The sequence below is a fragment of the Halichoerus grypus genome, chromosome 12 (assembly GCF_964656455.1).
Source record: "Halichoerus grypus chromosome 12, mHalGry1.hap1.1, whole genome shotgun sequence".
In the NCBI taxonomy this organism is placed as follows: domain Eukaryota; kingdom Metazoa; phylum Chordata; class Mammalia; order Carnivora; family Phocidae; genus Halichoerus; species Halichoerus grypus.
In genome coordinates, this window is record NC_135723.1 from 100,017,399 (window position 1) to 100,087,866 (window position 70,468).

Consider the following 70,468-nt stretch of genomic DNA (forward strand, 5'->3'; position numbering starts at 1 on the left):
AAGCAGGTGACTCTGAGGTTCTTTCTGGCTCGCGGCTGGTCTGTCGGCTCCCTTGCGTTTCGGCCCCGCTGTTGTTCTGGTCTGCCATGTTGCCTTTGTCTGCTCTGCAGTATGGTGAATGCCCACCCCTCACCATTTCCTGCGGATGTCACTTTAGCCGGGCTAACGGTCTTGACACTGTGAGGTGTGTTTCCAGCAGAGCTGGCCCAGGGCCAGATGCCTGCCGATCTGCCCAGCCCTGATTATTCCCCGGGAAGGAGGAAGATGTAGCTTTCCTTCAGGTAGCGTCTAGTTGGCGTGGGGGGTGGTTCTTTAAATGCTCGCACTCACATCCTTGGTCCCCCAAGCCCCGCAGAGGGTTGCGTGGCCAGGCGAGCTGGATTCTACCATCCACCATCCCTGGTACTGGGGGTACCAGGCTGATAATACATATGGGTTGATATCAGAAAATGCCATTCTGGCCACATATATAATTATCAAATTATGATGACCCCAGGAGAGAAAGGATAGGAGTGACCACGAGTGATGACTGACTTGCTTCCTTGATTTTTTCTCACATCTTCTGACTTCTTGTCTGCACGTACAGAAAAGCCACAAACAGAAGTGATTTTGATTAACAGGTCACATCTTAACAATTGGCAATGTGAGAAGGGAAAGATCTATTGGTCAAAAATACAGAGGGGAGGGAAGAAGAGGGCAGGAAAGGGTTTGGAAGCAGGAAGGGGAGCGTGTCCTTGGGGAAGGGGGACAGTTTGCACTTGGAGGTGAGTCGAGCGGTCCCTCCGTCTTTCTGCCCCTCTGCTTCTATTGGCGGCATGAAGTCCCCGCGAAGTCCCCGCGAGCTCACCTGTGGCACAGACCACGTGAGGCGGTTTGGGGCTGAAAGCTGGGGTCATGGCTGAGGGGGTGGGAGGCGTCGGTTTCTACCACGGTGCATGTTGGCATTTGACAATTGCCGGGCTTGGTTTGGGAACCTGCTGTGTACGTGTTCTGAGTCTCTTGGCTTTCTGGCCTTTTCTGGTTCTTCTAGAAATTACGTTCAGTAGAGAACACCAGGATGGTCCACAGTTAGAGAAACAATCATGAAATCACCGATCTTCACCCCCAAATTGGGGTCAGGGCTGTGGTGGAGAGAGTCACAGCAAAGAAAGGGCCGAAATTTCCTGTCTGGGCTTGGCAAGCGAGGATGGGGCTCACGGTCAGAGGGGACCCATTTCCTGGGTGCTTGGGGCAGGGGCCTGACGCTGGCAGTGACCTGGGTCAGGCTCTCAGAGTAGATGTGACGCCTCAGGCAGTGTCTGGGCTGAAGCGCAGGCCTCAGCGTATGGTTCCCCAGCAGAGCGTCAGGCTGGAGGTCAGGGAGGCCCCTGGGTCTCACAGTCTTGGGGTAAACCTGGACTCGCCTCTCGGAACCCTCTTCCTCCAGACGCTCATTTTCTGCCCCGCGGAGCTCAGTCCTGAGCTGTGGAGGTCTGACCCACCCCTGCCCTTCAGCCGCTGCAGGCCCGAGTCAGCTGCACTGGCCACCTGATCCGTGAGCCCTGCTTCCGGCAGCTTTTCGGCTGCGGAAATGGATTCAGTGATCAATTTCCAAACGTCTTGCGGCCCCTGATCAGGCAGTGGTTAAATGTCATACCGACAGCGTCCTCTGGCTCCTGACAACTGATGAGCTAGGTAAGAGTTGTATCTCCATTATGCAGATGAGCAAACTGAGACCCAGAGTGGCCAGAACGTGCTCCGGTTCACACAGGTGGCGAGAGAGCTGGCGTTCAGATTCGGGGGTGCATGAATCTGCCCTGATCTCCGGCCTCTGCTGTCCCCAGGGCTCTTGGCCCCTGACACTCCTTTCAAGATGCAGGGACCCTCTTGAGTGTCTGTTAACAGCAACCAGTTGAGCACCCCGCATGACCGAGGACTTTGGGGTGACAGTTGCATCTGTCTCAAGCACTGACTGGGGCCAGGTGCTCGCTAAAGGAGAGCATCACCGGGCCTCCAAGTTCCTCCCGAGGGCAGTGTGGCTCCCCGGCACTCAGGGCGTGCTGGCCTGGGCCATTAGCCTCCACCTCGAATTCAGTCCCACGGCCACCATCTCCTCAAGTCTCGGTTCCCCACTAAAGGACCAGGAGCCAGGCCAACCACGACTCCTAAGAGGAGACATCATATGCTCAGGAAGCCGAAATCGGGAGCCAGATGTCCATTTCCTTGCCTGCAGAACAAGTCCCCAGGGATTCCAGCAGCAGGGGCTCCGGACACGGCTGTGGAAGTGTCCTCTGGGGACAGGGGTGAGGGTCTGGTGGGAGCCTAGGAAGGTGGGGTGCTGGAGGAGAGCATGTGTTCACGGGGTCCCTGCATGCAGCGCTCAGGGAGCAGCAGGGTGGGGCCAGCACTGGCTCTGGAGCTCCGGGGAGCTGGCCTGGCACCAGGATCCCAAGGAAAGCCAGAGGCAGAGATTTAGGGAGAGTGTCCAGTGGCTAATTGCATCCCCAGTGATTCGGGAGCTGGCTCAGGACTGGGGGAGCAGTGTGCATCAGAAGAGGGGGGGAGGGGGGGGCAAGGGAGAGGGTGCTGACCGCATCTGCTTCCACTGGCCCACCGAACATGCCTGCATCCCAGCTTCTGTTCTGTGCTTTTCTTCAGCAGGGAAGCGGCGGTCGGTGGGGAGTCAGACCAGCTCTTGGCAGCGGGGAGGGTCACTCCCCCGACAGGGGACAGAGAAACTGTTGCTTAGCCCCACACATCTTCTTGCCTGGCTTTTATGCTGGCCAAGGTCAGCGGTCGGAGGGGCCTGGAGGTGATAGCGGAAGGAAGAGGATGCTGGAACCGTGGACAGGAGCAGGCCCCTCTAAGAACTGTGCTTCTGGCCGCACAAAAATCCCCTCAGAGCTCCTGGGCCACTCGGTGATTGGCCTCAGGGCAGGTCGATCAGGCCAGGTTTGCTGATGGGGCCTCAGGGACTTCCAGTTGAGGGGTGAACCTGTTGTCCACGGGTAAATGCCTTCTCCCCAGAAGATTCTGGAACAGAGAGAACAACAATTTAGTGGCTGCCTGAGCTGTTTGGAGCAATGACATTACTCTGGCCGCAGGTAAGGCTGGTCCAGGTGTGTGTAGGCTGGAGCCTACTGTTCAGGAGACGCTCCCATTTTTAACCCACTCAGTGCCAAGACCCTGGCAGTACCAGGGACTCCAGTGGACCGGAGGGCCTCATGGCAGAGCTGTGAGCAAACCCAAAAGCCACGGCCCTTCTGATTTTTTCCCCAAAGTTTGGGGATGCTGGGGTCAAGTGTCAGGGCTGCTGTGCCAAGCAAGGCCCGCAGGTTTTGGAGGTACAGAGATAGAAGAGAGGAGAGAAAGAACTACACACCCCAGAAGGTGGGGAATTAATCCTTGAGGAGACCAGGTGGGATACTCTACATCCACAGGGAGAAGGGGCAAGACCCCTTCCCGTAGCGACCCATCTTCCTTTCCCTGGCACTCGCACTCTCTCCGCGTCACCCTGCTGGCTGGCCAAACTCTGAGCTCCCTGCTTCCTTTCTTCCTTTTGGGGTAGAAGCTCAGGACACACCTATGGGGCTCTGAGGGAATTGCAGGTTAGATTATGGAAGAGATACACATACTCTTTATTTATGTATTTATTTAGTTTTTTAAAGTGTATTTTTTTAGTAATCTTTTTTTTTTTAAAGATTTTATTTATTCATTTACCTGAGAGAGAGAGAATGAGAGAGAGAGAGAGCACATGTGGGGGGGGAGGGTCAGAGGGGAAGCAGACTCCCCGCTGAGCAGGAAGCCTGTCTCGGGACTCGATCCTGGGACTCCAGGACCATGACCTGAGCTGAAGGCAGTCGCTCAACCAACTGAGCCACCCAGGCACCCCTTTTTTAGTAATCTTTACACCCAACATGGGACTTGAACTCACAACCCTGAGATCAAGAGTCGCACGCTCTTCTGACTGAGCCGGCCAGGCGGCCCTACACATACTCTTTAAATACCAAACAAGGGGGTTCCCCAGAGGACAGCTGCAGCTGGGCTTGGCCGGGGTGGTGGCAGTGGCAGGTCCTCCAGCCCAGAGAGGCAGAGACCTTCGTCTTCCCCGGCGGTTTTTCATTTCATGCCCGCCCTCCCCCAGCAGGTCTAGTGGTGCTGGAGGGAAAGGCTTTGTGGAGAGGAGAAAAGGTTCTAGCTGTTCAGACAGTGGCCGAATCCTGGGGTCCCAGGCTGCTGAGCACACCCCTCCCCTTCACGGTCTTCTGAGCGGGTGGTGGCTGTCCCCTTAACACCTGCCGTTTGTGTGGTTGAGCAGAGTCAGCATGCACCAAGTCCTGGGGAAGGCAGACCGAATTTCTGTTCCTCCAGCCACACTATCGAAGGGGGCTCCGGGAGGAATGTGTAACTCCTGGGACGTATGTCAAGCGACCCGGAGTGAAGGAGCTGGAGATGCAGCTGGAAGCGAGAGGCCACGGTCCTTGCCTGCAGGGAGCTCTCCTCGCGTGCAGCGGTGTTCTGCAGATGTGGGAATGAACCAGACACCCCAGAGGAACAACCTGGGGTGGAGGTCGCGTCATGGCTGAAAGCCTTCCCTTCCACCCCAAGTGTGCGGTTGGGCAGGATTCACACAGTCACGGTCACGGTCATGTCCTGCAACCACCCCGCCGTCCATCCCCGGCACTGGTCATCTGGTAAAGCTGAAACTCTGTGTCTGTTAAACCATAATTCCCCATTCCCCTCTCCTGAAATCTTTGCTTTTTATAGGTGAACAACTCTGGAGAATTTGGAGAAACTTCTGGAAGGCGAATGAGTGTGAAGCTGTCTCCCCTCAGGGGAGGCTCTGGAGGCTATAAGCTCCCGCAGAATCTTACAGGAACCCCCGTTCCCTTTATGCTGACACGCTCCTTCTCTCTGGGTGGCTTTCTTTACGTCAAACTCAGGTCTCTCACTAGCTTTTAACCGCTCTTGACCTTTCAAAAGTCTGATGCAAACACACTTTTAACCTCCACAAAGCTGTTTTGCTACCATTATCAATCACTTGCGGTTTAAGAACCTTCTATTTTCGCTGCCGATTCAGGTCTCTGGGACTCTTGTGCCTGGCCTGTGTCTCTCTAGAACCTTCCAGAAGCAATTCAACTCATTAATTTCTTTGCTGCCAGCCGGGGTGGAGACAGAATGACCATCACCATAACAACAAGGGAGCACTTTGTTTTGCTTAGCAATAAACACAACAAGACACAGCCAGCCAGCATTCAGGACAGCCCTTCATGGCCCTTCACTGCAGGGGACCACCCCCGTTCTCCCTGTTCACTGGAAGAGGCCATCTTGGGCCTTGTGGAGTGGGGAGGTGGAGTGTGGGGGCTGGGGGGTTCTCACAGTAACAGAGGCCACAGAAAAGTGTCCCATGACTGTTTTCCCTTGGGACATAGAGAAGTAGGAGCAAAACATATCTGCCTCTGGATTTTGGTAGCAGGTGTCTGGAAGGGGTTCTTCTTCTAGGCCTGCCGGGGCCTGCCGGGGCCCCTTGCTAAACCCCTCTGCCTGCTCAGCACCTGATGGCAGTGTGGGCAGCGTCCTGCTTCCCTGGGGGAGAGCGAGGTCAGCCTGGTGCTGCCAAGACGCTGAGCTTGCAGCCTGGTGCTCACCCCCTCTGTGGAGTCTCCTTTGGAGAAGAAGGGACAGAAAAACAAAGATTTCAGGAACCCAAACCAAAAATAGCAGCAGCATCAGGGAAAACAAAAACCACACCTAAACCACTCAGAAAACCCCCAAACCAAAAACACACAAGAAAGAAAACAAATTAAGAGCACCCTGGGGGAATCACAGAGCGGGGTTGGTGGCTGTGGCCCAGAGGCTCCAGGGCGACCCTAAGTTGGAAGAAAGCTCATTGCAAATCCTGCTCTGCTTCTCCAGCCAGCAGCCGGGTAGGGGCAGGAGAAGATGCCCTGGGGTACCGGAAAAAGTCCTGCTAGGTGCCGACAGAATCGTCTGTAGGTGGAGCAGCCCTCCCTCCCCAACACCCCATGTCCAGGGGCTTAAAGCCTGGGGGCAGGGAGCCGGCTGGCTCAGTCAGTAGAATCTGCTCTTGATCTCCGGGTTGTGAGTTCGAGCCCTACACTGGGTGTAGAGATTACTTAAAAATAAAATCCTTGAGAAAAAAATGAAAGAAAAAAAATAAAGCCTGGAAAGTTTGCCTCTTCCCAAGGCGATCTTGAGTCTAGATACTACACCAGCAAAATTTGCAGTAAAGGAGAGAGAAATTGGGTGGTAGCCTGAGGGGAGAGTCGGGTAAGGGAGTTTTCTTTTTTAAAGATGGGAGGACACGCATGGTCGCACGCTGTTAGTAGTGGTCCAGGAGAGAGGGGACGCAGATGGCCCGGGGCGAGGGGCACTTGCCAGAGCGAGGTCCCTAGAAGGGTGAAGAAGAGGGGTTGATGTACAATCGGAGGAGCTGGGCTCAGGCCGGGGTCTGGACAGGTCGGTCGAGATAATGGGAAGGCAGGTGGAGTCCTTGGGGGGGGGGGGGATGCAGCAGTGGGGCTTTTGGACCCACGTTTCTGTTTTCCTAAAGAATGAGGACGTGAGGTCACACACTGAGTGGGGATGGGGAGGTGGGGGCGTGTTAGAAGAGGGGAGAAGCTAGGAAGTAGTTGGCTGGGGCAGTGGTGAGGGGCTAGGCCTGCGACACTGGAGCGGGTCCGGGACCGTAATCAAGAACCTGAGAGAAGCCAGCCAGCAGGTGTGTGTCCCCCCACCCCCGCCCCCCGTGCCAGCCACCGCAGCCAGGCAGGTGCAGGTGAAGTCAGGTGTGTTCACATCCCCCAGCCCGACTAAGCTTGAGACTGATCAGGCCTGACTCTTGGCCCCCCTCCCCCCGCCGCTTAGCCAACCATCTCCCCCTTCTTAGAGAATTTACTTTAGAAAACTTGTAACTGCAGATTCTTTCTCTGCCCCTTGGAGATGTAAATCTTTCAAAAGCCTCCTGCCAGTGTTACAACCCAGAACTGTCTTTCTCAAGGATGTGGGCGCTATCCCTTTGACACGTACCAATCCGAGGAGATGCCAGCCCATCTCCCAGTCTCTGTGGGAGGGTAGAAGCCTAACTGATGTGGGTGCCTCTCCACGAACACACGTGGCCTAATCACGTTGACCAGCGTCCCCCTCACGTCTTCCAGCACTTTGCCACCAGCTCACGCCGACCCTTCAGCAGCGGGGCTCTCGTGACCACCACCAGAGCCCTGAACAGTCTTCCCTGATGGGGTGGCTTTGTCCAAGGAAGGTTCGCCCTGCCCCTTCCCGCTGGGCTTTGGTTTCCGATCCAGGGAGGCTGCAGAGCAAAGGTTCTCATCTTTCCGGGAAGGTGGGGGGGCACACGCCGCAGGGAAAGCATTCCTGCATGCATTTCCGTTCTTGCTCTGGCCTGGTAGTTCCTTATTGCTTTATGGCTTCCTGGATGCTTTTGAGCAGAAGAAAACATTTTTATCCTGCTTAATTTCAGTTGTTTCCAATGGAGGGTTGATATGAATAACATGAGAAGGAGGAATCAGTCATGATCTTTGGGATTTCTCTGCTTACCCTCTCTCCAGTGCCTGAGACCCGGCGTGCCCGAGCTAAAGTGCTCCTCTCTCCCTCCACCCCTCCCAAACATGGGCCTCCCACAGCTCTGTCTCCACGAAGGCCACTAGAAGTGCCCCACATCCCACAGCCAATCGGTCTGGCATGACCACGAGCCTCATTATGTGAATGAGAAAATTGTGTCTCTTCTTCAAGTGAAACATTTATAAATAAGCATATTATTTCTTAATAATTACTGTAACAAACAAGGACTCTGTTTGAATAAGACTTTTCATTCCATCAGAAAACTGTCAAAATATACAAATTCAGTTACAAGAGACTTCACTACAATCTGCCAAAGTTGTAGTAAACATACAATTCCCATTGATGAAGTTAAACATAACACAACTTTTGGAAATAAGGCATTGTCTATGCCGTGAACAGCACTCCCTTTGATGTGGTAGCCTGAACACTTGCGAGGGCAACCCTGAATTAGCCTCTTTAAAATTTATTTCATTGTTTTCATCTTTTAAATATATCATCAATCTGTTCCTTTTTCCATTGCGCATCGAGCTTGGACCATTGCAGTACCCTCTAGCTGGTCTTCCTACCTCCAGCCTGACCCCACCTCCCCACACGCCCACGCTGCTCACAGCACGCTGAACCTGAACGCCTGTGGGGTTTGCCGTTCTCCCTCTGCCTGAATGTCCTTTGCAGGGAAATTTCTACATACCCTTCATGACTTAGGATAGGCAGAAGCTGCACTGTGCAGATTCTCCCGTGTGTCTTATAATGTCCTCCATGACCGTACCTGCCACAGAAAATGAATGGTTTATGGATTTGTTTCTGTTTGTTTCCCCACTTGGTTGTTTCTCATCTTGTAGGATTTATGGGGCTTCCTCTTTGCTCCCATGGCACCTTGAACACATCTCTATGACAATACACGTTCTATTTTTCCTTAACCATAGTTCAGTCCCTCTTCCCATCATTTGACTGATCTCCTTCAATGGAGATTTGTCTTGAAGGTCTTTGAGCCCCTCTGTCTAATATGGTGCCTGGCCTGGGAGACTCATCCTTGTTTGTATAGTTTGTGTCTCCCAGGCTTATATGATTTTTAGAAGGCCAGCCCTCTCCCTCCTCACCCGTTCTGAGAGTAAGTGCTGGGGAAACGGTCTTGCTGCCCCTGTCATTAGCCACAAAGCCACTAGGGGGCAGGAAACACCCATCCTTTCCTAGATGCAAGCCCAACCAGCCTTCCCCACAGAATTCAATTTTCCACAAGCCCATGTGCTGAAAGATCATTTTGCAAAATGGTCAGCTCAGCAGATAATCAGCCTGCTAAGTCAATGAGGAATTACTTGAAGTTGTGGTTTTACTCAGAATGCTCCCCAAATGCGTAATGTTTCAGAAGAAGCGAGCTTTTCCTGAACTCAGTCTACTATTTTCTCTATTTTGGGGAAATGATATTCCACTAGGCTATGACTCTCTGCCTCTGAACTGACCTCCACTTCTGGGAACAGCACAGCTGGGATGATCACAGGGTGGGATTGAAGGCTTTTTGTCTGATTATTTTAATAAACTGATTTTATGTGAATTGACCTAGCACCCCAAAGAGGGTGGGGATTGTTTCTAGAACAGGTCCTTCTTACTAGGAGCATAGATTGGGTGGGGCATGGTAGAGGCTGCCTTTTTTTTTTTTTTTTTTGGTTAAGATTTTATTTATTTATTTATTTGAGTGAGAGAGAGAGAGAGAGAGCAAGAGCAGGAGAGGGGAGGGGCAGAGGGAGAAGCAGACTCCCCATTGAGCAGGGAGCCCGACTCAGGGCTCAATCCCAGGAGCCTGGGATCATGACCTGAGCCGAAGGCAGATGCTTAACTGACTGAGCCACCCAGGTACCCCTGCGAGAGGCTTTTCTCACCAAGATGTAGCCTGTGTAGACCCGAGTCCTTGGTGGGCAGGGCCAGTATCTCCAGGTTTTCTTTGGCTTCCTAACGAGGTGGAACATGAAGACCAGCCCAGAGGGGAGGTGGACCCCCCTAGGACAGAGCAGCCCCTCAAAACCTGCTCAGCCCCCCACCCCCCTCCTCTGGGTCTCTCTCTGGAAGTCTCAGCACCACCTCAGACATTTCAAAGACCAAGCCTGGTGTGATAGTGTGAGCTCAAGTCCATGGGTCATCAGCTTCTGCATTCCCATTAAAAGTGTTGTCACAAGGATGAACCTCCAGGACACAACCTATGCTAAGTGAATAAGGCTAGTCACAAAAGGGCAAACACTGTCTGATTCCACTCATATGAAGTATCTAAAGCCCCCAAAATCATAGAAACAGAAAGTAGAGGGGCGCCTGTGTGGCTCAGCTGGTTAAGCATCTGCCTTTGGCTTGGGTTGTGATCCCAGGGTCCTCGAATGGAGCCCCTTGGGGGATGGAGCCCCATGGGGGACTCCCAGCTCAGAGGGGAGCCTGCTTCTCCCTCTCCCTCCGCCCCTCCACCAAGCTCTCTCTCTCTCAAATAAATAAATCAAATCTTAAAAAAAGAAAGAAAGAAAGATAGAAAAAGAAAGAAACAGAAAGTAGAGAGGTGCTTACCAGGGGCTGGGGGAAGGGGAGGGGAATTAGGGGCTAATGGGCACAGAGTTTCATTGTTGCAGGGTGGGAAAGTTCCGGAGCTCTGCACAACAACGAATGTATTTGAGGCTCCTGAACTGTGCACTTAAAAATAGTTAAGATGGTAAATTTATGTAATGTTATGCCTGCGTTGCCTTTTTAAAAAACCACAATAAAATAAGTCTTTCTCAGTGTTCGACTGCCTTCTGCAGCAGGGAGCTTTCCCAAACTATTATCACTCACAAAAAGGGTTTCGTTTATAAACCATTGGGAAGCATGGAAGCTCTAGCATTTCAAATGTCTCACTAGCTCTAGGAAGGAACCTCCTAGCCTGGGAAGCAGAGCGTTCCCCAGGTCGGGCTGGAGGGTCCCCCTGGAGGGGTGTGAGGAATTGTTGGAGGTGGGGGAGGGAGAAAGAAATCAGCGGCTTCCCGGCTTCCGCAGTCTCGGGAAGGGGTCTGGGAGCCCGGGTAGCGGGGATCACCTGGAGAAGAACCGCCTGCTGGGCGCCGTGCCCGCCCTGGCCTGCCTCAGCTTCTGCAGGCGTCACGACGCCCGTCCCGGGGACGGGGAGCCCCTGCACAGTGACCCTTTCTGCGGACCCTCCCGAAGCTCGGCTTGGGCCCCAGCCCGGGCGCCGCAGCCCCAGCCCGAGCCTCCGCTCTCCCGTCCCCACCTGCCTGCCCTTGGGTCGGCGGTCGCGCGAACCTGGCACCCGTGCGAACTCCGCCCCCCAACCCACCCGACGGCCTGTGTGCGTCCCGTTCGTACATCAGCCTAGAAACCTCTTCCTGCGCGGAAGTACAGTTTGTCATAAAGATCCCGCCCCTGCCGCGCCGGGCTCGCAGTTGCTTTCTCTCCACGCTGCGCGCGGGGACCTCACGGACTTCCCCAGAGCCATGGAGCCTGCGACGCTCCCGGGGACGGGATCGAGGTGCGTGCGCGCCGGCGCGGGGGGTCGAGGCGGCGGCAGGTGGCGGCCAGCGCGGGCAGCGGGGCCCCCTGGAGGGCGAGCAGCGGGCTCGGGCTCCCGGGCAGCCAGCCGCTCAAGCCCGGCCTGGGGGGCGGGGGGTGGCAGGTGGGGCTCGGGGGCTGGCGCGCGGGTCGCGGCCTTCCAGGGGGAGGGCGTCGTCGCGGGGCGCCCCCAACCCACGTGGGGGCCGATGGCAGGGCCCGCTCTGGGCCGGAGGGAGCCCGCGGGAGGCTCTGCGAAGCTGGCAGCTCAGACTCCGGTCTTCCACGTTCACTTTTCTAGTATTTTCCTCCCCGTGCACTGTTGGGTCCCGTTAACTGAGCACTGAAGGTGCCGGTGCTTGCCAAAAACAAGACTCTGATTTTACCTGCATTTAAGCCTCCTAGGCTCTCACCTTGGAACTCTTTCTCCTCCTCCTGATGACTGACCTGCAGGGCTGGGACTGAGTCCTCCCCAGGCTGGGCTCTGGAAGCTTCTCTGGCCATCTTTGTCTGTGGGTGTGAACTGCCCCTTAATGTGGGACAGATCCCCACACCATTGGGAGCTTTGCTTGGATGGCCGGAGCCACGGCCCCCTTGGCCTATATCCTGAGAAGTGCAGGCTGCTGGAGAGTCTCAACTAAAGTTTTGGAGAGAAAGTTGTCTTTCTTCGTCTCCGTTAACCTGCTGGGGTCTCCAGAGCGGTCTGGGAGATGATCCGAGGGGAGTGTGGGTAAAGGAGAGAGTGAGGGAGGGGGGTGTTTTGGCTCCTTTTTGTCCTTAAAAGTGTTTTTGTATGCTGGGGAGAAAATGCCACAGGTTGGCGACTGTCCACATGGAGGTGGGTGGGTCCTGATTCAATATGGTGGCCTGGCTAGGAATTCAGCAAAGACTAATTTAGTCACCGTGATGGACAATCATGTAAAACAGTGGAGCTGAGGTGGGAAATAAATTCCTTTCTTCTTCAGACCCGCTGGAGGTGTCTGTGTCCTTCAGCTATTTACCCATTAGTGTCTTGTTTTTTTTTTTTTTAACTTAAAAAAAATTGATGTACAAAAAATACCACTTCACTGGCTTGGGATACAATATAAAGTTACGTCTCTTTTTTGTTTTTTAAGATTTTATTTATTTGGCAGAGAGAGAGAGAGAGAGAGAGCACAAGCAAGGGGAGCTGCAGGCAGAGGGAGAGGGAGAAGCAGTCCCCCTGCAGAACAGGGAGCCTAACTCAGGGCTCCATCCCAGGACCCTGGGATCATGACCTCAGCCAAAGGTAGAGGCTTAATGGACCAAGCCACCCTGGCGCCCCCAAGTTACTTCTCTTTTATTATTCAAAGTGACATCACTACATCAAAAACTAATGATGTACTATATGTTGGCTAATTGAACATAATAATAAAAAATAAAATAAATACCTAATAAAGCAGAATGAAAATGAAAAAAAAAAGTGACATCACTTCAATCTCTCTCTTCATTTCTAAGAACTGTTTTTCTTCCTTTCGTCACCCCTCTCCCCCATGATCATTCATTTAACACCACTGAGGGAGTGTATGCTACCTGCCAGGCACAGTATTAGGACCTCGGGACACAGAACAAGACAGGCGTGGTCTCTGTGCTTATGGAGTTTCATACTAAGAGTGGTAGAGAGAAAAGAGAACATAGAAGCTAGACAGTAAATACTATCAGATAGGAACAGCACCATGAACAAAGCCAAGGAGACTAAGGGGGATGGAGAGTTAGGGAGAGGGTCTCTTCATTCAGGGGTGTGTCGTGGTACAAAGGTACTCTTAGAAGTGTCCCAACAGTGATTGGACCTCAGCTACCAAAAAGTCTGTTTCTCCTTGGCGTGACAGCTCTGAGGTGTGTGTTCTAGGCGAGGCGGCTTTGCCTCCCGCATCCTGTGGAGATCCAGAGATGCAGATCTAGAGAACAGCCCATCTGTGGCCCGATGAGCTTCTCTGTACCTCACTCAGTCCACTGCATTTTTTTTGTGGTGGGCTTCTGGGCAGGGGAGGAGTCTGTGCACTGTCTTCCCCGGCTTCTCCCAGCCGCAGGGCTCTCCTGTCCTACTCTTCAGTTCCTTCAGCTGCTCGTCTTCGTTCTTCAAGTCCATAGCCATCCACTCAGTCACATGCAGGTACTTAGCAGTGAATGCCTTCTCTAAGCTGTAGATGCGGTGGTGAACAAACCAGGGCAAGTCCTCCTTCTCACGGGACTTACCTTTCAGTGGTGGGGAGACAAAAAAAAAAGGCGATAAGCAAGTCAATGCACCATGTGAAAGGGGGTTGCTGTGGTTGCTGGGGAGAAAAATAGAACAGGGTGGGAGGGGACATGGAATGCTTGTGGATGCAGCAGGGAGGGTTGCTCTTAATTATAGGATGACTGCAGAAGGCCTTCTGCACCACAGGGACACTACAGTAAAGACCTAAAAGAAGGGAAGCTGCCTTGCACAAGTCTGGGGGAAGCATGTTCTAGTTCAGATGAACAACCAGCACAGAGCCCCAAGGTTACCTGTTTGGGGAACAGCAGGGAGGCTGATGTGACTACAGCAGACAAAGCAAGGTGGAGAGGGGTGGGGAATGAGATCGGAGAGGCAGCTAGAGCCCAGATTGGGTAGGGTCTTGTCAACCACTGCAAAGGCTTTGCCTGTTACTTCAAGTCAGTGGGAAGCTATTGGGGGATTTTGGACTGATGAAGGACATTATCTGTCTCTTGTTTTGGTAGGAGCACACTGGCTGTTGATGGGCAATAGGCTCTAGAAGGGTGGAAACAGGGGGACCAGTGAGAGTGGTATTGCAGAAGTCCAGAAAAGAGCTCATGATCAGCCCAATCTGGAAAAATCACAGAAGGCTTGACATGGAGGTGACACTTCAGCTAAGTGGTAAAGAATGGTGAGGAGTTTTCCAGACAGACAGGAGAGTGGTGCAGAGAAGGGCATGCTGGACCTTCTGGGTACCTGGAGCCTAGGTGGTAAAATTGAGGTGGGGGTCCCTGATTGGGAAAGGTACCCCCAATTGCCAGTTACACATTCTTTTTAAGCCCACGTGAAACATTTACAAAAATTTTACTGGGCTAAAAAGTAAATCTCGACCAGTGACAAATATTTTCTACAGATGTTGTTCTCTGACCAGAGAGTAATAATATTAGAAATAAAAAAAAGATAGCAAATCTCCCAACACATTTTTAAATTTGATAATCTCTTCTCCTAATTTATGGATCAAAAAGAAATAATGGTTGAAATTAGAACATGTTTAAAACTGACCAACAAGAAGAGTGGGGAGGACAACAACACTATGAAAATGTCAGTTCTAAAACTAAGCTACACATTCAATGCAATGGCATTCTAGCTTTCAACAGGGATTTCCTAAAGACAAGGACAACTGATTTTCAAAGTCCTACAGGAGATTAAAAAACCAAGAAGAGTGTGACAATTTTGAACAATAGCAAGGTGTTGGGACCTACCTGATGGATCATGTAATGAAGACTTAAAGTTATATTTTAAGTAGAATAATATTAAGTCATTTTGGTTTTAGTAAATAAGGTTTTCTGGTTCAGGAATAGACTGAGAGAGCATCTAATGGACAGAACAGACAACCTAGGCATAAACTTGAGGAAATTAGGGCACATGGTATCTGACAGAATCATTTGAAAAAGGATGGACTGTTCAAGAAATGGTGCTGGGAAACTCGGCTCTTTAAGTGGATCCTGATTCAGTTGGGAATGCTGATCTTCAACTAATGGTGGCTTACACCAGTGCTTCTCAAACGTGAGTGTTCGTGAGAAGCACCTGGAACTTGTTGAGTTACAGATTCTTATTCAGGAAGTTTGGGTGGAAACTGAGATTCTGCATTTCTGACATGGTCTCAATTATTGGCAATATTGCTAGGCTGTGAACCATGATTTGAGTAGCAACAGCTAGATCTTTAGAATACCAGCTGTTTACTTAACAAAAAGGTGATCTCGGGGCACCTGGGTGGCCAGTTGGTTAGGCGTCTGCCTTTGGCTCAGGTCATGATCTCGGAGTCCTGGGATCGAGCCCCACCTCGGGCTCCTTGCTTGGCAGGGAGCCTGCTTCTCCCTCTCCCTCTACCATTCCCCCCACTTGTGCTCTCTGGCTCTCTCTCTCTCTCTCTCTGTCAAATAAATAAATGAATAAATCTTAAAAAAAAAAAAGGTGATCTCAAGGATGTTTTGGCAGCTTAGTGATGTCATCAGGGATTCTTTTCTCTCTCTGCTCTGCAGCCCTTCAGTGTGATGGCACACGCTGACCTTTTGTTCTCTTGTTGGTTACCTCATTGCCTCCTGATATCTGCTGTGATTCCAGATATCACATTTATTTTTTTTTAAAGATCTTATTTATTTATTTGAGATAGAGAGCGAGAGAGGAAGCACAAGTGGGGGGGGCAGAGGGAGAGGGAGAAGCAGGCTCTCCACTGAGCAGGGAGCCTGAAGTGGGGCTCGATCTCAGGATCCTGGGATTGTGATCTGAGCTGAAGGCAGACACTTAACCGACTGAGCCACCCAGGAGCCCCCAGATATCACATTTAAATTCCAAATAAGAAGAAAGCCCAAGGAAATATTCCCTCAACTGTCATCAGGTAGAACTGGGTCACATGGCCACTCCCAGTTGAAAGGAAGCTGGGAGAAAAAGTGTATTAGTTTCTCTTGCTGCTGTAACAAATTGCCACACAATTAGTTGCTAAAAGCCCACCAAGTTATTATTTTACAGTTCTGGAGGTCAGAAGTCCTAAAATCAAGGTGCTGGGCAGGATCCTTCCAGAGGCTGTGTGGCAGAATGCATTTCCTTGCCTTTTCCAGCTTCTAGAAGCTGCCTGCAGTCCCCTTGACTGGTGACCCTTTATTCCACGTTCAAAGACAACAGTGTAGCATTTTCAAATCTCTCTCACTCTCTGACCTCTGCTTCTGTCCTCACATCTCCTTTTTCTTACTCTGACTTTCCTGCCTTCCTCTTGGAAGGACCTCTTACAGTGCGATTGTATTGGGTCCACCTGGATGATCCAAGATTATCTCTTCGTCTCAACATCCTTAATCACATTGGCAAAGTCCCTTCTCCCATGTAAAATAACGTAGTCACAGATTCCAGGGAGAATCTTGGGAAGGGGCATTATTCTGTCTATCATAGTGTCTGCATTTCCCCCAGTGTGTATAGTGGGGGATGAATATAGACAGAAGGGGGTTGTTGGCTTAGCCAACCAACAGTGTGTGACATCTTACCAATACTGATTTATTTCAGAGACAAGAGCACAGAAAGGATCCTGGGAAACAGGATTTCTTATCCTAATCTAGTCTGAGTTGACATCAGTAGTCCCAATCCTTGGGGAGAAACTAAAAAGAGAATGCATTTTCTTGCTGTTCCTCTATGGACTGTTCATGAGTGGCACACTGATGAGTTGCTCTTTGTCCAGCAGAACCGACAGGAGCCCGTGTCAGCAGAGGGAGCCCGGCTGCCCCATGCAGGAACTGAGGCTTCTCCTTTTAGGGAGCAGTGGTGCGGGAAAAAGTGCCACAGGAAACACGATTCTGGGCGAAACTGTGTTTGTGTCCAGATGTAGTGGCCAGATGGTGACGAAAGTGTGCCGGAAAATGAGCGGGGCCACGGGAGAGGGGAAGGTTGTGGTCATCGACACCCCCGACCTTTTCTCCTCCCTGTCTTGTGCCAAAGACAAGCCATACAACATCAAACGCTGCTTGGAGCTCTCTGCGCCCAGCCTCCACGCCCTGCTGCTGGTCATTCCCATCGGCCGTTATGAGGTGGAGGACCAACAGGCAGTCAGGGGCATCCACGAGTTGTTTGGAGCCGAAGCCAAGAGGTATATCATTATCGTCTTCACTCGGGAGGATGATTTGGAGGATGACTCTCTGCAAGATTACATCAAAGGCGAGGAATACCTCGCCGAGCTGGTTGAAAACCATGGAGGCCGATACTGTGCTCTGAACAATAAGGCAAGCGAGGAGGAGCGGGCCCGTCAGGTGAGGGGGCTCCTCTGCCAGGTCCAGAGGCTGGTGGATGAAAATGGAGGACCATATATCGTGAACTTCAGAAATGAAGGCAGCGGATTCCTGGTAAGACATTCTTAAGGTCTGCAAGGATCTTTCTTGCTAGAGCTCGTGGTGGATGACGGGCACAGATAAGGGAGGTGTGGTATTGTGTGATGGACCACAGGCTTTGTTTAAGGAGATATTTATCCATGATCTGCAAAGATGAGGCACCAGACGGTAGGGTGCTTTGAGTATTAGCCTTTGAACTTTGGACTTTATTACCAAATTAATGGATACATTTAAGTCCTCACCTAACTATATCCCTCACAGTATTGGACACACAAATGGACCCTCTCTTCCCTTGGCTTCAATACAACTACACTGTTTTTGTTTTCTTCCTCCTGCCCTTTCTGGCTACTCCAGAGATTCCCGAGCTCTCCTTGCATGACCTCTGAACACTGGCATCTTCTAGGCTTTCCTCAACTCTGCCTTCCAGCTTTGAGCTCTGTCGATCGCTAATGGTTTCCAGATTCATTCCTCCAGTCCAGGCCTCTCCTCTGAATCCTACTCCCTTATCCAACTGCTATTTGACATCTCCACTCGGCTCTCGTATAGGATCTCAGACTTCATATGTCCAGACTTTTGGTTTCCCCTCTGAAATCTTTAAGACTTCTGATTTCCTCTCAACTGGGTAAATGGTTGTGCTGCTCACCATGCTCTTCGAACCTAAACCCAGAGTTCAGCTTTGCTGCCCCTACTAGCTGGCAGCTGTTATCTGAGAAGTCATCAAGTCTTGTGTGGTCGGGGTGCCTGGAACCCACCCACTTCTCTCCATCTCTGCTGCCCCCCTAGTCCGGTCCAAGCCAGCCTCGGTTCTTGCCTATCCTGTCTTACGAACAACCTTCCCCTCATTCATTCTTGTGCCTTACCCTCAATCCGTTTCATACACAACAGCCAGAGTGGTATTTTCTTTAATTTCTAAACCTGAATAGAAAATGTATTTGTAGCTAAGGAAGATACAAAAATTCAGGCTTTTGCCTTTGAGGAGCTTACACTTCGGTTTGAGTGACTCATGCATAAGACACAAAAGAGTTCCAGATGCAGGGTAAGTAAGTGAATGTTGGTACAGAGGATTCTTAACGCAAGTGCCAGCAGAGGTAAATCAAGCAATAATCCAGCGTGGGGGGCGGTGTTGGTCAGAGTGAAACTCTGAGAACTGATGAGCGTTAAGCCCAAACAGGACGGAAGTGAGAAGGAAGGCAATAATTATTGAGTACTTACTGAGTCCCAGACACATGAACGGATGAAGTCTTCACAAGCACTCTGTGTACTCATCTTCTACAGGTGAGGACCTTGAGGCACGAGAGAACTTGTCACTCTCTTATCTCCTAGGTCTGCCCTCCCTCTCTCTCCTTTATAACCATCTGTCTCTCTCTTGAAGGCTGTCTGGAACAGGGATGTCCACAGAGAGGATCCGGGCACAAGATGAGCTCTCTGCAATGTACCCTGAACACGACACCCTCTTGTTTAAAATGCTGCAGTGATTCTCCGCTGATCTTCAGATCAAGTTCAGAATCCCTGACCTGAGCTGGTCCCTCACCCTCTAACTTGCTCTTCATGTGTTGGTCTCACTAGCCTTCCCTGTGGTCCTTGACTTACATTCATGTCCACACTGGAGGTTCCAACCTGTGATTTGTTTCCCCTGGACACTTCCCCTCTCCTATCTGACCATGTACCATGTCTGCTTTTGTGTATCCATCTGCCTCAGCGTGAGCTCACTTCCTCAGAGGGTCTTCCCTGCTGGCCCTTCCTTCCATCATGGCGCTCCTTACATGGCCCCATGAGTCAAGTGATTGCTGTGAATATACTTGCGGTGGTTGCCTCCCCACAGACTCCCTGAGGGACGGAACTCATATCCATTTCCTTGACCCAGGATCTTATTTTTGTCATCCATAAAACAGAGATAAAATACGTATCTCAGAGATTTCTGTGAGGAGTCAATGAAATAAATGCTTACAAAGTTATTTGCTAATACTTGAGATGTAAGCATTCGGTGATTATCAGCTGCCATTATTATTGTTATTAGTATTGTTATGGATGTGTATAAGGTTCACATAAGTTATGGAGACATTAAGGACTTTAACAACCCAGAGACTGACCCACTTTTAGGACTATTACCCAGAAATAAAAACATTCACATATATAAAGATGGATGTATAAGGATATTTATCATGGCATCTTTTGAAATAGTAAAGCCAGAAATAACCTGATAGTCATTACATTAGTACAGGATGTTCCATGCCCATGCTGTGGAGCAAATAGCATCTCCTAAAAAAACGGTGTTGGTCTACGCATCCTGACTTGTACAGCTGTACAGCACATATTATGAAGCAGATTGCAGAACAAGATGCCTAGCAAGTCTCCCTGTGTGTTCGTATATGCTTGAGTGTATGCGTATAAACTTAGAAAAACACAGAAGGATGTATGTTAATTAGCAGCTGCTCCTTTTACAGTGAGTTAGAAATTTTAAAATTATTAATTTTTAGATCGTACGTATTTGCATTGTAACAACCTTTGGCATTTAAAACACATGAAAGAATCTGAGTTGTGCTAGGTAAGATGAAAGAAGTCTGATGGTCAGAACTGCGAGGAGAAGATCCAGGGAGAGGGATGGTGGAAGGGATCCACAGCTTGGGGTAAGGCCAGGTAAGAAAGCAGAGGGAAAATTTCCTTGGCTGGCATGGTTAAAATAAAGTATTGGAAGCTTCTAGGAATAGCAGATTCATCAGGATTGTGTATCGTTTTTACCTTCTCTTTTGATTCTATGACAATTTAAATTTTGGGAGCGAGTCTGCTTTGCCAGGCAGGGGAAGGGAATACCAATTGTGTGTTTGGCTCCACTTGCCCACCTGGATGGGGAAAGTTCCAAATTTCCCTGGTTCTTATGTCAGAAGAAGCTTTATCTCTATCCTGGGGGCGCAATGCAGGCAGAAGACACCAGATGTGTGGGAGCTTCACACCCAATCTCCTCCCTTCCCCTGGTCCCTCAGATGAACATTCAGACACCAGTGGGCTATAGTTTCTTCTTCCAGGAAGTCCAGTAGCTCTTCTTAAGCCTCTAGATTTTCTCCAGGAAGAGCAGAAACTCTGGAAGACTTTGAAAGGAATTGCCATTACTATTGGGGACTGGGGAGAAGGAAAGTTGGAGCTTCAGGCTCAATGCCTTGGTTAGATGGCATTTGTGGGGCTCCTCTGAGCAAGAACAAGACCCATCTTCATACTTCTGGGAAGCCTGTTGTGGTGACAGCAGTGGGGTCTTAAGATCTACTGTCATTGTGGACGGGTCTCCAGAAGCCAACACGGAACATGACCATGGCCTTGATTTGACCACAGCCTCCTCATCAAATTACTCTAAATTATATACTTGTATCTCCATTTCTTTACTTTGCGAAAAGATGAAATTTTAGGTCCCTGTGCATCATTTTCCCCTTTATTTTCTAGGATTGTGTGAATGAAGCCACGTCTCAGAAGGAGGACAAGCCACATGGTAAGATGATCCTTAAAAATGTTAAGCTTACATCTGTATCTTTTTGAATGCATCATGCATCAAAATGAAGTGGAGAAATTAGATAAGTAGGAACGAAGATGTACTCTGGAGGCCTAGCTCAGGTTGGTGTCCACAGCCTATCCCCCAGGGAACTCCTAACACTTGGCAGTAGGTTCTGGACATGGTGTGGGTGTCCCGGGCCTTCCCTGAAATGTTATGGAGGTGGGCTTGCTTTTCGTGGCTTCTTTCCCGACTCAGCCTTGTCTTTCTGGCCCTGGATCCAGAACTGTACAATGTTGACTCCCCCTGGGAAAGCAGTAATCATCTTCATGGATAACACTCATTTGTAGAATTCAGTGGTGGAGGTCAGGATCCGTGTAATGATTGCCATTAATGATACATCCTGCACACTGCACAAGTCAGTTTGTATAGATCCACCTCATTCTGTTTAGTAGGTGCAATTTTGTCCACGGTAAGGGCGTACGTGACTAATTCAACCATCCCTTTACTGATGGACTTTCAGGTTATTTCTGGACCTGCTCTGTGCAAGAACTGAATATTCAGCAGTGAATAAGATAGATGAGTTCTCTGTCCTCATAGAACTCCCCCAAATAATAATGATAATAGTTATTATTCAATTTTAGTGATAATAATCACAATTAACATTACGTACTGTAAAAATATATAAATAATTCAATCTTTCCCGCATATAACATAATTCTCATAATAACCATACACATATATTCCTCTTAACAGCCCTATGAAGAGGGTGGTATTATCATTATTCTCATTTACAGATGAGTAAACTTAGCCTGAAATATGTGAACTCAGGCAGAAGTAGGGATTTAAAATTCTGTTGATGTCCGTCAGTCAAGACCTCCAGGAACTTTCGTGTTATGTCCCCAAATGATCCTCGTGGCCCTGAGGAAATAGCATGCCATGGGGAGCCATGGGGTATCTCAGAATGAGGGCATTGGAAGGGACTTTTGATAGGATGCAGACTTGTATGAGGTGATTTGGGGGAAGTCGGAGCTTTCGAAGACAACATAAGAAGGACACGCCATCACTGGTGTTTCAGTGGCTTTCTTTAAAGGATGTTCATTCCATCTCCCAGACCTGCGGCTCAGACACCCAGGGACGGCTCAGACACCACCTCCCAGACCTGCGGTGCATAGCGCCCAGGATGCCTCAGACTCTGAATGTTCCCTGGAGTGGCTGACTCTGCCATTTGCTCAGCCTGTAGGTCTGGTGCTGACCTCGGATTGAGGAGAAGTGGTGGGGGCACGGCATGAGGGCAGGGATAGTTTTGTAGCACAGGTTTCTACAGCCATTTATTGAGGTACAATTAACACAGAGTAAAATGCACAAATCTTAAGTATATTAGCTCAATGACTTTTTACATATCTGCACGTATGTCACCACCATGTAGATAAAGATCTGGAGCATTTCCATCATCTCACAAGTTTCTGCTGGGTCTCCCCAAAGGGAACTGAATCCAGACTTCTGGGAACATAGACTAATTTTGTCTGTTCTTGAACTTCATAGAGTGGGACCCGATAGCGTGTGGTTTTGTGTCTGGCTTCTTTCATTTAGCATGCTTTGAAGATCCATGCATGTTGCATATCAATAGTTCATTCATCCATTCATTCTTTTGTTTTGTTTTGTTTTGTTTTTTTTGATTGCTGAGTAGTATAACATTTTATAAATATACTACCAAGGGGCATTTTATTTCATTTTATTCATTTATTTTTTTTGAAGGGACATCTTAAACTCAGATTCTCCCTTGTCCTGCTTTAGCCCATGGACTTCATGGCCCAGGCACTTACCTTTGGTAGTAAAATGAAAGGAACTCTAAGGACCAAGAGCACTAAAGGCCAAGTTTAACATTTTTACGTTCCTGGGAAATCTGGAGCGTTTTACATCTCTTCATTTATTCATGGCCCCTTTTGTGGCTTTTACTCAGGGAGGTAGCTTCTGACTGGGACTAGAGTCCTGCTGCTCAGAACACTACGGGCATTCTCTGTAAAAACTGACAAGAATGAGAAAGCATAGAACCTGTCCACATCTCTGCATTCAGCTGCAAGAAGAGACTCTGAATTTGCTCTTTTGTTCCTCCCAGGGCAAGAGGAGAAGCAGCTTCAGGCCCCAGGATGTGAGCCGAACCCTGGGCCGTCGGAACTGAAGGTCTTGCTTGTGGGCAAGCGCGGAGCTGGGAAGAGTACAGCCGGGAACTGCCTTCTGGGGAAGCGAGAGTTTGAGACCAAATTCAGCGAAGAGTCAGTCACCCAGAGGTTTGTGTCTGGGAGCAGAATCTGGAGAGAGAGGAACGTTGTGATCCTTGATACTCCAGACATCTCGTCTTTAAAGGGCTTTAAAGCGGAGCTCCAGAGACATGCCTTTGGGCGCCCCCATGCCTTCCTGCTGGTGACGCCTCTGGGCTCCTTCGCCGAGAAAGATGAGGCGGTACTCGACACCATCCGGCGCAGTTTTGGAAAAAAATTCGTGCAGTACCTGATCATTCTCCTCACCAGGAAAGAAGACCTAGGGGATCAGGATCTACACATGTTCCTGAAAAACAGAAATAAAGCTCTCTACAAGCTCATCAAGGAGTGCAAAGACCGGTTCTGCATCTTCAACTACCGAGTGACGGGGGAAGAAGAACAGCACCAGGTGGACAAGCTCCTGGAAACAGTTGAGAGTATGGTGCAGCAGAATGGGGGCAGGCCCTGCAGCTTCAAAGGGGAAGGTACACGGTGTCTAAAAACATTTTCGAGATGCTTTCAGAAACTAGATATGAAATATACGAGAAGGGTGGAGAGAAGATAGAAAGGACAGGTCCAGTCTACTGACTAACTTTTCTCTTTCTCCAAGGTTACTGAAGTTATGTGCCTTTCCATGCACGTAACTGTCTTTAATTCTCTCTGACCCTTCTCCCCTCTCTCCAACTGGATGGTGAAGGTCTTGAGGGAAGGAAATGAGCTTTTTCCAATCTCTTCTTTTCCCCACTGTGTGTCTGTTGCCCAGGGCTCAAGACTCAGTGCTGGTGATGAGATAGATAGTTCTGGACCGTTGGTTTGATTTTCTCTTTCTCTTAAGCCTGCTCTGACACTCCCTCTCTCTCTCTCCCTCTCTTGACTTCTTGGTTCTTTACTCTTCTCTTTTTGGAGAGGGGAGGCCATTTTGAAGAGAGAAGGATGAGGACTGGGAGCCTGAATCCTCACAAGGCACTAGATGGGTTTCTTAGCCCAGTCACACTACCATGGCTTTAGCGGAAGTCCCCATGCCCTCAGGGCTACACGCTCTATTGCCCTGAGCTGAGATTCTTCCAGGTCAGCATGACTCACCCCTTTGTCTTCACTTCAAATGCCCTCCCCTGAGAAGAACACGGACTCAAAGGAGTGTATCTGTTTATGAGCCCTTTCATAGTCAGCACGGAGGGCCAGGCGCTGGGGGGCCTCCTCAAGAAGTATAGACATGCAGGAAGGTCAGGAGAGGCTGTGTGGGGAAAGCCCAATTTGAAATGGGCTTTGAAGAATGGGCAGGTTTGGGTGGCTGGCAGAAAGCTGGAAGACGTTGCAGAGAATACTCCAGCAATCGGAAGCAAGGAGGTGGGGCTAAGCCTACCGCCAACGGAGTGGCCATGATGGGAATGGAGGGTTCATGCCTCTACTCGATGTGGGATGGGGATTATAGACCAGATCACAGAGGTTCTTGAGAACCACCCCCTCTGAGGGTGTGGAAGCAGGGACTGAAATCGTGACAAATATGGGACTATTGGAAGATGAATCTTTAAGCATAGCTATGAGATTGAGGGTTCAGGATAAGCAATCCAATAATTTCCCCTGGAAGGAAGAGCACAGGGTAGGCTTTCCTCCCTCTTTGTTTTAAGGTGGATATGGGTAACTTGGCAAAGAATGTATAATTGAGAGAACTGTGAAAAGGCCAGCATGGAAGAGAAAGACCACAGTACAAGTGCAGAGTTGTAAGGAGCCCCCACTAACACCCACTGCAAGGTCGCTAGCATCTCTCATTCCATTTTAAGGGACATCTGTTCTCCATCATCACTACACAAAACAGTATGAGCGTACATTCATTCTTACAACCACGAGGTGCCTTTTGACTCATCAATGAAAGACAACTCAGTTTAATGTGGTTTTAATGAGAAATGAATTTTTGGTGATCCAAATGAAGGAACTAGAAATCTGTCAATGATATATGTAGTTGCTTTTTCATGAAAAGTCAATTCTGTGGAATAATTTTTCAAATCCATCAAGGAGATTTTGCTGCAGTTAGCATTAGCTAGCAACAGGAAGACATCGAGATGTGGGGGCTGGACGCAGCTGAGTGGGTGATGGGTAATAAAGCCAGCGGCACTCACAGGGTGCCAGGGAGTCAGGGAAGTTACCAGAAGGAGGGAGTGAATTCAGAGATAGAAACAGTGCCATGTCATGGATGAGTGCGGGGCAGAGATGGTGGTCCAAGTCATGCTTCTGGTTCTCAGAGCGAGTGCCCGGAAGCGTGCTTGGGGATAGAGCTGCCGGGTGAGAGGGTGGCCAGGGTGCTCTCTGAGCATCCTCTGCCGTGACGTCTGGCAGCACTTTGAAAGCTGCACCCAGATCAGCTCATGGCCACCAATCTTTCCTGCTTTCTTTTCGACAGATGCCCTGAGCATTATCCTGGTGGGGAGGAGCGGCACTGGGAAGAGCGCCACCGGGAACACCATTCTCGGGAACCCCGACTTCCGCTCTCGGTTCCAAGCGCAGCCGGTCACCCAGACGTGCCAGAGCAGCAAGAGGATGTGGGGCAGGCTGCAGGTGGTGGTTGTGGACACCCCCGTGCTCTGCCTGATGACCAGTGCCGAGGAGGGTCCGTTCCCGCTGGAGGAGGAGGTCAGACGCTGTTTGTCCTGCTGTGAAGAAGGGAACAAGGTTCTGGTCCTGGTGTTCCAGCTGGGACGGTTCACTCCGGAGGACAAAAGGGCAGTGAAGGACTTGGAGAACATCTTCGGAGAGGAAGTTTTGAAGTACACGATTGTGCTGTTCACTCGGAAGGAGGACCTCGAGTCAGGGGACCTTAGAGACTATGTCCAGAATACAGATAACAAAACTCTTAAGAACATCATTAAAAGGTGTGGGGGGCGAGTCTGTGCTTTTAATAACAGAGAAACGGGCCAAGCCAGGGAAAACCAGGCAGTAGAGCTTCTGAACATGGCTGATGAGCTTATAAAGAGCCATGGAGGGGAGGGGTACCCCCACGAATGGGAGAAAGTCAGCAAAATCATTAAAAATGCCCAGGAAAAGCCCAAGCCCACAAATTTACTGAAGAATTTAAAAGAGATTTTATCATAGGCAGCTGATGTGCCTGGGGGTCTCTCTAAGGTAGAGACACCCTCACTTGGGGACGGGGTGCGGTAGGACTGCTGGGATGGGAGGAGGCTCCAGGACGCTGAAGGCTTGGCAGGTGCGTGCAGCTCAGTCTGTGCTGCTGCAGCTTTTTGTGGGTAAATGAATCATCAGGCTCGGCAGGGGATTGATTCTAAAGGAGAAAGAAGAAATTAGGTGGGGAAATCTGGAAAGAAGCTTCAGAGCTTGGGTGGTTTGGGGGGTCAAATTAAGTCACATGAATCACCATGCCTGTGTATGTCTACATACACAGGCATGGTGATTCATGTGACTTCTTTTTTTTTTTTTTTTTTTTTTTTTTTTTTTTGAGAGAGAGAATGAGATACAGAGAGCATGAGAGGGGGGAGGGTCAGAGGGAGAAGCAGACTCCCTGCTGAGCAGGGAGCCCGATGTGGGACTCGATCCCGGGACTCCAGGATCATGACCTGAGCCGAAGGCAGTCGCTTAACCAACTGAGCCACCCAGGCGCCCCTGACTTCTTTATCTTGGGGATAGAGCTTGGGGCATCAGGACAGACACTGCGACCAAGGCCAAGGCCAGCCTGCCGTCAAATACAGAGACCTACCCAAGGATCAGGGGATCCGGATCCATGAGAGCAGAGCCGTGAGCAGTGTCCTGCCAACTCCTGGCATGGCAGAATGGAGAAGCCAGACTCATGTGGGTCTCCACGTGCCCCGGACTGCTTGCCCGGCCTGCTGCCCGCCCCCCGCTTCCCCCCGGGGCTGCCTTGGCACCACTGGGATAGGACTCAGGGCCAGCATGTTCCTTTCCTTACAGGGTGGCTATTCCAAGGCTGAATAGAAATTGGGACCCAGTCTACTCTTCTTTCTTGTCCCTTAGGAAATGAACATGAGTCTGGGAGGTTTTAAAAGACTTTATTGCTAACCATCGCAGTGAAATAGAGTAGAACAAAAATCAGACACATGGTGAAATTGCCAATTAGCCAATTGGTGCTTGCCAGTTGGCTAATTGGTGATTAGCCAATTTTGCAAAGTTCCAGAATTCTAAGTAGAAGTCTAGATCACCTCTAGAAAAGTTTATCGAAAACTCCTTTGCACTGGGTGATGGACACTTGGGGAGGGTATGTGTTGTAATGAGCACTGGGTATTATATGAGACTGATGAATCACTGACCTGTACCCCTGAGACAAATGATACATTATATGTTAATTAATTGAATTTAAATAAATAGGTACACAAAATTTTTAAAAAAGAAAACTCCTTTGCACTTTTCTCTTTTTTTAATCCCTGAGGGTTAGAAATTAGGGTAAAGCTCATAGAACTCAAGTAATAATGTCTTGAACACACTAAGGGCTTATTGTGTCTCATGTCAGGAAGTCCAAGGGGACGCAGTCCGAGGCTGGTGTGGCCTCCACGCTTACGGTCACTTCTTGGGTCCAGGTATGGTGGTTTCTGCCGAGGCCGAGCAGATGGTATTGAGGGCTGCCCGGTTCGGGTGATATACGAGGCGAGAACTATGGAGTCTTCTCCCAGCTAAGTGCGGTCAGATGTTATCACTATTAACCATTTTGTGTATGCTTTGAGGACAGGATTTATGTCATCTGCTTTTGTTTTTTCAAATTATCCATTGCCTTCAAGTTTAACCCATTTATCAGAGCATGGACTGTCACCATTAATATGTTGTACTCTCCATAACCCTGAATATGACAAATCCTGGATAATGTGTGTATAAATATATTGGGTTGAATGAAATAATAAAGGTGAATTATTTTATAAACTCACATCCTCTGATTGCTATTTTTCTGACTTGGGGGAAGAACCCGCCTCCATGGAGAGGCCATGCAGATGTTTATAGACACTCTGACTCTAGTGAGGTTTTTGCATCTTTGGTGCATGAGGACCTTCAGAGTGGGTGACAGCCACTTCTTTACTGGGCGTCTGCCAGCTCAGGAATCCCCCACTCCGGGCATTTCACTGTGGCAAGGACAAATAAATTAGAACCAGGAGCATGGGAGAAATAAAGTCTGGAAGGCATTTTGTGCCTCTTCCCAGAGCTTCCCTTCTGTTGGAAGGTAGGCCCAAAGCCCAGTGCCCTACCCATGGTTGAGCAGGTGGCATTGGGACCTGCATGAGGCGGGGGATGTGTGGGCTAAGCCATGCGACACTTTCTCTCAGGTAGGACCTAACATCCATCCCCACTTTCCTTTAGGACCACGCTTGAGGGGCTGGACAACACTGCTATGTCAGTTCCGCCAAGGGGCACAGCCTGGGAGTTAGGAGTGCAAGAGGTTTCCCCAGGGGCAGGGGACAAAGTAATGGCTGTTAAAGACTAAAGAGGAAGCAGAATCGGGCTGAGAGAGCTTTCACACTGCAATGCAGATCTGACACTTGCCAAAGGGAAGGGGTGCGGTGCTGCCGGGGTTGGGAGAGTAGCACCCTTGACAAGACGGCTCCGTCTGAATAGGGAGTTCTAGGGCAAAGACTGATGCATAGCAACGATGTCCTGCATTGGGTGGATGCTGGCAGCTCCTCGGTGCTCAGCCCTTGGCTAAGGGCTGCCTGGGAAGGGCATGGCTTTGGCCCAGAAGCTGAAGTGGGTCCTGAAAGTGTTGCAGCTGGAGATTGCCAGCTAACTGCCCTCCTTGGAGCAGAGTGGAAGTTTTCCTTTCTTTTTCTTTTTTAAATGCTATATGTTAGATCCCCGGAAGTTATTCATCTTATAGCTGGGAGTTTGCACCTCTAGACTAACATCTCTCACCCCTCCACCCCCCCAACTAGCCCCCCAAAACCACCATCCTACTCTCTGTTTCTACGAGTTAGAGTTTTTTGGATTCCGTGTGTAAGAGAGATCATAGAATATTTGTCTTACTCTCTTTGACTTATTTCACTGAGCATAATGCCCTCAAGATCCATCCATGCTGAGACAAAGGACAGGATTTCCTTTTTTTTTTTTTATGGCTGAAGAATATTCCATTGTCTATATATACCACATCTTCTTTATCCATTCATCTGTTGATGGACACTGAGGTTGTTTCCATGTCTTGGCTATTGTGAATAATGCTGCAATGAACAGGGTAAGGGGTGCCGATATCCTTCAACACCTGATTTCATTTTCTTTGGATATACACCCAGAAGTAGGATTGATGGATCATATGGTAGTTGTCTTTTTAATTTCTTTTTTTTTTTTTAAGATTTTTTATTTTAAGTAATCTCTACACCCAACATGGGGCTTGAACCTCACGACTCCGAGATTAAGAATCCCACACCCTACCAATTGAGCCAGCCAGGCATCCCTATTTTTAATTTATTGAAGATTCATACACTGTTTTCTTCAGTGGCTGCACCCATTTACATTCCCACCAACAGTGTATAGGGTCCCCTTTCTCCACATCCTTGTGGACACCTGTTATCGCTTGTCCTTTTGATAATAGCCATTCTCACAGGGGTGAGGTGATATCTCCTTGTGGTTTTGATTTGCATTTCCCTGATGATCAGTGATGTTGAGCATCTTTTCATGTATCTGCTGGCCATTTGTATGTCTTCTTTGGAAAAATATTTGTTCAGGTCCTTTGCCCGTGTTTTAATCAGATTGCTTTTTTTTTTTTGCTATTGAGTTGTCTGAGTTCCTTATAAACTTTGGATATTAACTCTTTCTCAGATATATCATTTGCAAATATTTTCTCCCATTCTGTATGTTGCTTTCTCATTTTGTTGTTTCTTTTGCTTTGACGTTATCCCACTTGTCTATATTTGCTTTTGTTGTCTGTGCAAAAAAATTATTATTATTATTTTGTGTGTGTGTGTGCAAAAAAATTATTGCCCAGACCAATATCAAGGAGTGTTTCCCTGAGCTCTCTTCTGGTAGTTTTACCATTTCAGGTCTTACACTTAAATCTTTAATTCACTTCAAGTTCATTTTTGAATAATACAAGTCCAGTTTCATTCTTTTGCATGTGGATATCCAGTTTCCCAACACCATTTATTGAAGAGACGATCCTTTCCCCATATATTCTTGGCTTCCTTGTCAAAGATTTCTTGACTAAATTTTCTTGAAGGGAGAGCCTTCGAGAGTGGTGCACCTTTGTAGCTGTCACGCTTGCTCCCTGTGGAGCCTCTTCTCCATATATGTTTGGAGACCAGTTCCTGTAGGGTTCCACTGGGTCTCTCTTCCTGTGAGGCAACTAAAAGTGGAAGATTTCTAGGATGAATTGCGGCCCCTGTCACTGCATTCTATCTTGGGCTGCATGTAACTCACGGTCTTCCTCCTCCACCACTCCTTCCCATTCCCCTTGCCTTCAGCTTTCATTTCTGTTCATGTCAGTGTTTACCTGTTGTGTGACCCACACTCTTGTTCCTGAAGGATCTGAGACCCTGGTAAGACTCTAAGACTCTCAAGCATATGTGTCTTAACAAGGCCACTAAATGCTGGCTATGAATTGCTCATCCTGCCTGTTCAGCGAGGTATCATTGATGTAAGGGGGTGGCTCACAACTGAGAATGACCTTGCCCCACAGGGTAGGTTAAGCAATCTCTAGAGACATTTTTGGTTGTCACAGCAGGGCGGTGCTACTCGCATGCAGTAGCTGGGGGCCAGAGATGCTGCTAAATGTCCTACAATACACAGGACAGTCTGCATAACAAAGAATGATCTGGCCCAATAGGTCAGTAGTATGGAGGTTGAGAGACCCTGATACAATGGATCATTGTGGTGTATTGAAGGAAGTCCAGATGTTCTAGCTCTCTTTGGATTAGAGAGTGGGAGAAGTAACTTCTAAGGAGGTGGTTTTTCCTTATTCACAGTGTTTCTGTTCAACTAATGCATTGCATATATACCTATTTGTCACATGGGGTCATCCAATGTCCCCAGACTAGCCCCCCCAAGCCTCCCCTTCCTCACGGTGACCCCTTTCACTTCCTCTTCTCGCTCTTCCTGCCCTGAGAAAGACCTTGTGCAGAATGTGGCATTTGTGATGAGTTTAACTTCCAGAGTAAAAAAAAAAAAAAGTGTGCTGATAACAAAAAGATAGAAAATTTGAAAAAAACTTCATCTTCCTATCCCATCGTTACAATGGTTGATGCCATGCACCCCTTAGTCCAGCCTTCCCTACTGCCATATTATGCTTCTCCCCAGCAGACTGAGACATCAGCATGTCTCACCTTCCAGTTTTCCAGGAGAGGCAATGCGACGCTAACAAGAAGACTTCGTGGTCATAATTCTCGCATTTATTTCTGAGAATAGACACAGGATGTACTTACCAGATCGGTGTGAAATCTACCTGTGAACAACATGACACACTTTGCTCTTCAGCTACAAACACTTCCTGTTTTTCTCTTCTCACCTAAACCTGTATTCAAAAATGTTAGTGGGTGGGCCTGTGTTTCCTGATCCCCAGATTAAAAGGGGTCAAGCCTGGGTCAGGTGTTATGCCCCAAACATAGCCTTTGGAAATATATTTGTAATTTGTCTGTACTAAGGCTACAGTAATTTAAAATGAGGTCATTTACGTTATGAATATCTTCCTAGCCCTCACTCTTCCTGCTTTTGCAGCCCTCCAGAGCCCCTGCTAGTTCTGGTTTCTTTTCCTTGGGTATATTTCTGAGGTTCCCCAAAGGATGAATTCTATAAGCTCCTGAAAACTTCTGGGACCTGCCATGTGGTACTTACCATGCTTTTCTTCTTTTCCCGACATGAATCCTCTGCTGGGTACTGCTTTCAAGGCACTGTTATCAACAGGCATGACTCTCAGTCTTACTGGTCACCATGTCTTCAGGTTGTCAACATTGCCAGGTCTACCAGGGACTGGAGCATTCGCCAAACACCTCTGTATTTCTTCTGGGCTATGAGGTTCTTGTGGGCACCACTGTGGTTCTGCTGGCCACTCATCCCCTTCCTCCCCCGGTTACCTACACTGGAAACAGTGACACACTCCATTGAGGCCCACACTAAGAATCTTGACTTAGACTAAAATCCTCAACAAAATACTAGCAAATTGAATACAGCAACTTATAAAAAGAAGTGTAGACCATGAGAAGTAAGCACCATCTAAAAATACATATACCTGGGATTTAACCCTGGGAATACAAGATTGGTTCAATATATAAATATCGATCGGTGGGTTTTACCACATTAATAGAATGAAGGACAAAAATCCCATGATTCTCTCAATAGATGCAGAAAAAACATTTGACAAGATCCAACACCCATGATAAAACACTCGATGAATTAGGAAGAAATATAATCGTGGTGTGCTTCACAATGGTCCAAACTCCTTGGTAGTTGAAGCAAAGCTGTTCATACTGTGGCCTCCATGTAACTCTCTGCTCACAATTCTTACTCCTGTAGTCACCCCCCAGGGTCCTGTCCTCCTGCCTCCAGTGCCTCCCGCCGCAGCCCTCCCCGCCTCCCCAGACACACACTCATGCCGTGGATGACCGCTCCAACTCATCACTTATATTTAATGATTCACCTTACATCTCATATGCAAGGAGCCCAACGCGGGGCTCGAACCCATGACCCTGAGATGAAGACCTGAGCTGAGATCAAGAGTTGGACACTTAACCAACTGAGTCACCCAGGTGCCCCACATCTCATATTCTTAAGGAAAGTTTTCTGACCCAGCCAAGGCTGGCTTAAGCCCCTCTCCTATTTGATTCTGTCACATTCTATGCATACCCAGATCCATGGCTTACTATTTCTTGTCTATATACCCAAGTACGTTGTAAAATCCTTGGTGACAGAAACTCCTTATTGTTAAGTCACATCCTAATATTTGATCTGTCCAAGGCCCTCAGTTTTTAATTTGTCACTCAGATGTCAGTTAAGTATCCCCCAGTACTCGATGAATTGGTTAAATTTGGTCCAATCCATCATTACATAATATGCGAGGGCTCCAAGTCCTCCCTACTATTTCTAAGAGGTCCCTTCACTTTTTCCTCAGCCTTTTCTGTTTCCTCATTTCTATGAAATTATGCACCGTTTCTGTTTCATCCTATGCCCCTGAAAGCCTAAAGCACAGTGTTTTTACTGTTTCTTTTTAAAAAACTGTATTCAAACACAATTATTCATATTCAGCTTTTTCTTTCTTTTTTTAATTTTAGGAACTTTACTGGAGACTGTGCAGGGTACAAGAGTCAGCCCACAGCCTTCCTCGCTCATTTTGATCACTCTTTTCGCTTCCCTCTCCTCTCTTTTAAAAAAATTTTTAGACGCTTTTACTCATGTATATGAGATCCTGTCCCTTTGTGGCCAATAATGACATTTTTCTTTCAGTCTGCCAAGCTTTGGTGAAAAAAAAGCCCCTCACCAGCGCCCCCCCCCCCAGCACCCTGCTCTGCATTATATTGAAAAGTAGGAAAAGTCAATTTAATAAACTTAATTTAAATTTTAACAATTTCCCACATATTTAGAATATTGGATAAAGTATAGATAAACATCAAGTGTGGACCAAAAAATGTGCAAGGAACTCCATCAAGTTCAGCAAGAAGATACATTTGTACTTATTTTTGGTATCCCATTTGTTTTCTATGAATACTTAAAAGACTCCACTCTAAATCTTCCCCCTCCTGGAGAAGGGCAGTCTTTTTTGGAATGCTCTCCAACTGTTTTTTTTTTTTTTTTTCCTAGCTGTTTGCTCATCTCTGCTTGTTATTTCAGTTGTCTGCTGCGAATCCCTTCTCTAGGTTCTTGCTCTTTGCTCTTTCTCAGGGTCTTGTGATGTGGGCTGAGAGATGTTTTGTGCTATGATCTTGTTTTGCAGCTTTTGGCCTCATTCTTCCTTTGTCTTTTAGGAGCTGTTTCTGATAAGGGGTCATTACTTTGCTCTTGTGGTTTCATGTTCTGGGTGTCTCCTCATGCAGGTTGAGAGCAGGGACTTGTTTGTTTCTTATGGCTGGGGTTCTAAAAGGCATTCCCATATTGGCTCTTCACTGGGGACTTGGCTTGGAACTGCTTGAGAAGTTACTGATTTCACTGGAGATACTACATCTGAAGCTTTCTGCTAAAAAATGACCATATTTCTGCATTTGATGGCACATTACTCTTGTGCAGGAAGGTGCTCGTATAATGCAAAATCTTGTGTTTATCTGGACCCTAAGCAAACTTTGTAACATTAGAGGCCACTTGGTTTGGAAATAAGTTTGTGTGTGTGTGTGTTTTCAAAGATTTATTTATTCATTTATTTATTTACTTATTTATTTTAGAGATAGAGATAGAGAGAGAGTGAGTGTGCAAGCAGGGGGAGGGGTCAGAGGCAGAGGGAGAGAGAGAATCCACAAGCAGACTCCCCAGCAGAGTGCTGAGCCTCACGCAGGGCTCGATCTCACGACCCTGAGATCATGACCTGAGCCAAAACCAAGAGTCGGCCGCTTACGCGACTGAGCCACCGAGGAGCACCCCAATAAGTTTGAGTTTTTAAACACCGCATAGCTCCATGTGTCTCCTTGTCTTCTAAACCCAGGCAGTACTAGAATGGCTATGTGGAAGCTCTAGTGGGCTGCGGTATGAGAACCAGCTCCAACGTGAAATTTACAACCAAGCAAGCACAGGGCACCAAGCAAATTTTTGCTTTGACAAGAGTTTGGCTGGAAGGCCAACGTCATTGTCACTAGGGTCATCTTCTGGTAGTTGCATGGTGGCTCTTTGTTCATTTGTGCGGTGTAGAAGAATGTTTGTCATCCACAGGAGGAAATGGCTTTGCTGACATCTGTACTAGCTATTGTCAACTCGCCTGAAGCTCTGAATCCTTACTGGCCTTAGGCACTTTGTGGCTAAAGATTCATGATAGCGACCAAAGAAAGGTACAGATTCACTTCAGTTAAAGAAGGCACAGTCTTATTTTCAGGAACATTGCATGATGGAGGTCCTGGGGAGAATGTAAAAACACTGATCTTTTTTTGCCAATTAATTCATGTCCTATATAGTCTTATATAGTCATAATGGATTTATAACATTTCCTACATTTCATTACCTCTCGGAACTGGGTTGACTGGGTTTGTGGGATGGTTCTACCTCGTGTACCTTGGCGGGAGTTGCAGTCACGTGGTGCCCCAGCTAAGCTGCCATGTACGAGACGCTTCACTCATAGGCCGGGAGTGGATGCTGGCTGTCGGGTGGGAGTCCAGCTGGACTGTGGACTGCAGTGCCTTTGTGGGGTCTTCTCCTCCAGTCTGGCTTCTGAGGGAGACTATTTAAAAAGCAGTATTCTATGAGTCCCCTACTCTTTTCAGAGAGAATCTCTTGCTCCTCAATTTCCAAAGGAGAGAATATTTAAATTCCACTCTCTGGGAAGAGAATAATATTCACTCCTTCTCACAGAAATAGAAGTAATTTGGGGGAAAGAAGTTGGCGGAAAGCCTGACATCCACTGTTTCCAGATACTGGAGTAGAGTTTCTTTGCCTCAAAGCAAGAAATGAGTTCCATGTCCCCTCGCTTCAGTTCCCGGTCTCCCTGGACCCATGTGTCACCTGCCTGGGGCTTCCTGTGTCCACACTCACAGCTGACCAGAGAAGGCCTGTTTCTGGCTGACTCAGGTGAGTCTTCCTCTTCAGGTTTACCCTTCTCGGTCTCATGTGGTGTGGCCTGAGTAGAGGTCCACTCTGGCCTCAATGGTCCTCCATTCAGGGAGAAGGTTTGGGGAGCTCCATTTTGACCTTGATTCCTGCTACATTCTTTACCACAGCATACTAGGGGGTGCTGTACTTTGGATGAAAAGGTGATAGTTTGCCCAAATGCCTGCATTCTCTGTGTGTATATGCTTTTATTCAGAACTATGGAGGAAAGAAGGGGCTCCTTGGCATTCTGAATGGAAACAGTGACATCTGGAATAGCGGTTCAAAAATTATTAACACGCTTACTCTTTTGTCTTGCTAAGCACATGACCATGGCTAAAATCTGCCAGAGGCATACTTTTGGGTTTTACAAACTGGATAGAGGAGGAATCATACCTGAATGCAATTTGATATGCATTTCTTTCCATATGCGTGCGATTAAGCATCTTTTCGTATGTTTAGTATCAGTTTGTTTTTCTGCTGTCTTCTTTTCTTTTGTCCGTTTTTACAATGGGTTGCTGCTCTCTTACCTTTCAATTTCCTAGAAACTTTACATATTAGGCAGATTAGTCATTTGTCTATTATATGGGTTACAAATATTATTTTCTAGTTTGTTATTCAAATTTTACTTTGTTTTTTTGTTGTTGTTGTTTTTGTTTGTTTTTAATGATTTTATTTTTAAGTAATCTCTGCACCCAGTGTGGGGCTCGAACTCACAACCTCGAGATCCAGAGTCTCACACTCCATTAACTGAGCCAGGCAGGCGCCCCTTTACTTTGTTTTTTAAATGTAGATGTGTATCACTATTATATAGGCATATGAATCCATAAATTTGTGTGTTCTGGTTTTTGAGTCATACTTAGAAAGAACTTCCACATGCATCAGTTATGGTAGAATACTTTTCTGTTGCCTTCTAGAACTTTTTTATTTTCTTTGTGCTAACATTTAAATCTTTTATTCATTTGTAATTTATCCTGGTGTTTATCAAGCATTTATCCTGCCTATCTAACATAGACTATACTTCAGGTTACTAAGTAAGTGAAGAGGGAAAGAATATCCTAATACAAAAATTCTAGCTACATATTGAAAAGGATTTTCTCCTTCGGTGCCCACGGTTCTCGGTCACGCCGCTTCGAAGAATGAAGAGGGAGACCAAGCAGAGTGGTGGGCAGCAGAGCAAGGTTTATTGAGTTTAGCAATAGTACAAGCTCTCAAAGAGGGAGGGGACCCGGAATTTCTAAGTCTAGGGGGTTTTATGGGCTTGTTGGCTCACTGTTTTAATCTGATTAGCCCTCCTTGTGCCTGTCATCCAATCAGGTTTCCGTCATCTATCTATCACGTGGGAAAGGGTGGAGGGCTCCTTCCAGGGTGGTGTAAAATCCTCTTACAAGTGGTTTCCTCTTGGGGCAGGGGCCCCTTGTCCCTGCCTGCCTTTCTTCCAACTGTCCTTCATCACATGCACCTCATAAGTAACCGAGTTTCAGAAAAACAAGAAAACTTCAAAATTGAAGGAGTAAAACTGGCAGAAGTGAATGGAGAAACCGACACATCCCTGGTTATAGCTGGAGATTTCAACACTCCTTTCTCAACAGGGTGTATTATTTCCCTTTCTCCCGAAGACTGAGCAGAGATAAGGGAAGAGAAATCGTGTTTCATAATTCAGATTTCTTCCCATCGAACTCTGACTTGAGATTTCACCTCCGCATTTCCCACAGTCTCATCATTGAGTGGATGGGATGGGGTCTGGAGAGGAGCGTGGAGGGACAGACGGAAGGTGAACTGTAGGACTCAGATGATGGTTCCAGGTCTGGTAGTCAGGGGGGCCTGGTACATGCTATCTAAGCTTTCTGGGCCTCAGGGTCCTCTCTTGTCAAAAAAAGAGAGTCGTTTTTCTCCTGTGTGAGTGGAGTTGGAGTCCCTGAAATCGCCGTGAGTGGATGGAAGAGACTTGCCAGTGCCCCAGGGCTGTGAGCCGGGGTGTGCCCAGCATCCGGGAAGGCCTATTCTCACACAGCCTGGAAGGTGTCTGCCCCGGCCAGGCAGCTGCCCTCAGACCTTCCACCAAGGGGCTAAATTACATAGCTGAGCTGATCATGCCCAGAGGGTTGGCTAAGCCGGAGCATGGGCAGAGGCTGGCCCAGGGTGAGTCGACGCTGGGTTTGTCCATTCTTGAGCAAAGCCATCTGTGCTCAAAGTGGAAAAGGAGTGAGTATTGGGGCCGGGGACAGACATGCACTAGGGAGAGTAATCTGCCCCTTCTCTTCAATAACAAAGGAGGTTGGCTTAGCAATGGGTAGAAAAAAAGAGGAAATGGGTCTTTACCACTTACTTTTCCACCCTTCAGTGACAGAGTCTTGAGTGTTTTCCAAGCCCAGAAAATTCCCTTTTCAGCCTTAGAATTCGACACTGGAGGGCCATCAGTAAGGCCTTTGCTCAGATTCTGATGATGGTTTAGGGAATCACGAGGCTGCTAGGGCAGAGAAGAAGACATTTCTGGTACCTCTCTCTTACTGATTTCTAGCTGGATTCCATTGTGGGCGGAGAACACACTCCATACGGTTTCAACTCTCTTACATTTGTTGAGATTTGTCTCGTAGCCCAGGATGTGGTCTATCTAGGTCCGTGTTCCATGTGCACTTGAGAAGGATGGGTCTGCTCCGCTTGTTTCTAACCATATCAGTTAGATCCTGTTGATTGATGGTGTCATGGGGTCAGTTCTCCTATAATCTTGCTCATTTTCTCATAATTGCACTATCAGTGGTTGAGAGAGGGATATGCAGTCTCCAAATGGAATCGTGGATTCCTCAATTCTGCTTTCGATTCTTTCCGTTTTTGCTGCACATGTTTTGCAGTTCTGTTTTTGGGAATACACATTTAGGATTGCTTTGTCTTCTTGATGGATTGACCTTTCCATCACTGCATAGTGTCCCTCTCTGGTTTTGGTAATTTTCTTTGCTCTGAAGTCCACTTTATTTGATATTAATATAGCCATTCCTTCTTTCCTTTGCATGTTTAACATTTGCGCTATTTATCTTTTCTCATCCTTTTCTTTTCAACTTGTTTCTACCATAACATCTGAAATTATTTTCTGGGAAGCAGCATATACTTGGGTCATTTGGTTTAATCTACTCTCCAGTTTCTATCTTTTTTTTTTTTTTAATTTTTTTTATTGTTATGTTAATCCCCATACATTACATCATTAGTTTCAGATATAGTGTTCCATGATTCATTGTTTGTGCATAACACCCAGTGCTCCATGCAGAACGTGCCCTCCTCAATACCCATCACCAGGCTAACCCATCCTCCCACCCCCCTCCCCTCTAGAACCCTCAGTTTGTTTTTCAGAGTCCATCGTCTCTCATGGTTCTTCTTCCCCTCCGCTTTCCCCCCCTTCATTCTTCCCCTCCTGCTACATTCTTCTTCTTCTTTTTTTCTTTCTTAACATATATTGCATTATTTGTTTCAGAGGTACAGATCTGAGATTCAACAGTCTTGCACAATTCACAGCGCTTACCAGAACACATACCCTCCCCAGTGTCCATCACCCAGTCACCCCATCCCTCCCACCCCACCCCCCACTCCAGCAACCCTCAGTTTGTTTCCTGAGATTAAGAATTCCTCATATCAGTGAGGTCATATGATACATGTTTTTCTCTGTTTGACTTATTTCGCTCAGTATAATACCCTCCAGTTCCATCCATGTCGTTGCAAATGGCAAGATCTCATTCCTTTTGATGGCTGCATAATATTCCATTGTATATATATACCACACCTTCTTTATCCATTCATCTGTTGATGGACATCTTGGCTCTTTCCACAGTTTGGCTATTGTGGACATTGCTGCTATAAACATCGGGGTGCACATACCCTTTCGGGTCCCTACTTTTGTATCTTTGGGGTAAATACCCAGGAGTGCAATTGCTGGATCATATGGTAGCTCTATTTTCAACTTTTTGAGGAACCTCCATACTGTTTTCCAGAGTGGCTGCACCAGCTTGCATTCCCACCAACAGTGTAGGAGGGTTCCCCTTTCTCCGCATCCCCGCCAACATCTGTCATTTCCTGACTTGTTAATTTTAGCCATTCTGACTGGTGTGAGGTGGTATCTCATTGAGGTTTTGATTTGGATTTCCCTGATGCCGAGCGATATTGAACACTTTTTCATGTGTCTGTTGGCCGTTTGGATGTCTTCTTTGGAAAAATGTCTGTTCATGTCTTCTGCCCATTTCTTGATTGGATTCTTTGTTCTTTTGGTGTTGAGTTTGATGAGTTCTTTATAGATTTTTGGATACTAGCCCTTTATCTGATATGTCATTTGCAAATATCTTCTCCCATTCTGCGGGTTGTCTTTTGGTTTTGTTGACTGTTTCCTTTGCTTTGCAAAAGCTTTTTATCTTGATGAAGTCCCAATAGTTCATTTTTGCCCTTGCTTCCCTTGCCTTTGGCGATGTTTCTAGGAAGAAGTTGCTGCGGCTGAGGTCGAAGAGGTTGCTGCCTGTGTTCTCCTTTAGGATTTTGATGGACTCCTGTCTCACATTGAGGTCTTTCAACCATTTGGAGTCTATTTTTGTGTGTGGTGTAAGGAAATGGTCCAGTTTCATTCTTCTGCATGTGGCTGTCCAATTTTCCCAACACCATTTGTTGAAGAGACTGTCTTTTTTCCATTGGACATTCTTTCCTGCTTTGTCAAAGATTAGTTGACCATATAGTTGAGGGTCCATTTCTGGGCTCTCTATTCTGTTCCATTGATCTATGTGTCTGTTTTTGTGCCAGTACCATACTGTCTTGATGATGACAGCTTTATAGTAGAGCTGGAAGTCCGGAATTGTGATGCCGCCAGCTTTGCTTTTCTTTTTCAACATTCCTCTGGCTATGCGGGGTCTTTTCTGGTTCCATACAAATTTTAGGATTATTTGTTCCATTTCTTTGAAAAAAGTGGATGGTATTTTGATGGGGATTACATTGAATGTGTAGATTGCTCTAGGTAGGATTGACATCTTCACAATATTTGTTCTTCCAATCCATGAGCATGGAACGTTTTTCCATTTCTTTGTGTCTTCCTCAATTTCTTTCATGAATATTTTATAGTTTTCTGAGTACAGATCCTTTGCCTGTTTGGTTAGATTTATTCCCAGGTATCTTATGGTTTTGGGTGCAATTGTAAATGGGATCGACTCCTTAATTTCTCTTTCTTCTGACTTGTTGTTGGTGTATTGATTCTATATCAATACACTTCTGTGCATTGATTTTATATCCTGCCACTTGACTGAATTCCTGTATGAGTTCTAGCAGTTTTGGGGTGGAGTCTTTGGGATTTTCCACATAAAGTATCATATCATCTGCAAAGAGTGAGAGTTTGACTTCTTCCTTGCCAATTTGGATGCCTTTGATTTCTTTTTGTTGTCTGATTGCTGTGGCTAGGACTTCCAATACTATGTTGAATAGCAGTGGTGATAGTGGACATCCCTGCCGCGTTCCTGAACTTAGGGGGAAAGCTCTCAGTTTTTCCCCATTGAGAATGATATTCGCTGTAGGTTTTTCATAGATGGCTTTTATGATATTGAGGTATGTACCCTCTATCCCTATACTCTGAAGAGTTTTGATCAAGAAAGGATGCTGTACTTTGTCAAATGCTTTTTCTGCATCTATTGAGAGAATCATATGATTCTTGTTCTTTCTTTTGTTAATGTATTGTATCACGTTGATTAATTTGCGGATGTTGAACCAACCTTGCAGCCCAGGGATAAATCCGACTTGGTCGTGGTGAATAATCCTTTTAATGTACTGTTGGATCCTATTGGCTAGTATTTTGGTGAGAATTTTTGCATCCATGTTCATCAGGGATATTGGTCTGTAATTCTCCTTTTTGATGGGGTCTTTGTCTGGTTTTGGGATCAAGGTAATGCTGGCCTCATAAAAGAGTTTGGAAGTTTTCCTTCCATTTCTATTTTTTGGAACAGTTTCAGAAGGATAGGTATTAATTCTTCTTTAAATGTTTGGTAGAATTCCCCTGGGAAGCCATCTGGCCCTAGGCTTTTGTGTTTTGGGAGATTTTTGATGACTGCTTCTATTTCCTTAGTGGTTATAGGTCTGTTCAGGTTTTCTATTTCTTCCTGCTTCAGTTTTGGTAGTTGATACATCTCTAGGAATGCATCCATTACTTCCAGGTTATCTAATTTGCTGGCATAGAGTTGCTCATAATATGTTCTTATAATTGTTTGATTTCTTTGGTGTTGATTGTGATTTCTCCTCTTTCATTCATGATTTTGTTGATTTGGGTCATTTCTCTTTTCTTTTTGATAAGTCTGGCCAGGGGCTTATCAATCTCGTTAATTCTTTCAAAGAACCAGCTCCTAGTTTCGTTGATCTGTTCTACTGCTCTTTTGGTTTCTATTTCATTGATTTCTGCTCTGATCTTTATTATTTCTCTTCTCCTGCTGGGTTTAGGCTTTATTTGCTGTTCTTTCTCCAGCTCCTTTAGGTGTAGGGTTAGGTTGTGTACTTGAGACCTTTCTTGTTTCTTGAGAAAGGCTTGTATTGCTATATACTTTCCTCTTAGGACTGCCTTTGCTGTATCCCAAAGATTTTGAATAGTTGTGTTTTCATTTTCATTGGTTTCCATGAATTTTTTTAATTCTTCTTTAATTTCCTGGTTGACCCATTCATTCTTCAGTAGAATGCTCTTTAGCCTCCATGTATTTGAGTTCTTTCCGACTTTCCTCTTGTGATTGAGTTCTAGTTTCAAAGCATTGTGGTCTGAAAATATGCAGGGGATGATCCCAATCTTCTGGTACCAGTTGAGACCTGATTTATGACCTAGGATGTGATCGATTCTGGAGAATGTTCCATGGGCACTAGAGAAGAATGTGTATTCCGTTGCTTTGGGATGGAATGTTCTGAATATGTCTGTGAAGTCCATTTGGTCCAGTGTGTCATTTAAAGTCTTTATTTCCTTGTTGATCTTTTGCTTAGACGATCTGTCCATTTCAGTGAGGGGGGTGTTAAAGTCCCCCACTATTATTGTATTGTTGTCAATGTGTTTCTTTGTTTTTGTTATTAATTGCCTTATATAATTGGCTGCTCCCATGTTAGGGGCATAGATATTTACAGTTGTTAGATCTTCTTGTTGGATAGACCCTTTAAGTAGGATATAGTGTCCTTCCTCATCTCTTATTACAGTCTTTGGTTTAAAATCTAATTTGTCTGATATAAGGATTGCCACCCCAGCTTTCTTTTGGTGTCCATTAGCATGGTAAATGGTTTTTCACCCCCTCACTTTAAGTCTGGGGGTGTCTTTGGGTCTAAAATGAGTCTCTTGCAGACAGCATAGCGATGGGTCTTGTTTTTTAATCCAATCTGATAGCCTGTGTCTTTTGATTGGGGCATTTAGCCCATTTACATTCAGGGTAACTACTGAAAGATAGGAATTTAGTGCCATTGTATTGCCTGTAAGGTGACTGTTACTGTATATTGTCTGTGTTCCTTTCTGGTCTATGTTGCTTTTAGGCTCTCTCTTTGCTTAGAGGACCCCTTTCAATATTTCTTGTAGGGCTGGTTTCGTGTTTGCAAATTCCTTTAGTTTTTGTTTGTCCTGGAAGCTTTTTATCTCTCCTTCAATTTTCAATGACAGCCTAGCTGGATATAGTATTCTTGGCTGCATATTTTTCTCATTTAGTGCTCTGAATATGTCCTGCCAGTCCTTTCTGGCCTGCCAGGTCTCTGTGGATAAGTCTGTTGCCAATCTAATGTTTCTACCATTGTAGGTTACATATCTCTTGTCCCGAGCTGCTTTCAGGATTTTCTCTTTGTCTCTGAGACTCGTAAGTTTTACTATTAGATGTCGGGGTGTTGACCTATTTTTATTGATTTTGAGAGGGGTTCTCTGTGCTTCCTGGATTTTGATGCCTGTTTCCTTCCCCAAATTAGGGAAGTTCTCCGCTATAATTTGCTCCATTATACCTTCTGCCCCTCTCTCTCTTTCTTCTTTTTCTGGGATCCCAATTATTCTAATGTTGTTTCGTCTTATGGTATCGTTTATCTCTCGAATTCTGCCCTCGTGATCCAGTAGTTGTTTATCTCTCTTTTTCTCAGCTTCTTTATTTTCCATCATTTGGTCTTCTATCTCACTGATTCTTTCTTCTGCCTCATTTATCCTAGCAGTTAGCGCCCCCATATTTGATTGCACCTCATTAATAGCCTTTTTGATTTCTACTTGGTTAGATTTTAGTTCTTTTATTTCTCCAGAAAGTGTTTCTCTAATAACTTCCATGCTTTTTTCAAGCCCAGCTAGTATCTTTAAAGTGATGATTCTGAACTCTAGATCTGACATCGTACTAATGTCCATATTGAGTAGGTCCCTGGCAGTCGGTACTACCTCTTGTTCTTTTTGTTGAGGTGATTTTTTCCGTCTTGTCATTTTGTGCAGAGGAGAATAGATTAATGAGAGAACAAAATGCTAGCAGGGTAACAACGTCCCCAGAAAATATACTCTAAACAAATCAGAAAAGACTTGAAGCAGTGGGAAAAGGAAGGGAAAGAGAGAAAAAAGAAAAAGAAAGAAAAAAAGAAAAAAGAAAAAGATAAAGATAAAAACAAACAAAAGCAGAACAAAACAAAACAAAACAAAAACAGAATGTGATCAAATATGATCAGGCTGGTTTATAGATCAGTGCCACACACTAGATTTTGGGTGTATTTTGGTCTGTTAAAAGAAAGTCCCTCCCAAAATTTTAAAGAAAGAAAAACTTATATATGTACAAAAATAAGGGTTGATATGATGAAGGGATGGAATATGACTGTAAAGATGGAAATTATAAAAAATTTTAAAAAAGGATTTGATAAGTTGTTTGAAAAAAGAAAGAAGAGGATTAAAAAAAAAAAGAAAGAAAAAAGGGAGAGAATGTGATCAGGCAGGGGAGTAGAAAAAAAACATACACTAGAGATTTAGAGTATATTTTGATCTGTTAGAAGAAACTATCTCAAGATTTTAAAGAGAGAACAACTTATATATATATGCCAAAAATACGGGTAACTACTATGAAGGGATAGAATATGACTTTAAAAATGAAAAATAAAAATGTTTTTTTTTTAAAAAGGGATTGATAAGATGTTGGTTGAAAAAGGGAAAAAGAAAAATTCAAAAAAAAAGAAAAAAAGAAAAAAGAAAAAAAGACAGTTAAAAAAAAAATTAACTTTGAAAGACTAAAGAATCATGGTAAAAAAGCCATGAATTCTATGTGCAGTATTCCCCTAGCACTGGAGTTCTGCCATTTTCATTGATCGGTAAACTTGGTCTTGGCTGGCTGTTCTCGCTGATCTTCTGGGGGAGGGGCCTGTTGCCGTGGTTCCCAAATGTCTTTGCCGGAGGCGGAATTGCCCCGCCCTTGCCGGTCCGGGCTAAGTAATCTGCTCGGGTTTGCTCTCCGGAGCTTTTGTTCCCTGCAAGCTTTCCGTACAGCTTTGGAGGCGGAGAGTGAAAATGGCGGCCTCCCAGTCTCCGCCCCGGAGGAGCCGAGAACTCGGGGTCCCGCTCCTCAGCGAGCCCCCAGAGAAAAGCCGTCAGTCACTCCCGTCTCCCCGGTCTCCGGCCACACTCCGCGCTCACCCGGCCTGTGACTGCGCCTTTCTATCTCTGGCACCCGACCCCGGGTGGAGTCTCCAAACCCAGCAGATCCCCGCGGTGCGCTCCCGCACCTCTCCTCCCGGGGGAAGAAGGTGAGTCTCCCCGGATCTGCCGCTTGTTGGGTCCCTGCTGGAGGAGCAGTGGCCCGACTGTGCCGCGGATCACGGTGTATGACAACCCCGGGGCTGAGAGCCCGCGCCTGGGCTCCGTCTCTGCAGCCGGCTTCCCGGCTCCTATCCCTGGGAGCTCTGCCGCACTCAGGCACCCCCGGTCTTTCTGTGACCCCGAGGGTCCTGAGACCACACTGTCCCGCGAGGGTTCCACCCCCCACTTCGCCACCAGAGTGACGTCCCTCAGCGGAGCAGACTCTAAAAGTTCCGATTTTGTGCTCCGCGGCTCTATCACTTGCCAGAAGCGGCCGACGGAGGCCCCTCCCCCGCCGTCTATCCTCCCGAATATCGCCTCGGATTCACTTCTCCGCAGGTCCTACCTTCCAGAAAGTGGTCGCTTTTCTGTTCAGAGAGTTGTTGCTATTCTTTTCTTCGATCTCCTGTTGAGTTTGTAGGTGTTCAGATTGGTTTGATCCCTATCCAGCTGAATTCCTGAGAGGAGACGAAATCCAGGTCTCCTGCTCCTCCGCCATCTTGCTCATGGTTGCTATTCCCAGTTTCTATCTTTTAATTTAGATCCCTACATGTAGTAGAATTAATTATTGAGGTGTTAGTGCATAAGTCTGCCATTTTTATTTTATTTTTTCCCTTGTTCTCTCCAGTTTTCACTTCTCTATTTTTTCCTCTACATTCCTGTGGGTTACTTGAACAATTTTATAATTCTATTTTGATTTTAATATAGTGTTTTTATATTGATTCATTCATTTTAGTTTTTATTTAAATTCCAGTTAGTTAACATACAGTGTATTATGAGTTTCAGGCATACAATTTAGTGATTCAACACTTCCATACAACACCGGGTGCTCATCAGCCCTCCTTAATCCCCATCACCTATTTCACCCTCCTTAATCCCCATCACCTATTTCACCCGTCCCCCTACCCCCCATCTCCCCTCCAGTAACCGTCAGTTTGTTGTCTATAGTTAAGAGTCTGTTTTTTGGTTTTCCTCTCTCTTTTTTCCCCCCTATGATCATTTGTTTTGTTTCTTAAATTCCATATATGAGTGAAATCATATGGTATTTGTCTTTCTCTGACTGACTTCTTTTACTTAGCAGAATACTATCTAGCTCCAACTATGTTGTTGCAAATGGCAAGATTTCATTCTTTCTGGTGGCTGAGTACTATTCTATTATATATATGGGCTCTTTTCATAATTTGGCTATTGTTGATAATGCTGCTATAAACCTCGGGGTGCATGTATCCCTTTGAATAGTATTTTTGTATTCTTTGGGTCAATACCTAGCAGTGCAATTGCTGGGTCATAAGGTAGTTCTATTTTTAACTTTTTGAGGAATCTCCATGCTGTTTTCCAGAGTGGCTGCACCAGTTTGCATTCTCAACAATAGTGCAAGAGGATTCCCCTTTCTCCACATCCTCGCCAACACCTGCTGATTCCTGTGTTATTGATTTTAGCCATTCTGACTGGTGTGAGGTGATACCTCCTTGTAGTATTGATTTGTAGTTCACTGATGATGAGTGATGTTGAGCATCTTTTCACGGGTCTATTGGCCATCTGTCTTCTTTGGGAAAATGTCTATTCATGCCTGTTGCCTGTTTTTTAGTGGGATTATTCATTTTTGGGGTGTTGAGCTTTATAAGTTCTTTATAATTTGGATGCTATCCCTTTATCAGATACATGTCACTTGCAAATATCTTCTCCCATTCTGTCAGTTACCGTTTAGTTTTATTGATTGTTTCCTTTGCTGTGCAGAACCTTTTTATTTTGAGGAAGTCCCCAATAGTATATTATTGCTTTTGTTTCCCTTGCCTCGGGAGACAGATCTAGTAAGAAGTTGTTATGGCCAATGTGAAAGAGGTTGAAGCCGGTGCTGTCCTCTAGGATTTTAATGGTTTCCTGCCTCACATTTAGGTCTTTCATCCGTTTTGAATTTATTTTTGTGTATGGTGTAAGAAGTAGTCCAGTTTCATTTTTTGCATTTTGCTGTCCAATTTTCCCAACAGCATTTGTTGAAGAGACTATCTTTTGCCCATTGAATATTCTTCCCTGCTTTGTCAAAGATGAATTGACCATATAGTTGTGGGTTCATTTCTGGATTTTCTCTTCTGTTCTGTTGATCTGTGTGTCTAATTTTGTACTATAATACTTAGAACAACCACTAAAATAGTTATTCAGAAAGGGACACTTTAGAAACACTGTTTTAAAAACACTATCAAAAGTGTCCCTTTCTGAATAACTATTTAGTGGTTTAGTGGTTGTTCTAGGTATTATTATATATATATAACTTACCACCGTCCATTGGTTTTATCATTTTACCCGCCAGAGTGAAGTATACGAACTTAACCACCCTTTAGAACATTGAAACTCCCCTGTCTACAACGTAATTGTCTTAAATTTATTTCTTCTACATAAATTCAGAACCACATCAGATGGTGTTATAATATAGTCTTCAATCATCAAACATAATTAGAACTCAAGGAGAAGGAGAGTCCATTTACCTACATTTTTGCTACTTTCTTTCTTCCCGGTGTTCCAAGGTTCCTTCTTTTATTGTTTCCTTTCTGTTTCAAATCTTCCTTAGTCTTTTTGAGAAGGTCTCCTGGTGACAAATTCCCTTAATTAGTTTCCCTTCACCTGAGAATGTCATGATTCCCCTTTTATTCTTGAAGAACATATTCTCTGGCAACAGAATCCTGGGTTGTCAGTCCTTTATTTTAAACACTTGAAAAATGCTTTGTCACTTCCTTCTGATGTCCATGGTTCCTGATGAGAACTCTGGAGATGACCCTGTACCTCTCCAGGGTCTGCCACTTCTATAGCCCTTGTCTACAGAACGGTAGGAACCAGGCACCTAGCCCCCCTCCCACTATGTATTTAGGGTTAGGGCAGGTATCTTTCCAGGCGCTTCCAATTTGTCCTCATGAATGATCACCTTGTGCTTGAATGTCACCCAGCTTCACAGTGGGGCTCAGCTTGCTTCGGTTTTGATCCACAGCTGCCCCTTTGGGACTGATGTCCTCCCTAGGTCATTACTGCCACCACTGGGCCATCCTCAGAGGAGAGTGATGTGGGGGCAGCCTGCATTCCCTTACTGCCCTGCCTACTCACATCTATGTGTGACCTGCCATTTCATCTCCTTGAATGGCACAAACATGTAATTCTTGTATGTTGACCAGGGTTAATGAGAGGGAATCACAACATGAAAGATGTTCAGTTGGCTCTTGAACAACATGAGTGTGAACTGCGTGGGTCCACTTTTATGTGAATTTTTCTTCAATACATACTGTACGGTACTATGTGGGGCGCCCGGCTGGCTCAGTCGGCGGAGCATGTGGCTCTTGATCTCAGGGTTGTGGGTTCGGGTCCCATGTTGGGTGTAGAGATTACCTAAAACTAAAATCTCAAAAAATAATAATAAATACTGTATAGTACGGTAAATGTATTTTTCCTCATTATGGTTTTTTAGAAGATTTTATTTATTTGTCAGAGAGAAAGAGAGAGAGAGAGCACAAGCAGGGAGAGGGGCAGAGGGAGAGGGAGAAGCAGGCTCCCCACTGAGCAGGGAGCCCAATGCAGGACTCGATCCCAGGACCCCAGGATCGTGACCTGAGCAGAAGGCAGACCTGAGCCACCCAGGTGTCCCCGCCTTATGATAACATTTTCTTCTTCTAGTTTACTTTATTGTAAGAATACAGCATGTAATACATATAACATACAAAATAGGTGTTAATCAACCATTTCCATTATTAGTAAAGTTCTGGGGGAGTTAAAAGTTATACTCAGATATTGAATTTAAATACATTTTTTTTTTAATTGTATCTGGAAAAAAAGTTATACTCAGATATTCAATTGTGGGTGGGGGCGACATCAGTGCTGTTAACCAACTACCCCCCCTGCCCCAATCCGCAAAGTTGTTCAAACATCAACTGTATTATTTCCTAGGGCTGTTATAATGAAGTACCACAAACTGGGTGGCTTATGAAGCCATAAATTTATTTTCTCATAATTCTGGAGGCCAGAAATCCAAAATCAAAGTGTTGGTAGGGCCATACTCCCTGTGAAGACCGAAGGGGCTTCCTTCCTTACCTCTTCCAGGTCCCAATGTGCCCAGGGGTTCCTTGGCAGCATAGTCCCATCTCTGCCTCCATCTTCATGTGACTGTCTTCCTTCTGTGTGTGCCTGTGGCCACATTTCCCTCCTCTGATAAGGATACCAGTCATGTGGGTTGAGATGACCAAATGGTCTTATCTTAACAATTAAATCTGCAAAGACCTTATTTCTAAATAAGGTCACATTCATAGGTACTGCGGATTAGGACTTGAACATATCTTTTTTGCGGGAACACAATTCAACCCACAGGAGGGGAGAAAAGCTTAAAAAGTGAAGTTGAGGGGCTCCTGGATAACTCGGTTGATCTCCCGACTCTCAATTTCAGTTCAGATCTTGATCTCAGGGTCATGAACTCAAGCCCCGTGGTGGGCTCCATGCTGGGTGTGGAGCCTACATAAAAAAACAACACATTTCAAAAAGTGAAGTTGAATATAAGTGTTGACAGAGCACAAGGAACTAAGGACCAAACCCTCTCAAGGACACTCTCATGAGCCCACTCCAGTTTTTGGACATTCCATACAAATGGAGTCATACCTTTATGTGATATTTTGTGTGCCATCTGGCTTCTTTCACTTAGCATAATGCTTTCAAGTTTCATTCATGTGGTGGCCTGGATAAATAATATTCCATCCATCCATCCATCAGTTGATGGACATTTGGGTTGCTTCCACTTTTTTGGCAATTATGAATCATGCTGCTATGAACATTCATGTATAAGTTTTTGTGTGAACATGTTTTCAGTTCTCTTGGGTACATACCTAGGAGTGGAATTACTGAGTCACGTGGTAACTCTGCGTCTAACTTTTTGAGGAACTGCCAGACTCCCTTCCATAGTGGTTGCTCCATTTGACACCCTTACCAGTAATGTATCAGGGTCCAATCTCTCCACATCCTCACTAGTATTTGTTAGTTTTTCTTTTCTTTCTTTCCTTTTTTTTTTTTTTAAATTATAACCATCCTGCGAATATGAAGTGGTATCTTATTTTGGTTTTGATTTGCATTTCCCCACTGACTCATGATGTTGAGCATCTTTTCATGTGTTTATTGACCATTTGCGTATCTTCTTGGGAGAAATGCTGAACCAATTTTTTACCTATTTAAAAAACTGAGTTATTTGTCTTTTTATTGTGGAGTTGTGAGAGTGCTTTATATATTCTGGGTACTAGATCTTTATCAGATACAGAATTTGCACATATTTTCTCCCATTCTGTGGGTTGTTTGTTCAGTTTTGATGGTGTTCTATGGTGGGCAAGAGTTTTAATCCAGTTATTCTATTTTTCTCTGATCGATTGTGATTTTGGTGTCATACGTTAGAAACTATTGCCTAACTCATGGTTATAAAGATTTACAGCTGTGTTTTAAGAGTCTTACAGTTTTGGGGTGCCTGAGGGGAGCAGTCAGTTAAGCGCCCGTCTCTTGGTTTCAAAGGCTTGGGTCCTGATCTCAGTGTCATGGGATCGAGCCCCACGTCTGGCTCTGTGCTCAGTGCGGAGTCTGCTTGAGATTCTCTCTCCCTCTCCCTCTGCCCCTCCCACTTGTGTTCTCTCTCTCTCTCAAATAAATAAATAAATCTTTAGAAAAGAAAAAGAGTCTTACCGTTTTAACTCTTGGTTTAGCTCTTTGATCCACTTTGTATACTAATATTTATATATAACGTGATACAGGGATCCAAATTCACATTTTGCCTGTGGATGTCCAGCTATCCTAGCATGATACGCTGTTTTTACCCATTAATATGTTTCAGATATTTTTCATGGCATCCTTTATCCTTTCGTATATATCCCAGCTTGTAACACACTGCCCACAAACACACTCTCTTCCCAGTGTGTCCTGGATTGCAGCCTTAGTGGGACCCCCAGAGTGCTCCTTCCCACATTTCCATCAGCTCAATCCCTGCCCCTTGGGAGCTCCCTGGGATCCCAACCTCCCCAGCTAAAAAGAGAAGAATCTGACTTTTCTATTTGGGTCATGGGTTAAAACTTTCCATTGTTCACACTGGACACCTTGCTATTCTTTTTTCCATTTTTATTTTTTGTATTTATTTTTGCCGGTGACCCTTTTCCTCTTTCTCAGCAGAGAGACAATGCCAATGTTTTGTTTTGTTTTGTTTGTTTCTGTTTGTTCATCACAAGAGTCTACTGAAAAATGAACAAGACCAAAATCAAGATTCCCTATCAGGGCTCCTGCTGGGATCTGCACACAACCCCTTAAACCAAATTGACCTTTGCAGCTGAGGGAATTTCCAATCTTGGCACTGGGCTTGGGTGTTCCTGTTAGTGTCTGCATGGCTTCCATGCAGGACGGTGGGCCTCTGTCTGCAATTTGTGCTCAGCTGTTGCAGCGGGATTGTCCCTTTGTAAGCATCTCATTAGTAAGCTGAGGTCATCAGTCAGCTGAGAATGGCTGGCTATGAGGCCAACCTGGCAGGGGGCACGGTAGGGGGCATATTTGGAAATACACAGCAGTATCAGAGAGGAGCTCGAGTTTGTGCGTGAGGGTAGGGGTGCTGGAGAGACAGGGAGGCACAGTCAGGACGGACGAGACGGGCTAACCTGGCTCATTTGACCTGGACCAGGGAGCTGACCCTCCCAGAGACACATGGGACAGAAGATGACTCTGCACCTCACATCATTTCACCAGTTGGCCCCCAAGACTGTCTGCCCCCATTTTTGAAATTAAAATAAAAGAGAAATTTCCAAACCTCTCCAATGTTTTTTAATTTATCCCTGAGTTGGAAAGTGTAACCTTCCCCTGTGAGTGTGTGAACCAGGGAAAACACTCCTCTTTGGAAGGTGACTCTCTGCAGGGTCTCAGTGGCCCCTAAGGAACCCGTCTGCCTTCAAGCTGCTGAGGAGTGGGAATGGCCCTGCCCAGGGAGACATCGCCTGGCTGGTAGATGGACAGTTTTATCCCAATGTATTCTGTTCTTCTGATCACATGCCTGAATGTGTGTGGGTGTGTTTGCACCGGGGTGTATGGTCTTTGCAGACTGGGTTAGGAATGACAAGAGTTAGTGTCTGTTCAACAGGAATATAAGGCAGAACAAACATCTACCATCTAAAGGAAATACCGATTTCCTTTAACACAATGTGATTGTTTCCAATATTTATTCAACTCAGATTGAACTCAAATAAACGAGGATGGACTGAGGTTCTGCTCTGTGTTGGCTCTCCCCCTCGGGCTTCGGGGGACCACGAGACATGAGGGCAAAGACAGCAGGGAAGACAATCCAATGACAGGGAAAGGCAGCCTGAGGTCAGGGAAAACAGACAAAAGCAACTCCGGTTGTTTGGCTTCAGTGAGAGGAGAGCGCAGGGAGGGCCACGTCCCAGGGGAAGGTTTTGCGGGAGCCCGGCCGTGGCGGGACGCTGCCTGGCCGATCCCCGCCAGGGAAGGAGGAAAGAAGAGCCTGTGGGCCCCGCAGGCACACCGCACGAGCGGCGCAGCGACCCTCAGCCGAAGGGCCCGAGTCCTCCTTGGACCGTCAGTCGGGACTGAGCTCCCGCAAGGCCTGCGGTCTGAGGCGCCAGAGCAGCAGGCCGAGCAGCAGCGCGCCCCCGAGCAGCACGAGCGCCCGCCGCCCCCCGCGCGCCGCCGCCTCCAGCCAGCGCCGCCCCCGCCCCCGCCCCCGCCCCGGGCCGCCGGCCGCCAGCAGCTGCGCCACCCGCCGGAGCCTGAGGTCGGGGGGCGCGTGGCGCAGGGCCTCGGCCAGGCCGTACACGGCGTTGGTGAAGGGCGCGCCCGCGTGCTCCCGCGCCAGCCGCTCCACCAGCGCCAGCAGCTCCTCCACCTGCGCGTCGCGCGCCGCGCCCGCCTCCCGGTTGCTCAGGGCGCACACGCGGCCGCCGCACTCGGCCACCAGGGCCCGCAGCGCGCGGTTGTCGGTGTCGCGCACGTAGTCGTGCAGCGAGGCCCCGTCCAGGTCCTCCGCGCGGGTGAAGACGAGCACGGCCCGCGCCAGGACGCCGGCCCCGAAGAGCTGGCGGACGCCGCGCACGGCCTGCTCGTCCTGGGCGGTGAAGCGGCCCAGCTGGGTGACCAGCAGCAGCGCGTGCGGCCCGGGCGCCGACAGCAGGTAGCAGCGGCCCCGCTCGGCGCAGTCCGGGTCGGCGCGGCGGCCGTCGGCGCTGAAGAGGTCCGGGGTGTCGGTGACGTCGACGCGCCAGCGGGCCCAGCGGCGGCTCCCCAGGGCGCAGGTCCTGGTCACCGGCGTGGACGCGAGCCTGGACGGGAAGCGCCTGTGGCCCAGGATGCTGTTGCCCGTGGCGCTCTTGCCCGCGCCGGTCTTGCCGGCCAGGACGAGCCTGAGCCGGGGCTCGTGCGCGGGCGGCGCGTCGTCCGGGTCCTCGGGACCTGTGAGGGCACAGTAGGCGTGGGCTGCCCGCCTCGGACCCGCGTCCCGCTCCCGCGGGCCCCGGGGGCGCCTGTGGAACACGGCAGAGCACCAGGCCTGGGGCTTCTGCTGGTCCCAGCGAGCCCTTCCTCGGGGGTCTGGTCAGAGCTCGTTGCGCCCCGGGGCGTCTGTGCCCCTGTCTCTTCGGTCTTTGGCCTCAGCACCGGCCCCTGTCCCCGCTGCAGCAGCTGGAGCGCATGTCCCTGGAGGGCACCCGTCCGTGACGGCAGGCCCGGACCCCGCGGACGTGATCTCCGGGCCCGCACGCGCTGCAGACCTGTTGCTGCCCGACGCCTGCCCTGGCCTCCGGGCTGCTGGTCCCAGGCGCCGTCCCAGCGTCGCAGCCAGGAGAGGCGGGAGGGCACGGAGGCCCGGGAGTGAAGGGCTGGCTGCCGTCCCGGCCACCGCGCGTTGGAATCACAGCCCCGGCTGTGCCCGCCGTGTAACCGTGGGGAAGTTGCCCCATCGGAGTGTTAAACCTCTTCTGCAGGGATGGGAGTGGTGACAGAGAGTTGTTTCTCCCGGGGTTGCTCGGAGGATTAGGGGAGCTGGTCTCTTTCCTTCTTCCCTCCTTCCCTCTTCCCCTCCTCCTCCCTAGCTCTTACACCTGCTGCCGGGAAGATACCTGTTAAGCCCCCATCCTTGTTCTCTAGCGCATTCTACCTGGTAAATCGTGTTCCCTCTCATTCCCTCCACCTCCGCTTCGGTGGGGGTCAGAGTAGATTTCTTATCCTCGGTTTAGCCTCTGGGTTGGGAGGCACAGACTAGTCAAAGCACTTAATATCTCACAGTAGGGCAGGGGCAGAGATGCAGCACAAAGGCAAATCTGGGCTCTTGCTGTTTCAGCCCAGCATGGAGACACCTCTGGGATTTGTGTCCGTTCCGTCTTGACTTAGCGCATCCCCTTGTTCCCCAGAGCTGACACCTGAGGCCAGTACACACCGCGAGGAAATTCTTACCATAGGCATTTTCTTCATCCCTTGCCATCTTCCGTCCTCCCATTTGCCTGAAAGAGCCCCAAACACAATTTGTTCATTCATTCATTCATTCATTCATTCATTCATCAAATAGGTATAACTACCTATGTGGGTCAGGCAAGGTCCAAAACGCTGGTGGCACGCCAGTGAAAAGGTCCAGGCTCCTGCCTTCCCCTGACATCAGCATATAGGGAAGAACCCTGGAAGGACCTGGCTGGCGTTGGAACGATACCGGGAGAACATTTGGTGACTTTTCAGGGACCCCGAATGCAAAAAGCAGAGGGCAGATGATAGCAGGTCCTCTGTGTCAGAGGTGAGCTTTAGATGCTAATGTTTTCCCAGGTGGTTCTGTGTCAGTGACGTGAGCTGTAGGCTCTGAGTTTTCCCAGGAGGTTCCACAGCCAGGGGAGACCGGAAAACCCTGAGAATCCAAAAATTTGCTCAGTGACTTAGGAACCACCTTAGGGCAGTTGGCCTGGGGCAAAAACAAGAAGAGAGTTTGCATTTTGTTTTTGGAAATTGGAAAGAAAACATCCCTGCCGAGCTAATCTGAAGAGCCTGTGATCTGCTCTCAGAAAACCGAATAACTGGGCTTGTGTCATTTGTCTAAGTTTGATCTGTGTGCCTGGGGAGACCGGCCACTGCCCTCCAGCTCCTGATGGTCTTGCCCCAAATCTGAGGCCTCTCAGAGTAAGTGATTATACCCAATGCTGACAAGGTTTAATACAGTGAAACACTTCGTGCTGACGTTTGTCTGAGCACCTGAGAGCCAGGACACAGGCGCGCAGCCCGTCCTCCGTCCGCCTCCCCAGCCCCGTTTCCCGCTCGCCCCCTACTCGGTCAGCTGCCCCGCAGAGAGCGGGTTTCAGCACCTTTCCTTTCCCACCTGTGTGCTTGCTCCTCTGACCACTGATTCTCTCCCACGTGTCTGAGTCCTGTCTCTGCCTCACCATCCACTTCATGTCTACCTCCTCATGGCGACACCTGCTGACTGTGCGTGACTGTGTTCTGTCCTGTGGGCACCACATGAGGAAACGCAGAGGGAGGGGCTGCTGGATAACTTGTCTCTGGCCGGAGGACTCAGGTGACAGGTTTGCCTGGTACTCAGTCCAAAGTGTTTTGTGTTTCTGCAGTAACACCCCTGCCACCCCCCCAAAGCCCTCAGTAAAGGTCACCCCACAGGCCTTAGGTGATGAGTGATCTTGTGCATACAAATCAGCAAACTCCCATAACTGACCCCAGAGCAGAAGTGAAGAAACAGCCAGAAGATTCAGTGCAAAGAATAAGCATTTAGCTAAAGCCAGAAGTCCTTGTCCATGCTGGAAATGAGAGATTGTGCTATAGAATATTCACAGAACTCCTGGGCCCTTTGGAACCTCCCACAGGGTTTGGATTGGGATTTGGAGAGTTCCTCCAGAGTTTTTGAGAGCTGAAATCCGGGGTTACAAAGGTGTGTAGTCATTGAAGAATGTAAAACATGGAGACTCCCGTTATCTTAAATGGGATTGTAGATGATTTATCTAGTCCGGTGCTTCTGAACCTGCTATCTTTTGGAAATATCTAAGGATTCTTTAAAATATATCTATTTCTTTGACATTTGGATTCACAGATCTGTACTTAAAAAAACAAAACAAAAAAAGGTATGTCTCGCCCCACCCCCCAAGTGATTCTAATGCCTTTGGTGGGTGCTCTGAGTTTCTGAGCCATTCACTCCATCCAAGCCCTTCATTTCCAGTGGGGATGAGGGTATGAAGCGGGCTCACAGCCCACGGAGCCCTGGGCGGCTGGGGCTGGGGGGAGAGAAGTGTAAGGGCACGTGTAGGGCAAGGGTTAGAAGATGGTGTTCGTCATGGTCGCTGGCTCCTGCTAGTCCCTGTCGCACACAGGGCTGAGGAGGTGGAGTGTTTGAGGAGGATCCAGCTCACAGACATAATTTTCGCTTTGTACCACAATCTGAGGGTAGACTGGCTTCTTTTTCCTCAGAAATATCTTTCGGCTTTGCTGCATCTGCCCTCGGGGAGTGCCTGCCGGCTTCCCCAGTGTGCTCTGCTCCTGCAGTCCTTCTAGCAAACACCTTCATTACTAGTCGGGGAGTAAGGAAGGGGAAAAGATTTAGTCCCAGATAGGAGTGTGTGCAGGCCACGGCTGGAGAAGATGCTTAGCACTTCTTCTGAACTTACTTTGTTTGAAAGTCAGAGCATCCTTCCAAGCCTGGAAGTGTGAAGTGTGAAGTTACCCCTTCCAGACCCCGCTCCCCTTCCTCAAAGGTAGTAGAAGGCAGGTGCTCGCTCAGTGAGCTCACACAGGCCCCCAAGTCCTCACAGCTCCCACTCCCCAGGCGACCCCCTTGCCCTGTGGGCTCACCTTTCCCGCAGCAGTGGTGACAGGCTCTGAAGGTGGCGGAGAGGCCCCTGGCCTAGTGCTTTGCCTTTGGCTGTGAGCGCAGAAGGCTGCCCCTCCCAGCATGGGGAGGAAGTGTCCTAGCCTCTCAGAGCTCAGAGCCCCGGAGGGAGGGTGACAATTTAAAGGGACAGGACCATGGCCAGCCTTTCCGATGGAAAACCCAACCCCTGGTTTGGACTGTGGCGATGTTTTCCAAAGGTCCCTGTGACCCCCCCCACCTTATCCCCAGTACGGGCTGTAACCTCAGAGAAGAGCAGTTGAGGTTTCTGAGGCCTGTTTCAGTTCCAACCTCTGCCCAATCTTACCTCCAGTTGCCTTTTTTTTTTTTTTTTTTTTTTTTTTGGTGTTTTCCTATGAAATGGCCTCTTGAGAGTCTCCTTCCCTCGACTGGACATCAGGTTGGACAGGGTCACCAGCATGGTCCTGTCTGCCAGTCCCGTCATTCTTAAAGGAAAGGAAGACTTTTCCAGTCATTAAAGATCAGACAGCAGGAAGAGGAAGGAGATCTTTCATACGAGGCTTAGTCTAGCCTCAGTTGGTCTCTCTGACCCGAGTTTCTGTTTCTTCTCTCAGGAGGGTCATGAGAGAGGTGAGTAAATAGCCAGCCGTTGTGTGGAGAGAAGGGTGCAACAGCATATGGCGGTATGGGCCCCGGACCTGGCTAGGTCATTAATGCACTCTGTGATCCTGCCTAACTCACTTAAACTTTCTGGAGTTAACTTCATCTGAAGCTAATTGGTTGGGGTCTGATTTTTACCCATTCTTGCTAGCTTATTCTCTCTAGTGAGGAGCGCCAACCCACTACCCTCCACTGGTCCCCCCCGCCCCCGCCGGGCCGGCTTTGTTGAGATATAATTGAATTGTAACACTGTGTAAGTTTAAAGGGCACTAATGTGTTGATTTGATACACTTATATATTGCAAAATGCTTACCGCTGTAGTATTTATTAAATAACACCTGCATCACATCACATCATTGCCATTGCTTTTTTTTTTTTTTAGTGACAACATTTAAGATCAACTATTCTCTTAGCAACTTTTAACGTATGATCCAGTAGTATTAACTCTAACCACTGTGCTGCGCGTTACACCCCCAGAACTTGCTCATCTTATAACTGGAACTCTCTACTCTTTGACCAATGTCTCCCCATTTCCCTTCCTCCAGCCTCTGGTAACCAACAGTCCACTCTCCATTTCTGTGAGTTTGGTTCTTTAAAACTCCATGGAAAAGTGATATCATACAGTATTTGTCGTTCTGTGTCCGACTTATTTCCCTTAGGATAATGCCCTCACGTTCCACCCACGTTGTTGCGAATGACACTACGTCCTTCTTTCTTGTGGACGAATAATTATATATATATATATAATTATAAATAAATTACATTAATATTATATTAAATTATAGATGGATAGATAGATTTTTATCCATTCATCTACAGATGGACACTTAGGTTGTTTCCAGGTCTGGCTGTTGTGAATAATGCAGTGAACATGGGAGTCCAGATATCTTTTCGAGACTCTGCTTTCAATTTCTTTGGAGAAATACCCAGTAGTGGGATTGTTGGATTGAGGGTTCCGACTCTTATCTTGTGGGCTTCGACCAGCAAAACCCACGGTGGCAGAAATAATTACTCCAGACTACGGATCAGTCAAGAGAGGTGAGATGGAGCCTGAGGATAGAGTCCCTGAGCCACTCCTAGACTCTCCTGTGTATTAATAGAAAGACTTCAGGTAACAAAGTAACATACATCATAGGAATTCACGGAAAATGCAGAGCGGGGGTTACAAGGTTCTTGAAGCAAACAAGGCAATTAATCTTAAGCAATTCAAAGGGTAGACTTTACTATTTCTGGAGATGAGTTTTCTATAGGTAAGGCAAAAGCAGGCAAGCCTACGAATCCCCCAAATCTGGTAGAGCCTGTTCTAGATAAGCGAAGCATGTCCTGTTGTTTTCAACAAGACAGAAAGCAGGTCTCTGCTGGGCTATGCGGTCCTATAACTTAGTAACCCGTGATTGTATTCCCACACTGGATCACATGGTAATTCTAGCTATAATTTTTGGAGGACCCTCCATACTGTTTCCCACAGTGGCTGCACCAATTTACATGGCCACCAACAGTGCACAAGGGTCCCCTTTTCTCCACATCCTCGCCAACACTTGTTGTCTCTTGTATTCTTGATGACAGCCATTCTGACAGGTATGAGGTGAGATCTCATTGTGGTTTTGAGTTGCATTTCCCTGATGATAGTGACACTGAATCCCTTTTCACGTACCTATCAGCCATTTGTATGTCTTCCTTGGAAAAATGTCTATTTAGTTCCTCTGCCCGTTTTTTAATTGAATTTATTATTGGTGTTTTTTTTTTTTTAAAGAATGTATTTATTGATTTGAGGGAGAGAGAACACGAGCGGAGGGGAGGGGCAGAGGGAGAAGCAAACTCCCCCACTGAGCAGGGAGGCTGATGTGGGGCTCAATCCCAGGACCCCAGGATCATGACTTGAGCTGAGCTGAAGGTAGATGCTTAACTGACTGAGCCACCCAGGCATCCCTTGAATTGCTTGTTTTTTGACGTTGAATGATATGAGTTCTTTATAAATTTTGGATATTAACCTTTTATCACATATATGATTTGCAAACATTTTCTCCCATTCAGTGGATTGCCTTTTCATGTTGTTGATGGTTTCCATTACTGTGCAAAAGCTTTGAGTTTGATGTTATTCCATTTATTTATTTTATCTTTCATTGCCTTTGCTTTTGGGGTCAAATCCAAAAAATTATTGCCAAGGCTGTTGTGAAAGAACTTACCCCTGTCACACTGTATGATTTCAAGCCTCTTAAATTTATTGAGGCTCATTTTATGGCCTGTTGATCATATTTAGGAAAACATTCCTTGTGTGCATGAAAAGAATGTGTATTCTACTTTGTTGGGTAGAGCGTTCCAGTGGTAGCCCAGTTGGTTTATAGTCTTGGTCACGTATTCTCTTTCTCTTTTGACCTTCTGATTAGTTGCTGTGCCCATTGTTCAAAGTGGGGTATTAAAGCCTACAGCTTATTGTTGAATTGTCTATTTGTCCTTGACTTCTGTTATTTTTTGTTTTGTGTGTTTGAGGTCTTGATTGTGAAGTTCACGTATGTTTATAACTATTATATCTTCAAATTCACCGATTCTTTCTTCTCCAGGCTCAAATTTATCATTGAGCCCCACTAGTAAATTTTTCATTTCAGTTATTATACTTTTCAACTGCAGAATTTCTATTTTGTTCTAAAAATAATAATTTCTGTATTCTTTTTTTTTTTTTTAAAAGATTTCATTTATTTATTGTCAAAGAGAGAGAAAGAGAGAGTGTACAAGCAGGGGGAGTGGCAGGCAGAGGGAGAGGGAGAAGCAGGCTCCCCACTGAGCAGGAAGCCTGATGCGGGGCTTGATCCCAGGACCCTGGGAACATGACCTGAGCCAAAGGCAGATGCTTAACTGACTGAGCCACCCAGGCGTCTCAATAATTTCTGTATTCTTATTGACATGCAAAGGACAGCAAAGCAAGGCCTAGAAAAGCAGAAGGGGAATCAGTATGCAGACTAGCTACACTATATTACCTCAGCTGCCCACTTTTTCACAAGAACTACAAGACCTACATCAACACAAGAATGGGTGACCCACATACTGAAAAAAATCAGGCCACAGGAACAGCCTGCGAGAGGCGCTGGATATTGGATTTGAAAGCAGCAATGATAAGTATGTTTAAAGAACTGAAGGAAATCACACTTAGAGAATTAAAGAAAGCTCTGGAGACAGTATCTCAGCACAAGAGATTCAAAGAAAACATTTGACAACACTGAACACCCTCTCATAACAAAAACACTCAACAGACTGGAACTAGAAAGAACCCTCCATAACCCGGTGAGTAATCCCACAGCTAGCGCCATGTTTCGTGACAAAAGACTGAAAGCCTTGCCCCCGTGGACAGAAATAAGGCAAGGGTATCCGCTCTGGTCACTCCAGTTCAGCTTGGTGTAGGAGGCTTGCGTGTGTTTACTGTCTTGGCTAGACTCTTCCGGGGGCGTCTGGGTCCCCTGCGGTGTGAACTCCCCGGGCGCTCCTCACAGGGTGCAGGCTTGGGCGTGCACGAAGTCTTGGGGTGACACCACTTGCAGGAGAGCTTTCTGTCTCTCTCCCTAATGGCTCTGTTCCTCCGCCTGTCTCCGCTGGTACCGGACCGGCTGTCAAGCCTACTCAAGGCCAGCTCATTGCTCTCTTGTTGATAATGCGCTTGCGCATGAATCGCCCCACGGTCTGATTGAACTAAATCTGCAGGGATAGCTTTTGTGGCCAGTCTTTCAGGTTTTCTGTGACCCTAAAAGGACTCTTCTTCACTGCTTCTTTTCCTGGTTCTCTCTGGTGAACTTGCTGGCTTGTGGTCTCTCTTGTGTCGCTCATAGGGTTACCTAGCCCCTCTAAATTGCTTCCCACCGTAGTGTTCCTTGTTTCCAAGAGTAGCCTTTGATCAAACTTCCCACTAGAGGAAGCCTGGGCCCCCGGTCTTTTCAGCTTGCCCCTCCCAGCACGGACCTGCTGTCCTCTGAGGGAACCGGGGTGCGGGCAGCTGGGGCGCTAGTGTTGGTCGCTCGCTGCGCCTGGGGTGCAGCCTCAGCCCCGTGAGTAGAGGAACAGTAGGGTGCTGCTGGCTGCACCCACCAGGAGTTTAGTTTCAACAGCCCAGACGTGGAGGCGATGAGAAATGTTGCACGCTCACCGCTGTCCTCAGATACTGTACTCTTGCTGGTTCGCCGAGGGGAGGGGAGCCCCGTCGTCTCGGCCACACCTGCCCAGAATGCATGTTCCTTCCAGAGGAGCTGAGCACGAGCTGGAAGGGAGGAAGCAGGTCATGGCTCAGGTGTCATAGACTCACTGTTTTTACTAAGATTTAGTTGATTTTTTTGAATGAATATTTCTTTTTTTAAAAAAGATTTTATTTCTTTCTTTCACAGAGAGAGAGATAGCGAGAGCAGGAACACAAGCAGGGGGAGTGGGAGAGGGAGAAGCAGGCTTCCCGCTGAGCAGGGAGCCCGATGCAGGGCTTGATCCCAGGACTCTGGGATCATGACCTGAGCCGAAGGCAGACGCTTAACGACTGAGGCCCCCAGGCGCCCCTGAATGAATATTTCTTTATTTGCTATATGACCTTAGGAGAACTCCTACGGACTTTAATCATTTTTTTAATTGACTTTCACCAGCTGTGGCTTCTCCACCAGTAAGAAGCCTGCCCGGTTCCTCAGGGTGCGTTCTGGAAGTGGAAGCCCGTCAAGTCATTTTAGATCGAACCCCGGCCGCATTGATGCTCCCCTCTTCTTCCTTCCTCCTGGTGCCTGGATTTTGTATAGTTTTGTTTGTTGTTCTCTGTTGTAGCTGAAGGCCCTCTCGCTGAGTGGGGAGCCAGGTGGCAGGATTACGTGCAGACCTGCTCTTCCACTAAGAGCAAATACCGCATCCTTGCAGAGGGGAGAGGAACGCGGCCGTTGCCTTCCATTTCCAAATAGTCACTTCCACTCTTTGACAGCTTACAAGTGAGTCATGTAAATACAATTTTCAAGTTGTATTTCTTCCTGACAAATAATAGTCAAAAACAATGAGGCTGCTCAGCTGTTTCTTAGCTACTTGGGCTTTGCATTAAAATTTGTTAAAATTTTGAAAGGTAGCAACCTCCGCAGGCACCTGTATGGATTTAGAGCAGAGCTGATTTTGTTCAGGGCACGTCAGAGTCAAAAGTGCTAACCGCTGGCTTGCTCTGACCCCAGCCCCGGTGCAGGCTGGAGATTCCCAGGAAATCCCTCAGCTCATCCTCAGGCCAGCACCAGCCTGCGGAGGGGTGGGGAGAGTGTCCTGCAAAGAGACCAGTGCCATCGCCATCCCAGGATTCCTCCCAGCCCCGCCTTCCTCCTCCAGTGCCCTGGGAGCACAGCAGTGGGCAGGAATAAAAGGACAGATGGGGGTGCGCCTGGGTGGCTCAGATGGGTAAGCGTCTGCCTTTGGCTCAGGTCATGATCCCGGGATCCTGGGATCGAACCCTGAGTCAGGCTCTCTGCTCAGTGGGGAGTCTCCTTCTCTCTCTGCCTCTGCCCCTGCTTGTGCTCTCTCTCTGTCCATCAAACAAACAAATAAATAAATAAATAAAATCTTTAAAAAAAGAGAGGACATGGGTCGTGACCTACTCTTTGTGGTCTGTGTATCCACAGCTCGAAGTGCAAAGGAAGACAGACTTGGGGTAGGTGAGGGAGGAAATGGCTGCGGGTGAGATAAGATGCATGTTTTTCTGTACACAAGTGAATTTACAATAAATCACCCTGTTGCTCATTTATCGGAAATGTAGGGGATTATGGGAACAAGAAGAAAAAGTCATGCTGTGGTGTGCTGACAGACACATTACAATCGTTCCTTTATCCCTGTAAAAGTCTTTTTTAAAGATTCATTCATTTATTTGAGAGAGAGAGCACAGGGTAGGGGGCAGAGAGAGAGAGAGAGAGAAGCAGACTCCCCACTGAGTGGGGAGCCAGATGCAGGGCTCAATCCCAGGGCCCTGAGATCACGACCTGAGCCGAAACCAAGAGTCGGACCCTTAGCCAACTGAGCCAACAGGTGCCCCCTTGTCAACGTTTTATTGATCACATTTATCATGTGCAGTAAAGCACTTAGAAGCTCTCTCTTTACAGGAAGATCGGAGTGAAGCAACAAACGATGTTAAGTTGAAACCAAAAGAAAGGAATGAAGGTAACAGCACCAGCTGTGCAAACCTGTAAATCCCAGCAAGTCACTGAGTGCTGTGGGCTGGATCTGGCAGCCTCTGGATCCTTTCCCCGATCCTGTTGTCCGGAGCGGGGCCTCTTCCACCATGGAATGGCTAAGAATCCACCACCGCCAAGCAAATGCTGTGGGGTTTGGAGGTGTGGGGAGGAAAAGTCTAGGTGGACGAGGAAGGAAGGGAGCTGTGTGTGTGTTGAGAGAAGCCGAAACCTGGTGGAGAAACCTGCCTGTTTTCTTGCTTCTTGCTCCTTTGGCTCTTGGTGCCAGGTGGTAAATAAAGCTGGTGTCGGGACCTGTCTGTAACTGTCCATTACTCTACGGCCCCAGGGACTCAAAAGCAGTGGGAGAAGAAGGTGCATCCTCGCACTGCTCCCCCACACCAGACCCCTCAAGCCAGGAGCCCGGGACTGGGCCCCCCTCGTGGTCTCCCTCTGAGGACCACGGTGCCCTGCTCCACCGTGGAGGTTTATAACTACAAGCAACCAACATGTGAGATTGGTGCGGGTGTGCGGGCTCATGCTTTGTGCCAGTGGGAGAGTCCTGGGATTTGTCCTCGCTGGGCGAGGCCCCAATATTCTCCTATGATACAACTCTGGAGTTGGCCTCCAATTTAGATAATCTGGGACTTCCCTACCTTCTTATCCGTAAAGGTACTGGGCCTCACAGGGGTTATGGTTTTGTTGGTTTTTTTTTTTTTGGTTTCCTCCAAGCCATAGATTATGACGATGGCAGAATCAGACCCACCCGCTTTTCCACGGCCTGCATTTCATATATTAATGGGAGACATTCGGTGCTGATTAAGATAAAATAGTTCTTTTGAGTGGGTTTGGTATTCTGTAAGAGCATGGGATTGACTCTTGCTGCTGGGACTGGGTATGCTTTTACTTTTTAGGCCGAGGGGGCTCATCACCTCCTCAGCTCACCCCACCTGGACAGTCTGCCTGTTCCCCTGAAGAGTTCAGGAGGCCTTACCTGCACTGCCAGGCCTTAAGTTCCTCTCTCTCTCTTTTTTTTTTTTTTAAGATTTTATTTATTTGAGAGAGAGAGCACAAGCAGGGGGAGGGAGTGGGAGAAAGAGAGGGTGAAGCAGACTCCCCTACTGAGCAGAGAGCCTGACACGGGGCTCCATCCCAGGACCTGAGATCATGACCTGAGCTGAAGGCAGACGCTTAACCGACTGAGCCCCCCAGGTGCCCCTCTATCTCTCTTTAGAAGAAACAAATTTTTAGTTTTTGTTTTGGTGTTATATAAATTGTTGACAACAACTAAATTCTTTAGAGAATTTAAATCTAAATTCTCCTGAGAAGGCTTTCTTCTCTCATCACTGAGATTTCCGTGGTCCGTCTGGGCCAGATACCTGGTGGGAACTGAGGAAGAACATGGTCCAGAGAATTCACCCTGCTTGCATGGTGTGATGCAGAGGGGATCTTTGGGACAAAACACAGGCAGGGGGAAAGGTGGAGGAGAGGAGAAAGGGGACATAGTCGTCTCCTAGCCCTGTTGTTGCAGACTTGCCCCAAACTCGAGCTTGAAACAGCAGAACTTGATTTCTCGTCGCCCCCAGAGTCCAAAAGCAAGATGGCCGCAGAGCCGCGTTCTCTCTGCAGGCTCTAGGTGAGGGAGCCTTGCTTGCTTCTTCCTGGGCTCTGCTGGTTGCTGGCCATCTTGGTGCTCCTTGCTGGCGGATACATCGCCAGTCTCTTTCCTCTTGCATTTTATGAGAAGCAGCAAGGAGAAATCAGCAAGGTGTGCACCTTCCACACTTTTCTCGAAAACCTCCTCTGCTGAACATTCCAGTTCATCACTCACACGGCCTACTGTCCACCCTGCAGTGGAACTCAGTGCAGCCGACTTCTCGCCACTTTGTGCCAAGTGCGGTCTTTCCTCCGGTGTCTAGCAACCTGGTCCCCACCTCTGTCTGGGACCTCACCACAAAGTGCCCTTATGTTCATCTTTCCACCAGCAGTCTCTTCAGGGAGATCTAGGCCTTTCCTGTCCTGTACCCCAGGATTCTTCCCGCCTCTATCCATTACGCAATTTCAAAACCACTTCTAGATGTTAGGTAATTTTAGAGCAGCACCCCATTTCTTGGCCCCCAAATCTATAGTAGTTTCCCAGGGCTGCTGTAACAACCGCAAACAGTTGCTTAAAGCAGCAGAAGTTTATTGTCTCATGGCAATGGATGCTGGAAGTCCAAAATGAGGACGTTTTCAGGGCCGCACGCTCTCTGAAGTCTCTGGGGAAGGATCCTTCTTTGCTTCTTCTTAGCTTCTGGTGGTTCCTGGCCATCCTTGGTGTTCTTTGTCTCCTAGGTACATCACTTCTTTTGTCACATGGGATTCTTTGTGTATCTGCGTTTGCTGTTTATTTGTTTTTAGAGAGCGTGTGTGCACGAGCAGGGGGCAGAGGCAGATAGATAGATAGATAGATAGATAGATAGATAGATAGATAGATATAAATCCTGAAGCAGACTCCCCACCTAGCACAGAGCCCAACGAGGGGCTGTATCTCACAGCCCCTAAGATCATGACCTGAGCTCAGATTAAGAGTTGGATGCTTAACCCACAGAGCCACCCAGGCACCCCTGTGTATCTGTGCTTAAATTTCCTTCATTTTAAAACAATTCCAGTCACCGGATTAGGGCTCACCTTAACAACCTTAACTGAACTTAATGACATGGCAAAGACCCTATTCCAAAAAAGGTCACATCTCAGGTACCAGGAGTTAAGATGTGAACATATCTTTGAGGAGGACACAGTTCAACCTACAGTGGGTGGTAGGCAAGGGACAGTGCATGCTGTTTGAGGGTAAAATACCCCCAATCTCTTCCTTTCCAGCCCTAGTTGCACTTCTACGTAAACCCATTGGGATAGTTTTCTTATGTCACTGGTTCTGGGGAGATTTCTACTGCCTAGGGCTGAGAGTCCACATTCCTTGGCCTGGTACTCAGCAATCATTACAATCTGTCTCAACTTTTCTTCCAAAGCCAATCTTCTACTTCTCTCCTTGAGAAGCAATGTAATACAGTAGTTTCAGTGGAGTTCTGTGTACCCAAATTAGCAGTCATTGTTCCTGTTCATATCTGTTTTACACGGTTGTAAGGAGTCAAGGTGGTAATGATGTAATGGCTGGTGCCTGGAACACAGAGGCCCTCAAGGGGGCTGGCTGGTAATGATTCCTCTTCTCCAAATTGTTTGCTGTTCTCTGAGTTACACTTTCTACCAGATAGAAAATTATTTGCATATCTATAAGGCAGAAATATGCAAAATACCTCTCTTTCCTTATAGAGTTGTAAAATATCTCAGACGACAGTGAAGGAAGCACAGCATCACACAGAATGAAAGAACACTCAGTAATCTCTCTTACCTATTTCTAAATTGTGGACCATTTTAATGGTGTTGTCTACTTTGTGATCATAAACAGTCTCCAACAATTATTGTTGGTCCTAGAAGATTGGCTTTATTACACATGGCCTGATGACTTACATGGATGCAGCAAGAATCGTAACTGGAAAAGCCTCCTTGAATTTGCTCAGCCTAACAGTATTAAGGAACTATTAATTCCTAAGAACAGACTTCTTTTGGAAATTTTCAAAATGAATCTTGAATCAGACTTTTCAAAGCCTCTATCATTCTTCTATCCAAGGGTAGGAAACCGAGACCCAAACACTTTCTCCAATAAAATTGGCATGCTGTGCCTATACATCTCCGTGAATTTTCCTTTTTTTGAGGTCTCCAAAATTTGCCAAGTTTTCTGAACTGCCAGAGAGCGGACTTCCTTATTTCCTGAGAGACTGGGATCCTGGAAGTCAGATGTCATGTTTTCTTGGGAAGGTTTGTAGGCATTTGCTCGATATACAACACCAACCATTGCTCCTTAGTAGTGGTCTGGTTGTCCTTGATTAAACAAAAATCACTCTCAGATATCACACTGTAGGGGTACCTGGGTGGCTCAGTCAGTTAAGCATCTGACTCTTGATTTCGGCTCAGGTCATGATCTCCGGGGTCTTGAGATTGAGCCCCACAACGGGCTCCGCCCTGGATGTGGAGTCTGCTTAGGATTCTCTCTCTTCCTCTCCCTCTGCCCCTCCTCCACTTAAAAAAAACCACACTGTACATATGATCTTCATGCAGAATTGTTTTTTCCAATTGTGTCTTTGTAAAAGGATAGATTTTTACTGACTCTATACAAATGATTCTATCATCATGAAAGTGAACGAGACTCAGCAGAAGCATTTGTTGTGGAATTCTGAGGGTAAGTGAAGATCAGATAACATTTTAAAATGGTTGGGGCGGTGAGGAGATTGGGTGGCTGGGTGATGGACATTGGGGAGGGTATATAGTTTGGTGAGCGCTGTGTATTGTGTAAGACTGATGAATCACAGACCTGTATCCCTGAAACAAATAATACATTATATGTTAATAATAATAAAAAAGTAAAAATAAAAATAAATCACTCATTTAATAGGCAAAAAACCCCCCAAATAAAAACAAAATAGCCCCTTAATGTTAGTCTTGTGACTAGGTGGATTTTGCCTTGATATTATTATTTTAATAACTTTATGGTTTCTAAATTCACTTTATACAATTAAAACAATTTTTCACTTGTTGTTTGGTATAAAAAAGTTTGAAAAAAATGGTTGATACCAGTTTACAAATTCATAGTCTACTAAATTGTGGATTAGAGATAGTTTAAGGAGAAAGAAATCGGGTTTCCTCCTATATCCATACAAGTAGAACATTGAAAATAATGCCATCGATATTCAAAACAAATAACCACAATGAATTTCCTTAATCCATTCATTCAGTCCTATGTAATTAATTCTCACTCTGCTGGATCCTGAGTCAGTCATCTGATTTCATGAGGGACATATGCTTCCAGACCGAAAGTCTCAGCAGTCCTGGTTCTGCTCACTGGCACAGTCTGAGCGTTGACTAAGTGCTGCATCTTGGAAACCTGCTCTGAAGAGTCTACTTGGAGTAACAATAGTTCGGGGTACCTCCTCCAGTCTGGCTCCCCCCACCCCGCCAAGCTCTGAGACTGTTTCTCTTTTGAAGATACAAATTCTGAACAGTAGCTTTTGGCAGAGTCTTCAGACAAGCCTTAGAAGGAAATGGAGACCTGTTTGATAGCAGGACTGAATGGTCATGGTTAACTTATTAGAATAACCGAATATATCAGAGTGGAAGAGAGCAAAAGTCTCTAGGGGGCTGGTCTGTATTTCACCAGGCTTTGATCAATGTTTCCTTTGAGGGATCCAGCCCCAAGCGCACTGGCACACTTAGCAGCTGTATCTCTTTTGTGACAAGGCTGACCTGAGACTGCCGGAGGCAGCTCTTCTTGCCAGTCCCTGGAGCCAGAAGACCATTTCCATAAAGACGTCTGAGTGCTGGGATAGAGATAATCCAGGTCCCTCGCCCCGGTAGACAGGCTGTGGAGGTGCTGAGTCTTCTTTCTCAGGCAGTGCCCTTTGGGGGAGGAGTGAGTGGGGAGAACCCAGAAAGCTTGAGCGATATCTAACAATTCACTTAAAGGGGATTCTTAGAAAGGGGAGTTAACTAATTTTATTTGGTGACAAGATAGCTGGCTCTAATATCCCTAGCCGCTGTCCTCACCCATGATCTGTTTGACCTTCTTGCTAAATGACAAACTAGATCAAGCCCTGTGTCTGTCCCCACATTGATCTCTGGCCAAAGGAAGTGGTGTTCCCTGGCAGAAGTTTGTGATTTTTATTTCTTGAAGATGTAGGAAGGAAGTATTTTCAGATGTATAGACAGAGGATGAGAAGCTGAGCCAGAAATCAACAGAGTCCTAGAACTTTCATATGTGCCATTCTCAGGATGTGAGGACAGGCCCTCTGCAGGGACAGAAAACATGAAGTAAGGATTTGCCAAGCTCTCCTCCTCTCCCTGAAGGGTCTTCAGTTCTGTTCATGTATTTGGGTACTGTTGTGGACTGAATTGTGTCCCTGTCCCCCAAATTCATACGTTGAATCCCTAACCCTCAAGGTGACGGTATTTGGGATAAGGAGTTTTGGAGGTAATTAGGTGTCCATGAGGTCATGAATGTGTGGTCCTCATGCTGGGATTCTTACAAAGCCCTTGTAGGAAGGGATACCAGAGAGCCGATTCCTCATGCCACCAGGTGTGGACACAGTGAGAAGGTGCCATCTGCAAGCCAGGAAGTGAACCCTCCCCAGGGAAAGGGCTTGGCTGGCCCATTGACCTTGGGCTTCCCAGCCTCCAGAATTGTGGGAGATAAATGCCTGTTGCTTAAGCCCCCAGGCTGTGGTGTTATGGCAGCCCAAGCTGACTGATGCAGACACCTACGATGTGAAATCCTACAGTAGGCCAGCTGTTGGAGGGTCATCTCGGACCCGGGACTAGCATCACGGCTTTTGTCCCTACTGCTACTGAGTACTTAGTGCTCACTGTGATCCAGGTGCTGATCTAACAGTACCACAAGTACTACTTTATTTAGTTTCAAACAACCCC

General features: G+C 47.2%; 2 protein-coding genes across 3 annotated transcripts; one reads left to right on the plus strand and one right to left on the minus strand.

Moving 5' to 3' along the window:
• The first annotated feature begins 10,961 nt into the window (after window positions 1–10,961).
• On the plus strand, window positions 10,962–26,004 carry GIMAP8 (GTPase, IMAP family member 8). Its single transcript, XM_036122652.2, has 5 exons — window positions 10,962–11,074; window positions 16,518–17,172; window positions 20,590–20,635; window positions 22,755–23,381; window positions 25,295–26,004. The coding sequence occupies exons 1-5, from the start codon at window positions 11,040–11,042 to the stop codon at window positions 25,981–25,983; spliced, it is 2,052 nt and encodes a 683-aa protein (XP_035978545.2). The 5' UTR covers window positions 10,962–11,039; the 3' UTR covers window positions 25,984–26,004.
• A 26,491-nt stretch (window positions 26,005–52,495) lies between these two features.
• On the minus strand, window positions 52,496–57,290 carry LOC144379622 (GTPase IMAP family member 1-like). Of its 2 annotated transcripts, none has more exons than XM_078059720.1 (3): window positions 57,140–57,290; window positions 54,758–54,804; window positions 52,496–53,758 (listed from the first exon to the last, which is right to left on the minus strand). In XM_078059720.1, the coding sequence occupies exons 2-3, from the start codon at window positions 54,798–54,800 to the stop codon at window positions 52,890–52,892; spliced, it is 912 nt and encodes a 303-aa protein (XP_077915846.1). In that variant the 5' UTR covers window positions 54,801–54,804; window positions 57,140–57,290; the 3' UTR covers window positions 52,496–52,889. The 2 variants fall into 2 exon arrangements, with proteins under 2 accessions (XP_077915846.1, XP_077915847.1); XM_078059721.1 differs by lacking the exon at window positions 57,140–57,290 and adding an exon at window positions 55,662–57,133.
• Between the last annotated feature and the right edge of the window lie 13,178 nt (window positions 57,291–70,468).

What these genes read in the sequence shown, in the direction of transcription:
- GIMAP8 (XM_036122652.2), top strand. Translation starts at nt 11,040, where the DNA reads ATGGAGCCTGCGACGCTCCCGGGGACGGGATCGAG. An exon ending in ATGAAGGCAGCGGATTCCTG is followed by an intron (nt 17,173 to 20,589) that starts GTAAGACATTCT and finishes TTTATTTTCTAG; the next exon opens with GATTGTGTGAATGAAGCCAC. An exon ending in CTGCAGCTTCAAAGGGGAAG is followed by an intron (nt 23,382 to 25,294) that starts GTACACGGTGTC and finishes TCTTTTCGACAG; the next exon opens with ATGCCCTGAGCATTATCCTG.
- LOC144379622 (XM_078059720.1), bottom strand. Translation starts at nt 54,800, where the DNA reads ATGGGAGGACGGAAGATGGCAAGGGATGAAGAAAATGCCTATG. An exon ending in GGATGAAGAAAATGCCTATG is followed by an intron (nt 53,759 to 54,757) that starts GTAAGAATTTCC and finishes GTGCCCTCACAG; the next exon opens with GTCCCGAGGACCCGGACGAC.